The 63,587-nt window shown below is 48.4% G+C and overlaps 1 long non-coding RNA gene across 1 annotated transcript; it reads left to right on the top strand.

Annotated features, from left to right (window-relative positions):
- Positions 1-17,962: 17,962 nt before the first annotated feature.
- Positions 17,963-59,506, top strand: LOC128148304 (uncharacterized). The gene is made up of 12 exons (XR_008237249.1): positions 17,963-18,137; positions 35,759-35,868; positions 39,064-39,154; positions 39,584-39,747; positions 40,608-40,721; positions 40,914-41,294; positions 45,236-45,328; positions 50,929-51,036; positions 51,382-51,678; positions 52,511-52,570; positions 53,437-55,641; positions 55,724-59,506. It is a non-coding gene; the product is annotated as an uncharacterized LOC128148304 (long non-coding RNA).
- Positions 59,507-63,587: the final 4,081 nt, after the last annotated feature.

Consider the following 63,587-nt stretch of genomic DNA (forward strand, 5'->3'; position numbering starts at 1 on the left):
TCTTTATCAAATGCTTACTTGCCTTTACAGAGCAGCTTTCAGCCCCAGGGAGACCAAGCATCTTGTTGGAAAGGAAGCTGGGCTAGTGACTGGAGTGGGTCACAGTTATGGAAGATGGGTGATCTGTACTTTTATTCCTGGCTCTGCTCTCGCCCCTTGTCCTCCAGATCTCTGTGAAGACTGTATGAAATGAAGGACAGGGACTGTTGCTGCATGTCTATGGAGCACATAGTGTAGTGGCACCCGTAGAGCATCCCAGACACAGCAAAATATGCTAGTCATGACAATTGTGCTATGAACAAGGATTGTTATGCCACTGAAGTGTAGCTGTTTCTGGGTGGGTAGCAGTCTGGTTAGGGTACAACCTGGTTAGGGTGCTGGAACAAGCTTTTATCCAGACAAAGCTCTGCCTGGGATTCTTCAACGTCCAGACATGCAGACAGCTTATTTTTAAGGTCTCATTTGAAAGATGTCAGCTCCCCCTCCCTACTGTTCCCCAGGCAGCGAGAGCAGAAAACTAAATTTATCTGCATTGGGACAGAGAGAGCTGGAGTAAACCAGCCAGGCTCTGCTCCAGATCTGCTGGGTAGAACAACTGGCACACAGCTGTCTGTCTGTCTGAGTCTGAGATGCTTGGGTGCTGCTGATGCTGGGGTGGCAGTGACAACTACACAGCGTTTTCCATTCCAGCCCCTGGGTTTCAGAATTTACTGGAAAGTTTGCCTTGTTGGGGTGATGTTTTATCTGACTCGGTCCCTGGGTTGATTTATTTTTTTTATACGTGAGGCAAAGCGGTCCCTCTGCTTTCTGGGAGAAAGGTGAGGAGCTACACTCCTTACCTTCCTTCCCAAGACCTTGTGAGGATTCAAGTATGGAAACAGTGCTGGAGAAGAGGTTGAAGCACAGCTTACAAAGAGCCCTTGTTTCTCAGGGACTTTTGAATATTCTGTAGGTAGTGCATAGGAATGGGAATTGCAAAGGACTCATATACTTTCAATTTGAGCGTAACTGCCCACAGCTCACTTTTTGGGGTCGTTATTGACTGATGGAGGTTCGTGGAAGGGAACACAGGGCAGATGTTTGAATTGGTATATGCTACACTGGCTGCTGTGTGCCTGAATTAAAGAAGAGACTCTTCAATATGAGTGCCTTCCTGGGGCTATCTGGGGGATGCACTGTGTCTGGGCATGGGCAGGTGGGGATGGGGTGGGATCTGTTTTTCCTTTTTGCCTCCTTCTAAAACTGGAGCATCTGTCTCTGTCAGGCTGCTGCTAATGAGTTAGTTAAACAGCATCTCCTTACTGGAAACTCTTTTCAGTCCAATTAAGATTTTGCAACATGTCAGTTGTGACAATAAAAGTGAACTAAGTCTCATTTCTCCTTTTTTATGATGTTTATTAGAAGATGGGAATGCTCGTTTAAAGGAGCTAATCACGGTTATTTATTTGTCAGTGGTATCAAGAAGCCCTTGCTCAGGCTAGGGACCCGTTGTGTCAGATGCTGCGTGCGCTCATGGAAGGAATGGGAGCCAGCCCTGGAGAATGGATTGACCATGTGGGAAGAGCCCAGGTGAAGTAGGGAAGTAGGCAGACTCCCATGGCCATTCAGCCCCAGCTGCAGGACTTGCTGCTGCTTGGAGACACCGTGAGAGCCACTGAAGCCAGTGGAGATCTATCTCCACCATACTGCTCAGCAAAGATTGCTCTGAGCAGCAGCAGAATCCCTCCTCTGACCACTTGTCCTTCTTGTTGCAATAACTCTGTCTTTATCAGCTGGTCCCAGAATTGTTGGGGAGCATGTGTTGGGGAGACAGGTGGGCAGGCACATTGCACGGTTGTATAAATCTCTTTTCCTGAGGAAGCCAGGGTATAAGTGAAAACTGAAAGCTTTAACTCTGGAGTATGGCTTGACAGGAAGGGTAAATTGTGGTGAGTATCTGACAGTCCCGTGGGTCCCTTCTGTTTCAGATGGCCTCTCTTCCTCACCCCCAGGCCTTTGTTTGCAGGCAGAGGAGAATGCTTAATTCAGCTCCCTCTCTCAAGCTGTTTTTATTCAATGGCTTGGCCAAGACTTAAAGCAAGCTCTTCCAGGGGCTTGGGCTGCTAGTCAAGATGCTTTCCAGCACATCTAACGGGTCAAAAGAGTTATTTTATTGCCGTGAGGAACCCAGGCAAGAGGATGTGACAGAAAAGGACTGTAGGAAGGTTCAGTGCACCACCTTGCTTTCAAGGGGAGTTTCGTTTGTGCTTCTCAAAACCAGTTAACTCCAACCTTAACTGATATGCTTAAAGGACGCAGCAACCAGGAGCAGAAATCCAAGGACACGGAGGCACAGGGACTGAGAAGCAGACCAGGAAGGAGAAAGCCATGTCCCAAATTGCTGATCTTCCCCTCCTGTCTGTCCTGCAGACAGCCAAGACCAGAGTCAACCCTCGATGCCTCTCCCTGTGAGGGAGACACCACGCCATTGCTGGAGGAAGGGGTAAGGCTCTGCTCCCCCCTTGCCCTGAGGTTTGGCGGGGTTGTGTGGGGAGGAATGTGCCACAAGCAGACTTTACTGAAGGTAAAGGGGAAGCACTGAGGACAGCAAGACCAATTGTCCTGTGGGTCACTGCAGTCCCATGCTGGGATCACCCGTGACTGAGCTGTTGGCTGCTGGGATCTGTCCCTAGCTTGTGTTTTGGACTTCCAGATGTCTGACTTTCAGCCTGTGCTCCTGCTGATTCCTGGGCTCCTTTGTCAGGACTTTTTGCTTTGTGCTGTTGATGCTCATGAGTGTCGTCAAGACTCCGGATCCATCCTTGGCTCTAGCCTTGTGTAAACACAGGTTTGGGTTGCCTGTGAAGGCTATCACGTGGGGGACAGAAGCAGGTGGCTTTGAAGATCATATTGGAGGTGAGAATGGAGAAAGCTGGGGTAGATGAGGCTGTAGCAGGACGTGCTGACTGGCTCCCTGACTCCCTTGGCAGGATCGCCAGGCTGGGGTGAGCCGCAGCAGCCAGTCCACACGGAGATCGAGACCTCCAGGCTGGGCTCCTGCTTACTGCTACATGAGTACAACACACTGGGGCTCTTCTCTGTCCACCAACCCACCATGCTGTGTTGCAGTGGGCTGAATCTCCGTCTGTATTGCAGGGAAAGCATTCTTTTTCTTTCAGTCCTGCAGCTGTTGATGTTTTGAAGTTAAGAAAACATTTAAATGATTAAAAAAAAAAAAAACAAACCACCCAGCCTTGGTTTATCAAGGGAGCTTCTAATGAGTAGAAGGGGAGGGGGAACAGACACAGAAAGGGCAGCAGAGACTAACAGCCTGGCAGAGCACTTGTCATCTTGACAACACAATAAGTTTCAAACTGGGCTCACTCTTGACGTTTGCCTGAAGGTGTATTTAACTAGCGTGGGAGACGCTGGAGCAGAAGTGTGCACCTTTGAGCCCAAGGAAGCCTCAGTGGGGGTTAGCTGGCTTTTGGAAGGGGTGGAGGTGGGCTTCAAATGGAAAATGTACCTCCTTCCCTCCCTCTCTGTCTGCGTGTAGCCAGACTGAAAGGTTGTGCTTGCAGCTTGGTGAGAGAGGATGCTAATGAAGCGTGAACTGGCTGGGCTCAGTGGTGGCTCCTGTGCTATCTGCCACCAGCCTGCCTGCCTGCTCACTTCTTCCTTTCATTCTTTCTGTATTTGCATGTTGTGTTTGATGAATGGAAATGCAGGCTTCTCTTTGAAGCAGGAGGGATGGCAAACAAGCAGATAGGATGGGAGTTCAAATTTTCCCTTCCTGGGGCTAGGCTGAATTGTCAGAGGATGCACAAGGCATTTGGGGAGGATTCACAGTCTTTGGGACCTTGGGGCTGACTGGAGACCCTGGGTTTTGGAGGTTCAGTGGGGTGCAAAGAAGGGGTCTTTGGGTGGCTCCTAATTCTGCCCAGAAATCCTTACTGTTTTGGTGGTTTGTTTTTTTTTCCCCAGTCCCTGACTTGGGGTGCTCTGTACTCCAGGACTGCTGCTGCTCTGTATGGGGTCCCGAGCCCCCAACCCTTTTCACCCCAGAGCTTCCAAAATGCACCTTCCACCTCCCTCAAACCTGTTCCACCTCTCCTTGTCCAGGTACCCCTGCTCTTCTCCCCCACAGCCCCTGGCACTTACCTCCCTTTCTTTTCCCAATTTCCAGTGCTTCAACCAGGCCCTTGCTCGCTTTCTGTCCCCATACCCTGTGCTGTGGGATTTCAGAAACTGAAATACAAACTGTGTTTCTGGAAATCCTAAGATGGTGCCTACAGACCACAGGCTTGTGTTGCATCCGCATTACCTGCACACAGGAGTGGAAGGTATCCTTTCCCCAAACTCGCCTGCTACCAAAATAGTACAGGCAGTCACAGGAGAGCAGGATGCTTTATGTGTCTGGTCCTGTGTCACGAGAAGTTTCTGTGGCAGAGCTTAAAGCTGGTGCATTGACATTGGATGCTGCTGAAAACAGACGTGTTTGATTTTTTTGTAGTGAGTGACTTTTTGGCATTTCTGAGAAGCAAGCTCTCAACTAGGAGGCAGAACAAGCTGGGCATGTGAGTTGGGGGTTGTGCAATGAGCCAGAGCATCTGCTGCCTTGGAGGGGTCTGAACTGTCCTGTTGCTTGCATCACATCCCCAGGCATCTCATGGCATGTCACCTGTGTGCAAAGAAACATCTGGAAGGGTGCAAATGCAAATCTGCATTTGTATTGGCCCTGCAGAACAAAGCCAGCCACCTTCCAACAACAGTTATAGCAGGAGGAGATTGAAATACAGTGTTCGAAACCGGAGTGGGGGCCCTGTCCAGGAGTCTTGCCTGGAAATGGGTGTCTGCGGCAGTATGGAGAATGGGCTAAAATCAGGGATGTTAGTCCACGCTCATCTCTTGCAGCAGTATGGCTTTATCTTCCTTTCCAGATTGGCTTTAAGATATGGGAAAGCGTTGACATTCTTCCCACAGGAGACATTTGCTGAGGTCCTTAGCTGGTACAAATCAATCAAGCTCTAACTCACAAAGCACCCTATGGGGACGCAAACTTCGATAGGAACCTCCCCTCTGAAGTTTGATGTGATTTCCTTTTCTTCCAGCCACATATTTGCCTCTTTTCATCATGAAAATAAAAGCTGTGACAAAGCCTGGCATAGCCTAGGAGCTGGTCCCCACCTCCCTTGTCCCAGCCTTCATGCCCTCCATCAGAAAACCATGAGTCATCACCTCTTGGCTCCACCAGCCTTGTAATTTTTTTTCTCTTCCTCATCCCCCTCACCCCAGCTGGGGTGAAGAAGTGAGAAAGCAAATAGGAATAAATACCTCCAGCCATAAAAGTGAAATAAATCAATACCTCTTCTCTGAAGCCAGAGATGCTTAATAGGCAAGGATCACTGCCAGATTGTAAAAAATGTGTTTAGTGTGCGGCTGGGGCAAGTTTAACCCTTGGACATAAAGAGCTGAGCAGCTTCTCTCACCTCTGAATTAAATAACTTTAACTGTGGAGGGCTGTGATTAATAGAGGTGCCTCTGGTTGGGATGCACCAGATATTTTGTGCCTGTGGATCATCTGGGCAATTGCCTAGGAGGGAGAAGTTGTTGCCAGGTCCCTTCTGCTGGCACAGCGATGCTTTTTTCATGAAGGACAGCTCTATTTGTGCGTAAGGTAGCTCCTGGGCACTGGGCTGAACTGGTGGGACTTCAGCTGTCCTTCCCAGGAATTAAAGACCTTTCCAGCTCTCCACCCTGCCTTCCTGTGGTGGGAATGCAGAGGAGCAAAGCTAGGGTGAGGCAACCCTGTCTAAACAAACTTGGTATTGCCCATACTGGGGAAGAGCTGAAGGAAATTCATGCCCCAGATGTCTGGGGCTTTCTCAGCAGCATGCAGGTGAGGGTGCCTGAGTGTCAGCATGCTGAGGGAATGAGAAGAACTCCGCTAGAGGGATAATCTGTTTCAGGGGGGTTGTGGGAAGTTTAGTCTGTTATCTTTGCAGGGCCACTCTCCTCCAAGCCCTGGGGAGGGTTGGGTTATCCTGCCTAGCTCTCCAGCATGTGTCTCTTCTCTTTGCCTGGCCAACGGAGCTGAAGGACAGAGTAAATCTCCTGTGTCTGAAAGCTGTGGTGATGGAGGGCTGGGACTCCAGTCCCAGTCTCTAGGATTTGTTAAATTTTTTTGTTTTCCTTCCAGGAGACCCCATCCCAGGACCTTCATAACTTTCTGGTCAGTGTTTTCTCCAAAGAGTATGAGGCACCATGATGACGAGATGCAGCCAAAGTTGGAGTAACAGGGACCATAGGAAGCTCCCATAAGATGTTCCTGGTGGGCTGGAGAAAATGTTAGCACTGCTGTCAGCTAGTTTGGCGAGACCACATCAGGAATAATGGGGGTGCTTTGGCCGCTCTTTCTGAAAACCAGTGAAGTCGAATGGGAGCAGGTATAAAGGAGTCCACAGAGAAATTCAGAGGCGTGAAGATCCCATCACACATTTAGAGTAAGCAGATGTTGGCACAAGGACAGCTAGTTACGGGCTGGCCATGAACTTGGGAGGCTGGTGACAAGCAGAAGGCTTCTGCATGTTAGAGCAGAAAGGTGCTGATCCCTTCCAGTAGTCATAGAGCAGGGAAGCACTGGGACAGGCTTAAAGTGAAGCTGAGCAGGAGTGATTATTTGCTGTAACTCCAGCACTGCTCAGAGGCTGGATGCAGGGACGAGACGTTTCTTGCTAGTCTTATTTATGATGGTCTGTGTGCCTTTTGTTGGGGCTAGGAGCTCAAAGATAGCCAAGATATTTCAGAAGAGGATTAGGGTTAGTTTCCCACAAAGCCTTCCTGCACCTCTGAAGCTATTTGTTCTCCCAGCACACAGACTTGCACTCAGTTAAGCACTGCCTGTCACGCAGATGTTTTCCTGAACTACGGCAGAAGCCTTTTGCTGAGAAGAGCCATGTGATGGAGGTTAGCTTTGTATTTAGGAGCTGGGGGCATCTGGCATAGCTCTTATGAAGCCAGCTGGTTTCTGTGCGAAAGGAAGGCAGGCTGTACTCGGAAAGGTGATCCTGGAAACACTTGTATTTGTTTTGATTTTTCGTCATGCATAGAGGAAATTGCATCTCTTGCTAACATACCTGTGGCAAGCTGAGGTTATGGGAGTTATTAAAGTAGCAATGGAAAAGGCTATTCCAAACGGGCACGATTTTCCTCTCCTCCAATGGAGAGTATTGTCCTTGGCTGGGACAGTGTCATGGTTTAAGCCCAGCCAGCAACAAATCACCATGTAGCTGCTCACTCACTCCTCCTGCCCTGGTGGGATGGGGAGGAGAAAATATAGTGAAAAGCTCGTGGGTCAACACAAGGACAGGGAGGGATCACTCACCACTTATGGTCATGGGCAAAAGACAGGCTCAGCTTGGGGAAAAAACAAAACAGTTTAATTTGTTACCAATCAAATTAAAACAGAAAAATGAGAAGTAAACCCAAATCTTAAAACACCTTTCCCCCACCCCTCCCTCCTTCCTGGCTCAACACCACTCCCGAATTCTCTACCTCCTCCCCCCCAGCAGCACAGGAGGACAGGGAATGGGGGCTGGGGTCAGTTCATCACATGTTGTCTCTGCTGCACCTTCCTCCTCAGGGGCAGGACTCCTCACTTGTCCCCTGCTCCAGTGTGGGGTCCCTCCCATGGGAGACAGTTCTCCATGAACTTCTCCAACATGAGTCCTTCCCACAGGCTGCAGTTCTTCACGAACTGCTCCAGTGTGGGTCCTTTCCACGGGCCACAGTCCTTCAGGCACAGACTGCTCCAGTGGGGGCTTTCCCATGGAGTCACGGCCATCTTCAGGGGCATCCCACTGCTCCGGCGTGGGCTCCTCCCCGGGCTGCAGGTGGGCATCTGCTCCCTCACTCGCCTCCATGGGCTGGGGGGGGACAGCCTGCCGACTCACCACGGGCTGCAGGGGCATCAACCTCCTTGGTGCACCTCCTCCCCTCCTTCTTCACTGACCTTGGTATCTGCACAGGGGTTTCTCTCACATTCCAGTCCCCTCTTCACTGCAGGTTTCCCTTCTTAAATACATTCTCCCAGAGGCACTACCACTGTGGCTGACGGGCTCGGCCTTGGCCAGCGGCAGGTCTGACTTGGAGCCAGGGAAGCTTCGAGCAACTTCTCACAGGAGCCACCCACAAAGGGTGGACAACATTGCCTGACTGAGGTCTGTAAGAGCCTACTGCCTCCAAGACCCCATTTTTTTGCGTGAGGTGTTGTCCTGTGGACATCAGACACCTGCGTGGCTTTGCATGCGTCATTCCTTCCTTGCGCTCTCCTCCACCTCCAAACGTGGGAGAAAATATTCTTGGTGGTGCCTGGAGAGCTGTCTGTGAAAGTCAGGCCACGGAAGAGCTGCTGAATTGCTTTTCTGTCCAAGGCAAGTAAAGTGCTCCTGGTAGGGTAATCAATCTCCCTGAGAGCTCCCCCAGCTGAAGGCGATCGCCCTGACTTTATGGAGTGTGTAGTGTCTCCCCTCTAATGGCCATGAGTCCCCCTCCCAGCCTGCAGCATGCAGCAGCTCACCCGTGGGATGGAGACCGTATGTGCATGTGTTTAAAGGTGGTAAAATGCTTTGTGGAGGAAAGCTCTAGCCATTACATGTGCCAACAGGAGAGCTCCCAGCACTTCAGCTTCCTTAACATAAAATCACAGCAGTGGGTAAATCCTGGAGAAATAAAAAAAAACCAGTTGAATTAGCCCAGGACCATGTGCAGGAGGTAGGGAATGTTTTTGCAGTGTTTCATCCTCTCTTGCAGGTACCAAATCATTGCAGATAATTTTTCAGCTTGCCACAGTTCAAACCAGCAAGGGGTCCTTGTTGATTAATCCTGACGAGGGAGAGAGGCCAGCTCTCTGATGGTCTGGACAGTACCATGTTACTCTTGTGTTTCCTGAAGTCGTAAGAAAAGGCACTGGCTGTTTTTTTGGGGGGTGCCCTTTTGCTTTCTCCCCAGACTTCCTGGTGCTGTGTCTGAAGGTGCATAGGGTTTGGGGGAAGGATGCTCCCTAATGTCAGCCGGCATTGGGCTGGGTAGGCTCTGGCTTGATGTCTTCCCGGGGCAGGAGCCGTCACCTGGGCTGGGATTTCTCCGGAGGCTGGGAAGTAGTTGCCAGGCGGGATCTGGGATGGGGGAAGGGAAAGACTTAGTTTCTTTCAGCATCTGAGGGTGGATTAAGTGGAGCGTTCCTTGTTAGCTAATTGAAACAGTCAAAATGTCAAATGAGGCATTTCAATAATAGTGATGTTACGAGCTTTATGTTTTTATTTCTTTCCCTCTCTCTTTTGTATCGCGCCTTCAAGACATAGGGACCTAAGTCCCTGCCTCTACAGAAACCCTCTTAAAGAGGGGCTTCAGGGGGGATGGGGCAAGGACAGAAGCTGTTTTAATCCCCTCCAATTCCAACATTATTGTATTTCAGCAAATATTTTGCAAAAGGATTTTCAGGCTGAACTTCAAACAGGCAAATGCCTCACTCCAGTGACTCGGGGAGCTTTGCAAATTTAGAAAAGAAAATGAAGATTGTTTTAGCTGACATTTAAACCTCTTCTATTCTCTTTTCCCAGCCTGTCAGGAAGCTTCATACACTTCGGGTCAGACGCTCTTCCCTGAAGAAGAAAAGGATATTTATAGCCGGGTAGGACCATAACAGGGAAATCTCCAGGCTGCAGTACCTGTCAGATGAAGTTACTTATGGCCCCAATAGAAATAGCCAACCTGGAACCCACTACAGGGAAGCAAAAAGGTGAGGATCCAGCCCTGGGCCACACAGACGGGTGTAGCCCAGGTAATATGGCCTAATTCTTTGAGGGTAAAGGTAGGCTTGGCTTCTGGGCCAATGTTTCCCTTATGGCTTGCTGTGCTTTGTTGCCCTTCTGAATCTTGGGGATTGCTGATACAGAGAGATATTGAAGTGAGGTCTGGATCGTTCCTCTCTCTTGGGGAGGTAGGGAAGGGGTTAACTAGAGATGTCAAACCCAAAGAAAAAATAGCTTATCACACAGAGAGGCTGTGGCTTGCTTGCCCTGGGTGGTTAGGAGCTCCTGAGGGGCTGACGGAGCATCTGGCTGTAGGTCTTGGTTCCCCCTTGCTCCCTCTCAGCCAGGGCTGAAGCCAGGCGAGCAATGCTGAGCAGTGAGCAGCTGTCTGGGCTGTGGTTGGAGCATTTTACTCCCAGGGATTAGAGTGATTGGGGTTTCTTAAGGTAAAGACAGCTTGCAAAGAAAAAGCAGTGTGTCTGGGGACGGCAGAGCTCCGCCGCAACCTGCTCTTACCCACGGCTTATTCTACACAGAGTTTTTGTTTGCATGTCACCTGTGATCCACCAGTGGTCCGGAAGGAGGGGAAGGGTCTGGGTCACTCTGCTGCAGTCTGTGGGGAGCTCACTGTGTGGGGCCAGGACTGGAGAACGGGATTGTGGTTGTCTTGTGTGGCTGATGGGTCTGCACAGGAGGTTTTGGCATAAGCTTTTCTGCAACCCAAGCCCTGAGGCTTGCTCTGAGGCCCCAGATATGACACCGAGGACACTCTGATGTAGCACAAGGTAGCTAGAAGCTGGATGAAAGTTGGTGTCAGGCTAATGTAGTCCTGGGGCTGTTATTTCTGTGTGGTGTTGGCTCATTGGACTATAGTGTGGAAACCTCTGATGAGCTTAAACTAGACCTGGGAGCATGTCCCATAGCATAGGTCCATGCCTTCTCCTTTTGGCTGGCATGGGCTGATCTCTTTCTGTTTTCCCATGTCTCCCTAGATTTTAAGGGAAAGAAATCCAGGTGCAGTGCCTGGAGAGGGAGCCATGATGTGATCTGGCCAAGAGTCCTGGTTTAACTAAGGGTGTGAGGACCCATTCTCCGTGGAATGGGGGTGTAGGTACCACACAGAGCTGTGTGGCATGCTGAAGGCACACTTTTCTTGTAGGAAAACCTCCTGGGGTGAAGAAATAACAAAAACCCTCTTACAGACGACTCCCACAGAGGTGAGACCCAGAGAGAGAGCTTCCCTCAAGATCGCAGGTGACTCTCAGCTGATGTTGCTCCTCTGGGCTGTGTGGAAGTGGAAGAGCCCAGGGCACTGTGCAGGATGATGTTCTGGGGGACACCAGGCTTGCTCTGGCTGTGATGCTGGCTCTGCTCCCATGTCTCTTCTGATACCAGCCCCAGCAGTGCGGTCCTAGAGCCGAGCTGCCCAGGTTTTCATGATCCTCAGAAAAGAAAGCAACAAAACTTGTACGTGGCGAGTTGTCCACCATGGTTTTCCTGCCATCTGCCCACTCTGGTGGATGTTAACAAGCTAGTAGATCTAGATGTGCTGTGCTTTGATAGAAAGATTTATTTTTAGGACCTTGATATTTAAAATGATCTGTTATAATTTCATGCTTAAATAACACTAAATAATGTTCCCTGTTTGCACAGTGTAATTGGAAGAGGCAAATAAACCAAACAAACCAGCTATGACTGAGCTTTCTTAGTATTTTCGAAGTGAAACAAACAGTAAAAAACAAGGGCTTGGCCAATTTAACACTTTGGGGGTATTTTCTAGTTGGCATTCCACTTTTTCATTTTCACAGGCCAAGAAACACAAGAGCTTTAAAGAGCCAGTGGCTTCTTGCCAAAGGAAACTCAGTCTTAGATTGGGGAGGGGGGGGGAGAAAGAAAAAAAAATTAAAAGTGAACTTGTTGTTTGTTTTTTAGGAACTGGCAGGGCTAATGAGTCTGGAAGTGCCATGGGATTTTATGTGAGTGCAGAAAAGACTCAGAAAATATTCAGCAAGTTCATTTAGGCTCCTTTCATGCTTCTCAAATCCTGAGGCTTCTTTAATGCTGCTTTATGTCAATTTGACACTGCTTGATTTCACTGTTGCTCTCGATTTTACTGCAATGGCATTGCCGTGCTCAATGTGGAGTGGGTCCTGAACCGATCACATCTGTAACATCCCATGTAATCTGCGTGGGCTTCTAGGTGATTGAATTAAAGCTTCTGGATTTGATGACCCTATGTGGGGATAGGAAGTTCAGGCCAAGCTGACGTTACCTATGCGCAAAGCCACAGGCGCATCATTTAAGTGAAGAGATTTTGTGATCAGTCATGAATGTGTTGTGTTCCCATTTGGAAAACTGCCATCGGAGAGCGAATATAGCCCAGGCTTTTGAAGCTGCTGCATGTCAACTTGTCAGTGCATCTTTAGCTGGAAGGATCCCTCCCGTTAGAAGAGTGAGAATAACTTTTCCCTCTATGTTCCTATGCTTAGATGCCCCATGGAGCAATGTTGCTGCAGGTTCAGGCTGTGACAGTGATGGTGATGCTCAGACCCCTTAGCAGCCCTGCGTCCTGCTCTTGGTTCTTCCTTTTTCTTCCAGTGCTCTGTCCTCCCTCCATCCCGCCTGTCCTGGGGGGAGCTGGCTTCCTCCCAGTGCTTCCCCTTCTTCTAGGCTGGCAAAGTCCTTCTCCATCTTCCCCTCCCTCTGCTCCCCCCACCCCTCTGCTCCGCACAAGCCTCGGCTCTGTTTGTGCCCACATTAGCATTTCTGCTGACTGCAAGGATTGGTTTAATTTCATGGGTGTCATTTCCTTCAAGAAATCTCTCTCTGAGCAGCAGCCCGACGAATGCCTGATAAAACATACTTTCCTACGGTAATGATTTTATGGACCCATAAGTCATGAATTTATTATGATCTCAGCCCCTGCCTGCTGATTGCTGTAAAATGCAAAGTAATTAACAGCAAGCGGTAGCAGCTATTCCCACCTGGTAGCGTGTTCTTGGGTACGCTGATGGGTTTGATTAAAGTAATGGCTAAAGTGTACAGCCCGGCTGTAAAATATTAGCATGATTAATGCAGTATCCTAAATAAGAAACAAAACTAATGGGCATGGTTTAAAGAATTAAATATATATATATATATATATATTCCTCTCCCTCCCTCTAGCTATTGTTCTGGCTCATTTATGCTTTCTTTTCTGTTAAATAATGTATGGGCTTGAGGGCCAGGGGGCAGGCTAGAGATGCATATTGCAGTTTCATAACATCTTAAGTGCTTGTGTTAATTTTTCACTCCTCCTTTCTCTTTCTCCTCAATCTGCCATCTCCCATCGGATAGGGGGAGAAGTATAATCAAGTTTCCCGAACTTGGCCTGAAGTCAGATGTGATTTGATTTGGATTGCAGACAGCCTGGGGAAGTGGCTCAGAGACAACTTGGAGAGTTGGACTCGGTTTCTGGCCTCGCAGAAGAGAAACCCTGATGCTGTGTTCGCATTCCCGTGGCTGGGGGTGATCTCCGGTCTGTCTCAGCAGCCTGGAGCCCATAAGTTTTTTGCACATGAAGAATAACCACATCTGTCCAGAAGCTGCAGTGCTTCTGCTGAGAAAAGAATGCTTTTTCTTTTCTTTTTCTGAACAGCTTAAAAAAGCAGTGACTGGATTTGAGTGAAAAATTAGCGAAAATAAGACTCAAGATAAAATAACCCATGTCAGATTTCTCCCTGCCCCAACTCCCCAAACCATGGTAAATTTGATATCTGGCATTTTTCAATGGGAAAGATCAGGGTTTGGGGATAAGAAAAAAATATAAAATAGGCATTTTTTTTCCATGTCAAACACCTAGAAAAATTTATTTGGAAATGGAGAAAATACCTGATTGAAAAAAAAAAAATTTAAAAAAGGCTTTTTTGACCTACACGTTTTGATCAGCTCTTCTCTTCCAATTTCTAAAGATGCATACACCAGTGTCGTCTAATTCCCTCTGATCTGCCTCTAACTTTTCAGGTGTATTGATCTGCTCTAGTTTATGAAGCTACCAACTATTGGAAAGAAAAGCTTATAAATAACTACAGAGAAACGGGCTTCCATATCACAGGAGTTCCAGCTGTGCTGCTTTTGTTTATCGCACAACACACATTTTTTTGGAACTTTTCTTAACCAGGAGATTGCAAAAGGGAGCTCAACGTGCCAATGTCACCGAGAATTGTTGTGTTGTATTGTACTGTGCAAATGGTGTTTTCTCCCTCTTGAGATGGAGAGGTTTCTGGGTTTGTTTTTGTAGATAAGATAATAAACTTGGTAGTGGTTCTGCTAGTAAATACAAGTAGCCCCAAGCCCCAGAATATGTCTTGTTGGTCCCTCCAGTAATTTGACAAAGTATCCTTCCAGCAACCTCCTGAAAGTACAACATGAACAATTTTGTTGATCCTTCAGTATCTGGAATAGCCGTGGTAAGGGGATGCTGGGCTCTGTCAATAACTCTGCATGGTGGCCAGCTCTCTGCCAACATTGGCATGGGTTTTAGATGTCTCACCCATGTTCAGTGGTGGTCAAAACCAGGAATTAGATGTGTTACCAGTAGGGTGAGAATGAAGTTCTCCCTCTAAAATTGCCACCACTGGAGTTGTGACTGCCTTCTCTTGGGAAGGGTATAAGAAACCTCAAAAAGATCAAAAGTACAGGGGAGCTTCCATGCAAGGAGAGATTAAGCAGATTGAGTAGAGAGGCAGCTGGGAGAGGGGTATGATCAAGCTACGTACAGTCCAGAGTGGAGTAGAAGAGGTGGCGCAGATGATTGTTTGCAGTGTCTTGTGATTCAAGTTCTGAGGGTTACCTGGTGTACTCATTAGGCAGAAGTTTTAAAGAAAATGAAGGGAAATCCATTTTTCTGAAGTGCATAATTACATATGTATTTCATTGCCATGTGCTGTTGTGGAGTCCAAAAGAGGAGAATAGATGTGAAGTGGGACTTGATGTCATGGTAGGCAGATCCCTGGGGATCCTGAACATAACTGAAGGGTTTGCAGCAAGAAGAGGGCCATAGATATCCCATCACTCATTTGCTTCCTCGCTTCTCCCTTTGGCAAGGCTGTGGCCATGTTCTTACACCTGCTGTGTCCTCTTGTGTTTAAACAGGGGCTCAGGGGCTGAGTGCTGGAGGATGTAGCTGCTGTGGGTTTGGCTGACAGCACTTTCTTTCCTCAGGGATGGATCTCCCCAGGGTCTTCTCCCACCACGTGAGACCTTGTGTACTGGATGAGGAAGCACAGGGCAGGTGATAAAGGAAGGGCGGTGATGCTGGGCTACGTCATGGTTCTCACTGGAAACATCTGGACTCAGAGAAGTGGAGGACACCACAAGCCCATGAGGCTGAGGCCCAGCAGTGGCCTTGAGAGGTAAGAGCCAAACGTGTGAATCTCATCCCAGCTGTGAGGTGTGACAGTGCCGCAGCAAACACTGGTGTGTGAGGATGGTGTGTGATGGCTGGGCAAGGGGAGGCAGATCCTTTTCATCGCTTGTTTAGGTACTGAGTGGCAGCATGGCTGTGGGGTCATATTTGGAAGGCTTTCTCAGCAGTGCACACATGTTAATGATGTTTGAGGAGTAGTTTCTGTGGGAGACCTGGGAGCCAGGCAGCTCTGCAAATCAGCCCATTAGTATTTTTAAAAGAAAACCTCCATCCTGTAGGAACTGTTTTGGCCTCTGGAGACATGCCAGAACTGTATCCCAGACTGCACCGCATCCGCTTCTCCTATTAGATCTTTCCCTGTCTCCTTTTATCTACCCCTTTTCCTTCCCTCCTGGCTAGAGCTCTCTATTGCTATTCTATCCAAAACACACTTCAGCTATTGCCTTCTGTGTTTCTCTTGCCTGGAAGTTTGCACAAGGATAGGTTGGTGTTTATTTTTATTTTTTTTCTCCTTTCTCCTTTTGGACCTAATCACCCTGCTGAAATTGAGCTGTAATGCAGTTGGCAGTGGTCAGATTGAGCTGAACGTGTGCGCTCCAGCACATATCCAGATTCTTGCATCAATAAAAATGAACACAGACAGCCGCAAAGCGAAAGAGATATCGCATGGCCTTGTTTAAAACACACTTGCGCAAAAGCAAGAGCAACCTGAACAAAAGCTGCCTGTCTCTTCTTTTGAGGTGGGTGAAAGAAGAAGTTATTGGGCTTGATGTGCACAGCGAGAGGGGGAGACCATGTTTCCCCACCTCCTCCCCCTGCCATCTGCAGCCGTGCAGCAGGTAGAGGAGATTGCGTTTGGTGGGGAGGATTTATAGCTGTCATGAGTCAGTCAGAGTGTCAGGGTAAATCAAGCCTGACGTTTTTAACATCTTCCCCACATAAAGGGGGGGCAAGGGGGAATGGAGGAAGCAATTGTAATTTTATGTCTATATCCTGCTCGACTAATCAAGGTGAGCAAGAGACATGCCAGCCAGAGGAGATTTTCCTCTTGTTAGCTTGATCGTTTCTTTGCTTTGGCTTTTCCCTTCCTTTCCAGGACTACTATAGCAATCTCCTCTGTGGGGGAAGAAAGATCCAGCTGATTAGTGCTAGAGGCTTGTACACAAATGGTTCTTGCTCCTCCAGACTGTCTCTTGTAGTATGTCACTAATCAGGTAAGTGAAAAGTCATGGAAAAACAAATTTTGGCAGAGGTTTAACTCCCTTTGGCCCTGTCTTCTGTCTCCTCACTCCTATTCAGACCCCAAATCTACTGCTAGCCCTGAGATGGTAGTGCTGTGGTGTACCATATCCTCTCCTGGTCCCCTCCTATTCCTCTCAGGAGCAGTTTGCTCAGTTGGACAGGCCTACAGGTGAGCTATGGAGAGAAGAAATATCTGCATCATGAGGGGAAGCTAATTCCAGGGGATTTCCAGCAGCAGCATGGCTTAAGAGTTGTGCTTGGTATGCCTCTTGTCTTGCCTCAGGCACATGCTGCTGCAAAGCCTCCCCATGCCTTTTACCTTGCTGCCAGCACAGGCTGCCTCCTCTCATCCCAGGCAGGCTAATTCCCTCTGGTAAGGAGAGGCAGGGAGGCAAAATAAATACATACATAGATGCCTGTTCCTCACCCTTCCTATGCCACAGTCCAGAGTATTGGTGTAACATCTCGAGAGCATCCTGGTTTGAATACTGGGATTACCTAGCAGGGTGCTCTACCTCTTGCTAGAAGTGAAGATCCAGTAGACTGGGATACCTCATGGCAGTGGAAAGGCTTGTGCCCCAGGGAAGGACCCTGGCAGCTTCAATGCTGTGTTCTAGACCATGGCACGGGGTGTCCCGAAGGTGAACGAGGCAGAGCATGCACAGTCCTGAGCTGGAGCTGTTGAGCAGCATTAAAAGCTGCATGCTGGGTCCATGTGCCATCAACACAGGGCAGCATCGTTAAAATTCCTTGTGTGCACAAGAGTGGGCTAAGTCATCAGCAGAGGGCAGGGAGCTTCTGAGCTCCGTGGGCTCGTGCTGATTTACACCAGCTGGGGAACTGGGCCAAATCTGTCTCATTCAATGAATGATCGTTCAATTTTTCTCTCTGCTATCAAGCCCTTAAACAAAAGCCAATTGAAATCAATGGGAGACTTTCATCATTTTCAGGGTTATAGGCCTAAAAAATTGGATGCTTGGGGAAAAAGCAGGCAGGGGAAGAGAAAGGGAAGAAGGAATAAAAGCTGCTGTAACATTATGGCTTACAACGTAAACAGATGCGAGTGAGAAATGCTTTAGTTACGATTTTCCGGCAGCCACAATTCAGTGAAGCTGTACATGGAAATGTATACATTGAATAGCATCCTTCATTATGTAAACTGCTCTATGGGCGCAAAGGGAGCCTGTCCCTCTGTGAATCCTTTCTCTGAGTGTCCTATTTCTATATGTGATTAAGTTCTCTGCTCTTCCATTGCAGTTAGGGTTCTTATTAGTGGTAAGCACATGCTCCACGGGATGGCTATTACGCACAGAAATGCAGGAAGAAGCACTGCTTTCTGCTCCTAGAAACCAGCAGGATTTTTTTTCAGTAGCTGGAAGACGGGGAGGTTAATATCTTGTCCAGCCTCTGGCTGTATTTTGATAAAATCCTTTGTCCAATGACTGCAAAGTATTTTGCAAGTATGGCAGGGTAAATCCCCTTCAGACAGGTATTATCTGGCCTATTTTTACAGCTGAGAATTTGCAGCCTTCAGAGCCATCTAGGTGATGGTGCTGTCTTCACCTTGTGATCTCCTCGGCTGAACAAATATGTCGGGATCGGTCCTTTCAAATCCAGCCCCAGTTTGAACACAGCCCTCCAGTACATCTGGGTACAGTCAGATCCTTCCTCCCTCAGCCTTCCCATCCGTATAACAGGTATGACAATCATCCTTTCCCCTGGGTAAACATTTCATTATGAGATGCTGCTGAAGTACCTCGGAGGGGAGAAGACCTACAGATAAGTCTGCATTCTCATTTTGGCTATATTTGTGTGCATGTTTTCTGCTTTAACTGCCGTTCTCTTGCTTTGCCTGCTCATTAGTTCTGCCTGAGTGCAGGACCTCTCCAAAAAATGCAGTGTTGGCAGTGGGCATGAATTCTTAACGACTCCTGTCTCTAATGACAGAATCTGGGGCCAGGCAGTCAGTTTACTTGCTGAGAGAAGGAGAGGCAGATGAGACTGTAGCTTGCTGCTGCTTTCTCTTGTCACGGGGTGAGTTTGCGAAATCACAGGAGAATCTGCAAAATATGCTCAGGTGTTGGCCGCCTTCTCGTGCTGCAAGGAGAATTGCTTGGGGTGGCAGACAGAAAGAGGTGGAAGGTGTTGATTTTGTTTTTAAAGCTTACTCTGGCCTCTCTCTGCTGTCTACCCAAGAGATCAACAACAGATTTTGGCCTTTGAGCCAAAGCTGGAAATCCCAAGCCTGACTTGCCCAGTGTCTTGTTGTGCTGTCCAACTTAATGCAGAGGGAAAATATTAAACCTGTAAAAAACCCCAAACAAAACAACACAGCAATCAATTTAAAGAAAAAAATGCCAAGGGTTCCATTGTACCAAACAGAAGGACTTCTCTTAATGGGAAGCTTAAAACTCATTTTTAGTAATGTTCTTTTATCTTTTGTTTCTATTCCGTACTTGTATTCAAAGATTCCTTGACTTTTTGCAAATGCAGTTTGTAACATAAGTTAGCTTTTCATTTCACAGACTCTTTATATTTTGTTTAAAAAAAGAAGGAAGTCTTAGCAAGTTGGAAGAGGTGGGAAGGCAAAGGCAGCTGAATCCTGCCTAGTTGCCATTCTTTCTGTTTCATTTAATGGCAGGAGTAAGAAGAAAGAAAGAAAGAAGAAAAAAGCATTCAAAATCTTGACAGTTCCTTGATTTTTGATGCCTAAAAGCCAAACGAGAGAAAATTACAATTTTTGGTGGTGGTGGTGAAATCCTGAATTTTCATTTTGGTGGATTCCTGCTGAAATGTCATTTGGTGGAATCGTTTTGTTTCTGAGGAAATCTCAGTATGCACTGAGAAAATTTCAAGTTGATTCTGGGCTGTTCACTCCCTCTTAGAGCTCTGGCTATTTCTTTTGATTTGTCCTTGTTTCTCCTTTCTACCTCCATCCTTGCTGATGCCTTTTTCCACTCCTACTCCTGTTCCACTAAAATTGCCACCACCAAGACAGTTAAAATGGCAATGAGGCATTTCCTTCCTGGATGGACTAGTTGGGGTTGAGATCTTTGTGATTCCCAAAGCTATTGTCTTGGGTTGACGGAGTTGCCTCCATTTCACACTTTTGGAAACTGGAAAGTTTTCATTGGCCAGTGCAGGATACCTCCCTCACTTCTTATACATGGGAAGGCAGATTCTGGCACTGGGGTATTCCACGTGGCCCATGGAGGTCAGTCAGGTAGGCTGGATCTCTACCTGTGTTGACTGGAGAGTCATTCCGACTTTGCAATAACTGAAGTTCAGCTTCCTTGCTAGCTTTCTGTTCCTCTGTACCTCAGAGTAGTTAAATAAATAAGTAAATAAATAAAAATGGTGGAAGCCATTTGGGGAATCTTCAGAACCATAGGTTGATCTTTGATTTGGAGGAAAGGAAAGAGAAAGCTGGGATGTGTCATGGCCAGGGGTGTACACTTTGGGCTTTGCTTTCTATCTCAGTCCCTTCTGTGTCCATGGGCCCAGGGAAATTAACTGGTGTTCAGCCTAGTTCTGATAGACAAGCGCATGCTGAAACACAAGTGTTTTGCACCTCTGTTGGTGGTCTTGGCAGAGTAGTCTGAAAATCAAAGGGTCTCTGGAGTCTGGAGCTCTCTTCAGAGCTCTGGGGGAGCTTCTGCTGTGTGAAGCTTGTGACATGACCTTGGAGACATGGCCTGCCCATCCCTGGACCAGAACGGTCCGCAGAAGAGTGGAGCCACCATCTTTTGTGGCACCCTGATGCTCTAGACCGTGGCTGAGGAATGTGATCCCTGGTGGTGTTCTTTTGCTGTGTTTGCCATGACTTTCCTTTTGCTTCGTGCGGCTGAACCACAGAAGAAAGTACCTGGCTGTGTCTGTTCCTGGAGCCAGAGACTGGCTTTGGCAGTGTGCCACCCAAACATGTGATGTATGGCTGTAGCTCCCAGTGGGGCTTCCAGAGCTACGTCAGCCCATAAACCTCATGGCTCCTTTAGGCACAGGCTGAAGTTCACTGAGACCAACTCCACTCTGTGTCTAGTAAGTGTCAAGCTGCCCTGTCCATTGAGCAGCAAAGAGGACACCTGCTGGGAGGAGAACAAGAAGACAGAAGGCTTAGACAAGATGCTAAGCCACCCCTGGCTGAAATGTTTGAGATCATACTGGAAGTGACTGGGATCTGGAGAAGTTGTAGTGCATCCCTGACATGAGCCACAGGTCCAACTCTGGCATGAAATATCCAAAATCCGTTTGTAACGAGGTCTTTGGGGTGCTCTGCTCCGTGTCTTGCTGGCAGACAGTTCCCTTCTCGTCTGTGTACTTCCAGCCCCGTGAGAAGGCATGTTGATTCCACATTCCACTTGTTCTTGAGGGCGGCTTTTGAAATCCTGTCGTAATTATTCACGAGCCGTGATTGGAGCCCATGCTCAGAAGCACTATTTGCATCCAGGGAGGATCTGATTATAATTGTCACAGGGAAGTTTGTTTGAGACGGATTCTCTGTCAGCTTGAAATTTCTTGATGATGCTCCTTGAGCAGGAGAACTGTGCAGGCACAAGGTCCAGAGAAGGGTAGTTAAAGGGACTGGGGGTGTCACGCTTGGGTATGGAAATTGCTTTTTCTTTAGAGAAGATGAGTGTGGTAGGAATGCTTAGCTAGAGAAAGAGCAGAGCAGTAGAAAGTAGAATTATTTGACTGATCTTCAGGGTACAACTGTCTTCTCCACCCTAAAGACTTGAGAAAGATGCATGTTTTTTTCAGGATGGTTGATTTAAATCACCTATTTTAATCATGATTTAAATCAACAAGCAGGAAATCTTGATTTAAAAAACACGTTTTAATCTTGTATTTTAAAGTTCATTTCCTAATGAAACATAGTTTCTCATTGGTTGGCATAATTTGGTACTATTTTTGGCAAAGCAAAAGGGGACGTGACACCCATACATATTTATTGGCGCAACTGTATAGCTTAACATATATCTATTCCGATTTGGAACTTTTACATCTTTTTATTACATTGGAGAAATGGAAAACATGTAATTTCTGATTTATTAGACACAGCTTCTTTTTTTATACTTGTCTCAAGCTATATGAGGACAAAAATTAAAATGCAATTAAAAATGCATGAAGAAAGCATTTTGAAAGTTTGTTGTTGGTATCACAGAGCAGAAGGCTGGAACGAGCCTTTGCAGATAATCTACTCTGTATGTTGGCATTGAGGCAAGATCAATTACACCTTTCCCCTCTGCACAGGTGTTTGTTTAACCTTTCCGTAGATGTCTCCGGTAAAAAATTCTGCAACTTCCCTGGTATCTGTTCTAGTGAGAAAGTTGGGGGTTTTTGGTTGGTTTTTTTTAAAATGTCTAAACTTAAGCTTTCTTTGCTCCAAGTTAAATTATTTCTTCTTCTCCTGCCACCGTGAACACAGAGAACAATCGACTGCTGTCTTAATAACCTGCTAGCTACTGGGAGATTGTTATGCCTCTGTGCCTTAGTCTTCTTTTTTTTTTTCTTTTTTTTTTTTCCCTAGGCTGAATGAACCTAGTTCATTTAACCTTTCCTTGCCAGTTGTTCTTCCTAAAGCTGTGACAGTTTTATTTTTTCTCCTCTGGACTCCCTCCTGCTTTCTCATCTCATTCTGCATCTGCAGTGAAATGACTTTGTGGATACTTCGAAAGGAGAAATTGCTTGCTGCGACATGTAGGCAAACTGCGGAACTCATTGCTACAGGATACTGTGGATGCTAAAGATTAAATGGGTTTGGAAAGTGTTTAAACAAAGTAATGGAAAATGTTCCTGAGCTGTGTGTTGCTGGAAGGCCTTGTGAGATTGGGATAAGTGAGATGCAGAGGGAGGAGGGGTAAAATGCTACTGCTCAGTCCTATGGTTTCATTGCTGGTTTTGGGGTGCTGCTAGCCCTATGGGGGTCGTACGGCCACTGGTGCACTACTCTGTGTCTCTGCTGTGCTGTCGTGATGTACCAGGAGCCCATCACACTGCTCTGTTTCAGAGAAGTGCTGGGACGTGCCTGTGTCTTCCCCCCGGAGCTCCACTTTATAGCCTTTCCAGCTTCTGCCCTCCAACAAGCTGTAAAAATGGGGGCCGGCTCTGACTTGAGCACACTGGGAGTCAGAACCTCAGAAAACCTGGATGGCAGCAGGGTGTGTGTGAGTCGGCTAGGATTTGCGTGTTAACCAGAGGCTGTTGGAGTAATGTTCTGCTCTTTCCTATGGCAAATATGAGTGGGGTGGTGATGGTAACTTTGCCAGAGCATGACGGTGGTTAATGCTATCCCAGCCAGGGCTGTGCTAGTGCTGTAAACAGCCATCATGAAGCAAAATCTCTCTCTTCCCCAGAATGTACTGGATTCGACAGCTCTCCTTTTATCTGTTCAGAAAGTGCTGAAGTGTTCCTAGCTGCTCTTCAAAAGCAATTCTGCACTGCCCAGAGGGGGCTGTAACTCACGTGGGGAGCCAGGAGAAAATGATGCTACTCATCTCAGCAGAAGTGTGTAAACCACTTAACTTCTGGCTTCAGCTCCTGAGTGAGATTTAAATGTAAGGATGGGAATGTGGTTACAAGGACTCTGTGGGTCACCAGTGGGGTAAAGGTGCACTGGGAAGCCATCACTTTTGGAAAGGCAAGGTTTGAGGAGAGCAGTGCTTAGTCCTGTAGCATCTTTGAGGGTGTTCAAAAAGGTAATTGCAGTCCTTGGCTTTCCTGTTTGCTGAGACCTCATGATGCTCCGTGGTTTTCATGAGAATACCCTGTTATTGAAGGTCTTTAGAGAACAGTCCCTCTTTGTTCCCATCCATTCTTGGGCTTCCAAATCCCTTTTTCCTTTTCAGTTCACCTTGGGGAAGGGAGCACTCTCTAGAAAGACCCTGCCTGGGTTTAACTCTGCTGAGGCCACTGGAGCATAGCATGGATGGGGTAGGTCCACTGTTCCTTCGGTGAGAATGAGAACTCTTCAACATCTATGGGGGAAGCTGGGATGTGGCTGCTGGTGGACTGAGGATGGGCAAAGCAAAAAGCTGCTTGTCATCTTCCAAATGACGCTCCCAAGAGGACGATGGGTCTGGAAGGGGCTCATCACAGGTATTGCATCCCTTGCACCTCTTGAGAAATCTTTGCACTAAGTGATATCTTTGTTTCAAGAAATAATAAAGCTGGGCAGCTTGCAAGCCGCGGGCTTGTACTTGCCGCCTCCCCGGTGTTCATTTGCTTGGCAGTGTCTTTGCTTTTACTGAAGGAGTGTGGATTTGTTTTTAACTCTTACTTCTCTGAAAGTAGAGAGCATGCAGAGAAAGAATAGGTTTGCATTTTGCAGGTAGGCAGGGGGTGGGCACCAAAACCCATTCCTCTTCTTTAATCTTGGGTGCTGAAGGTGATCGGAGCTTTTTATACAGACCTTTATCTGTTGGCAGCTTAATTAACTAATGGTCCCAGAAAGCTCTTACAGAACAATTGATTTTATCCACTTCAGTATCGTTATCTCTGTCCTATTGGCACCCAGGCAGTTGCGCAGCCGGTTCTTGGGTGGTGAAAGCTGGACAAGCCTTCCTTTCCCAACCCTGGTTTTTATCCATAGGTTTTTGGATTAGAGATTTAGCTTTAGAGAGAATAAAATCCTCTCTGCCTGTAGCTGTGTGGGGAACACGTGGCTGCAGCTGTAACAGCCTTAGAGTACGAATGGCACAGGGCAAGGAAAACATGATCAGCATTGTTTCATTGCTGTCTTGCCTCTCTGTCTCTGCTCCACACCTGACCTGAGGACACACGTGAGAGCAATACAAGATGTTCAGCCCCTTGTCATGTTGTGTCTTTTCCTTGCCTCTGGCCTGAACCTAGGTCTTTTGGTTGCTAGTTCTTGCAGTTTTACTGGTATCCCTCCTGGTGATACATGTCGTGTTGAACTCCTGTGTCATGGGAGCATGTGACAGAGAGAATCAAAGCCCTTATTTTAATAAAACTTAATTCCCCTGCCTCCATAAAAATGTCTATGTAAGAAGACACAACTGAGCCCTCAGGTCTAGATATGAGAAGGTAGAGCGAAGATCTCCCCCCAGGGTATGTGTGTGTATTTAAGTGCTTTCCTGGTGCCGGATGTGGACTCCTGGGGTCGTTGGATTCTCTGAGGCCACTTCAGTGGGGATTGCTGGGGTGAACTGGGGTTTGAAGAGAATTGAAACTGGCTGTGAAAAAAGGATAATGACCTGAGTTCTCCTCCAACTTCATATTAGGTTGGGTTTTCCATCTTTTTTGCCAAGGGTAGAAGAAATTCATAATGGCAACTAGGGCCAGAGCAAACAGCTTTAAAACTCGATGCAAGTCTTCCCCCTCTACCATTCCCCAAGCTTCCCCGGACACCTGCTCATTCCCCCTTCCACCCACCCAGCATAGAGCCCACCATTAATCCATCGGCTCATAACCTGGCCAGTTAAGCACGTCTACCTCTGGTGTCTCTCTCTGTCCCCATGCCCTTCCTTACAGCATCCATGACCCTATAAGCATCGTGGCAGACTTCTTTCTGGAGCTAAGGGCAGTTGGCTCAACCTCTCCTGCATATGGTGCTCTGTAGCAGAGGGAACTACTTCTCTTTTTATTAGAGAGTGATAAAATACACCAGAACACATGGTGGCATCTTCATACAGGTATGTTGATGGTCCCTCAGGCATGGAAGTGAGCTGAACCCTCCCCTCTGCCCCCACAGACCCTGGGACAATCAAAGTTGACTTTGTCCCATGTTTTACACTGGCTTAGTACCTTAGTGGGTCCCTCTGGGCTGCTGGTGGTTAGGGGGGTTATGTTGCTTTGTTTGAAACCCAGAAAGGGTCATTAAGTCAACCAGTTTGGCTTCCTGCATGGCTAAGTGAGAGAGCCCCAGAAATGTAATGGGCTGCTCTCATGAGCAACAGCTCATGCTTGATATTTATAGAGAAATGGTGCTTTGAAAAGACCCCATTTTTTAGCCTCTCCTGCTGTTCTCTAGCTAGGGCTGAACCTTGCTGTTAATAAGGGAAATACAGACATGTCTTCACAGTAAAGGCAAAAAATAAAACCCCTTTGCTTTCCCTCCCACCTTGTCAGGAGCACCCTGCTGTTCCCCTCCACTTTCTTCCCATCTCACAAAGGCAGTGGATTCTCTCTCTCAGTTGTGCTCCTCACTAGAGGACTGGTTGCTGAGCATGTCCATGCAGCCATACTGTATCCCTTCAGTTGGCTTTTAATAGCAGGCAGAAAGAAAAGTGCAATGGTTTGGGAGAAAAGGGGGAGTTTGGAAGACCTGTGGTTAAGTCTCTGTTGTGCTTTGGATTTACGGTATAGCCTTGGAAAAATCACTTCTGTGCATCTGCTCTCTACCTGTAAGCGTAGCCTCTGTCTGCATCAATGTGGTCTGGTCGACTTCTTAGTATTAAATAGTAGTCATGTGTCGCTTTTAACCATATTCCATCCATGGAGGAAAATATGCGGGTGTTGAAACGAGGGTCACTTTGAAGCTGAGCCTCAGAGGTTCGTGTTTTTCAGGTGCTTTCAGTAATATGACCCATGCTTTTTGTTACAGGCTGGAAATACTGCAAAAGGCTATTTTGAGCTCTGCTAGCTTTAATTGAGATCCAGGCTCCTACTAGTCCTTGCAAAAGGAGCCTGACACCCTGCACTGTGTTGTTCTAGTGAAAATGTGTTTCTTGAGCTTTTTGGCTGTGCTTTGGATAGACATTTGTGGTCCGAGGTGTGCGTAATCTCTGTCACCAAAGGAATGGGTGCTCTGGCTCTGCAGGACTTGTCAGATGTGTGTCAGAATTCTGCTTTCGTTTTCTTCTGTGGAAAATCACTGGCCGTGCAAGGGTCTCCAGTGAGAAAATGCTTGGTTAAAAACTTGGAGGGACAATCCTTGGTGAACCCATGGGACCATCCATTTCCCAAGTCTCCTCCTGTCTGCAGGGGCTATTAGGAGATTCATTTATTCTGCTCGAAGCCTGCAGGTTTATAAACATGGGCTCTTTTCTTCAGCTGAGTTGAAAGGAACAACTTCTATCTGATTTCCTTTGGGACTGGAGCTGGCTGTCTCTATTCCTCAGTTCAGGACTGTAGCAGTGGGGAGAGGAGGGGAGGGCGGAAAGGCAGGAGAGCACCGAGATGATCTTGGTTTGTCCTGGACTAGGAAAACCTGCATCATGGCGAGGACGAGTAGCAAATTGTGATTACGTGCCCAGTAAAACTTGTGCTGCTGCAGTAGTGGTTTCCTGCCAGAAGGATTAGCCCTGTTAGAGCTGTTGCCGCAGCATCCCTGGTGTAGGTGGGTGGATGAGGAAGGGGCTAAGGACATGATTTAGCTCTTAGGCTTAGGCTGAACTACTTGGCTTTGGAAGGTGGGGGCAAGAGGCAGCTTTCCCTGGGCTAGTGCCATACTCAGAAGAACACTGGCATTTCTGGGGCCTCTGAATGTCACCAATATGTTGAGGATGGCTTTGGGCTTATGAGTGAGAGATGCTATCACAAGGAAACCCACAGTGTCTGAGAGTTTGCAGAGCTCGTTGCAGAACTGAGGCTGGAGAAAACAGGTGGACTGGCTTCTCTTTCCAGTTTTTTTTTCCTATGCCATACTCAGGAAGATTCAGATACTCCTGGGGCCTGTTCAGGTCTGAGGCTTCTTGGTCACTCTGGGGCTGGTGGGGTCACTTTCACCTTGCAGAATGGATTGAAAGGCTTTTCACTGGAGCTTTTTACCCTCCTGCACAGGGATCGATGGGTTGTGCTCCTTGGCTTGTGAGACAGAATAACCGCAGCTGCTGCAAGGGAGCAGGAAATCATCTCTGTAAAGCTGTCCAGAAAGCCTTGAATTCAGGTACAAGCCTCATGTTTATAGGAACATAAAAGGAACCATGGAAACTAAATACGGGTCAGAGCACCTGCAAGTAGAAAAATCAGAGGGATTGCAGAGTTACCCTAATTTCTCTGCCTTTGGATTTGCTGTGCTGGTTTCAAACCTGCCTGGGATCCTAGGCTCTGAAGGAGTCTTTGGGATCCATATTAGGAAGGAATTTTCTGGGGAAGGCAGCAGGCAAAAGACCTCATCTAAATGCCTGTTCCAGGAAGGTCACGTGCTGTTCAGTCACACGTGAGATGCTGCTGGCTGTGGTGTTCCTGTTGAGCCCCAAGGGAGGTCAGGTACCTGGAGAGGATTGAAGAGCTTTACGTGCATTGTTGACATGGAACTTAAACTTTGCTTTCCTCTGCTCCCTTATCTAGAGGATTACCCTGTGCGGCTCTGCATGCCCTCCTGGGCCCTTAGCAAGGATTCAGCTGCTCTGCAGTCCTCAGCTTCACCAGGGGGAAATTTCTTCACCTAGCTGCTGCCAGCATGCTTTTGGCGACCCTGGGTGTCCCGTCAGCTGTTACAGGCCATTAAAGGATTTGTTTCTCGGTGTATGAAAAGGCTTAATTCAATTCTCATTCTCTCCTGGCATTCCTCGGAGGTGAGTGCGTCCCCTCGGCATGAATCCTCCAATGTCGCTAATTGACTTGAAAGTAGCTCGTGTCTCCTTGGAAATGTCACCCAGCCCTTTTCAAGTGCAATTCCAGGCAATCAGGATCAATATGTTTCTTTAGCTAAGGGTATTAGCACATGACTGACAGCCCTGCGGCATTAGCTTATTCATATAGACTTCCAGATGCTCATTTTCCTTCCCTGTCTCAGCTCCAGTCCCAGTACGGGGACAGAACTTGGAGTGGAGCCATCCCCCGAGTTGCAGTTGTTCACAGAGCACTGGTGGGTACAGTGCAGACTCTCCCACGCCTGCCCCAAATCTATAGGGTGCTCTCGTCCCGTCTCCCAGGTGAAATCAAACTGCATCGCCCCATCCACTTGTTCACTGCATCATGGCCCTGAGATGTTCCAGAAAGGCAGGGACTGAATTTTTCTGCCCGTGTTAATCAGTGTAGGGCTTCGTTTGATATAAGAAAAGGTGTCAGCATATTTTTGCAGTACCTTTGCACAGAGAATATTGTCAGTGTAATTATCTCTCCTCAGATCCCTACACCCTCATGCTCCTGGGGAGGCTGCGGTCCACAGAGGACTTCCCTTGCTTTCCTTGTCATGTGGTGATGCTGGGGTGGTCCTGGTACCCAAAACATTTGGGTTTTTCATTACATCTTTCAGCAAGTATACACTCTTCTGCTTTCTTGCCTCAGAAACATTTGTGAATTTGTCTTCCCAGCAGCCTTGTGAGGAAGGCGAGTGCTGCTCTCTATTCTTAGAGGTAGGGGGGGATGAAAGCACTGGGAAATTAATTTAGCAGAGCTTACAAAAGCACTCGAGGCAGTGATTCTGTGAGTGAATTCGATCCGGGCCCAGGTGCCCTCTACTTTTCTTGCCCCCCTCTCTAATAAGGCTGCCATGGCTGATGCACCCGCACCACTCCTCTGGATAGACCTCACATCCCTTCTGCACTCCAGTTGTGCCTTTTTCCTTGGGAAGCAGAGGGGACCTCACTCCCCCCAGTTTGGGAAACACCAGCTCGGGGACTTAGGAGCAACAATTCAGAAGCAGATCAAAGAATATTTCAGCTTTTCAAAGGAAGAAACTAAGATGCTGAGAGACCAAGAGTCATGTCCTAAGCAAGGCGATGTTTCTCAGACACAATTCTTCTGGGTGCCTGCCACCCTGCCTTGCAGCTAGCGGTGCTCCCAGCTCTCAAGAAACACTGCTCCCTGGCATTGGTACATGTTAGAGTCACAAGGAAAAAGCCTGAAGTTAGCTCCCAAGCAGCAAACATTAACATACAGAGGAATGAGGTGTGCTGCACTGTGGTACTGGAAAAACTTTGAGGGCTTCTCTGCTGTGCTGCGAATTTGAGTGTCTCCCTTGCAGGGCTGGTGAAGGCACGTCATCTGCCACTGCCTGGGATTTGTAACTGCTACTGAGGCAGAGGTGGGGAATCTGTGTCAGGGAGCTGCTGAGCACGTTCCCGAAGAGCACATCAGGAGATAAACAAGAAAGCCTGGAAGTTTTAATCTGTGAGGCTGCCCGGATACCTGCAGATGCCTCTGGCTGAATTTTGTGTCCTCTGAAATTAGTCAGGAAGGAGTTAACATGTGTGCCCTATGAGGCAGCCAGAACAAGTGCATCCGAAACTCCAGCAATCAGAGGCAAGCAACAATTATTAACGCCTCGGCATTTAATGTGGCAGATCGCTTACGCCCCCAGTTATATTGTGTGTTCAATTCCAGAGCATTCAGAGTTGTCAGTCAGGAGGTCCATAGATCATGGTGACCTTAGCATCATGTCAGGGGGCTTCACTCCATCAAGGATAATGAACGTCTCCCACCGGTTTCTTCCCATCATTCATTTGAGATCCAGAAGTTCATCATGCAAATGACAAACAATGTTAATTTTCTGCAAATAATTCCTCCAGATGTCCACGGGATTCCAGCACTCCTTGCCCAGAACAGTAAAATATGTTTGTCTTCCTCCCTATAATTCATCACCAGGCCCACAAATCTCCCCAAACTCTCTATAAACAAAGCAGGAGGCAAAGCGCAGAGGATAATAGTTCACTGCAGATGTGTCTCACGGTCTCTCCATGATGTACACAGGGAAAGGAGTGGTGGAAGAGGTCAAGAAGTTTCTTCTCAGGTGAGCTGACTTTGACTGCACTTAGTCTTGCAAATACAGTGAGTGTGATGGTCTGAGCCAAGTCTCCCACAAAGACAAGTTGATGTGGTAGGAGAAACTCAGGAGGAATATTTCTGGGCTTAAAATTTAGGTCTGGCATGCAGGAATGGCTAGATCTGGAGGAAACCTGCTGCAAACCTTCTCTGCGTCACTAGGGAACTCTCCATTGGGTGGTTAGGCTTTATCATGGATCTGTATCAAGCTGTGTTTTCTGATGAGTACCAAGGCAAATAGGCAGGGTTTTGTTTCTCCAAGCAGCTCTCAGCTCCCTGAACTCCAGATCCAGCCAAAAATATAAGAAGAGCTCAAATCCAGGGCGGTTTGGGCCATGGAGCACAAGAAGAAGTTTTGGCTTAGACAAATTTGCAGATATGATGCAGGAATTAGCTCCAGCCAATGTAACTGGAATAGGGCAGGCCCATGATGAGGCAGCCAACAAAATGGCTGTATTTTTTACTCATACAAGAGGTCAGCAGGCAGTCAGGACAAAAATCCAAGGAGGATAGTACGAATGCTGGGCTGCTGCCCATGTTCCAAGGAAAGTAAAGTTCAGGAGAGTTTGGGGACACCCAGGTTTGCCTCAGGCTTGAAGAGCTTCTGTAGTTGCGATTTATTTGGTTGGATATATGAAAATATATATTTAATTTGGTTGGATATGTATAAATATATGTACTGTTTTAATTGGTTGGACATGGACAAAAGCATGGACATGCCCAAACTCTTTCCCCTCTGGCTGCTGAGAGCACTCAGCTGTGTAGTCCTGCCTTGCGTTGGCACCCATGAAGTGCTGGAGGCAGCTTGGGGGCTCAGTCCTGAGTTACAGCATGGAAATAGCCCAACCTGGAGACAGTACTGTCTCAGCACAGGTGAACAAGGGAGCCACCAGCTAAAAGCAAGGCTTGCATGTGCCAGAGGAGAGAGCACCCAAGACTCCATGGGAGGTCCTGCGAGGGCATGAGGCCCCTCTTGCTGATGGCACAGCTGAGCAGTGCGTGGTGGGTGAGTCACTTAACAGAGTACAGCTTTGAATGCTCCTGGAGCATCCTCTTGACTTCAGCAGGGCTTTGCTTTGACAGGTAGGTATTGCTGCTCTGCTTTTCTTGATCTGTTTGCCACAACCCAAGCAGGCCCAGCTTTGCGGTGGCTTTTTCCTCTCCATTCCCCCCACTTCTGCCAGTCCTCAAAGCACACACCCGCTCCCTCCCCTGCTGGCCTTTTCACACTGGAAGGGTTTTTAAAGGTCCCTCTAAGCAGCAGCTGCTGTGTGGCTTTTTGTTTTTTTGGTGTTTTTTATGATGAGCTGGAAATTAATTTATTTTTCACTGGTGTTGGACTATCCGTTCCCCATGCCACAGTGCAGAATGAGCTCGTAACTCTCTTGACTGCCTTGTGGCTGAGTTATGGGGTCTCCTGCAGCGTAGCCCAAAGGGTTTAATTTAACTGTGGATGTTTGGAAGAAAGCAGTGGAGATCTGACAACTGTCTAGTGCTTTTCCTGTCCGTACACTTGGAAAGTTTTTCTTAAGGTTTGACTGAAAGGTTCCTTGTTTTAAATTAAGCTTAGAATTTCTTGTCCTTTCTACAGGTGGGGAAAGGTGGGGTGTTTTTTTTCCCCTTTCCTTTTTGCTTGTCTGAAGACTGTAACCATGTCTCCATCCTCTCTAGACTGAGCATCACAAAAGCTTTCCATCTCTCCTTGTCAACCATCTCCTATAGATTTCCAGTCACTGTTGTCTGTCTCCTTTGGACTGTCTCCAATTGTTTGTACCGTCTTGGGAGATCAGCATCCCAAACTGGACAACATGTTCCAGCTGAGATCTTAACAGTGCAGAAGGCATGTGAGGATAGTTTGGACCACTTATGCACAACATCTTTCTTGTGCTTTGATCCTGGTTGCCCTTGGCATGATCTTGAACCTGTTTTGGGGCAAGTGGGCTGAAGTGTTTTAGTTGCTGTCTAGGCCACCTGTTGTTGTCTCCTTATCACTACACACAGACACTAATAAGACCATCTGTTGTAGGAACCTGTGTCTCAAATCAGGGATGCTTGGGTGAGCTAATATGAAAGGACAAAAGATGCAGTCTGCTTGCAGGAACTGAAGCTCATTAACAGCCCTGCAAATGCTCCTCCATATAGGCTCCTTCATGACACTATATACAGGGTGGTTTAATATGCCTATTAATACGTAACCTGGGTTGAGTCCCACCTTAGCTGATTTTGCTGTAGCTTTCCCAAGTGTCTGCTTGCAGCCAGATCAATGCCATGTGGGTTGCTTGTCTGGCAAGTCTAGAGACTGGAGGAGCCACCAGTGACTTGGATTTAAACCCCCTGCAGGGTTTGGGGTCAGTCCCTGGTCATGACACCAGGGGCTTTGCTGCTTGTTTAGTGTTCCTTCTGTATGGGAAGAAATTGGTGGGGTTGTGTCCACTGGAGCATTCTTCTACTCACAGAGCTGTGGAGGAGCCATGGGGAAAGAAACAAAGTCCTCGCTCTTTCCTCATCCCTAGCTCTGCCTTTTTGTAATTTCTCCTTACAACCATCAGCTGACTAATGTTTTTTTAATGCCCAGCCTGTTTTTCGGTCCCCTTAATGAGTAATAACATCTTAATGACACTGTCCCGTGGCTTTGTCCCGAGCAGGGCAGCATCTAATCCTGTAGTATTTGCTCAGTTGAATGGGTCACTGGTTTTACTGGACTTGCATGAAGGACATGATACGGATCCAAGTGCAATTCAGGGACTGAGCTGTGTCTTGCACTCTTGCAAGAGGGTGATTGTATTTCCTCCAGCTTGACTTTGGGCTGTGGAGAGCAAAACTGAGACATCTAGTTGTGAAGCAGGATGGCAGTAACAGTCATGAGCAGGAGAGCATTTGATCCCAGCCCGCCTGCTTGTAAGCTAACCCAGCTGGAGGTAGAAGGGAGGGCAGGTCCAGCCAACAGCTGGAAAAGGTGAATAGAAAACCTCAACCTCCTGAGGGAAGGAGGGACTGAGATCCTCAAGTTGTTCTCCTCCTCCTGTTCAGGACTGGGCCTAAACTAGAGCGTGGTTCTGACAAACCCGGAAGACCTTACAATATTCTAGCAATAAGGATGGAAATGCAGATTTATTGCAATGCACTGGCATAACTCCTCAGGTGATGCTTGTGTAAGCACAAGACGTGCTGCCTTTGATTTAACTTCTGTCTCAGTAGAAATGACCAAAGAGAAGCTGCGAAATCCTTAGTGTTTCTTGGGAGTTTTCCCCCAAATGTGGAAGTAAATCAGTGTAACTGGCTTGTCTTGCCTTTACCAGAGTGTTTTAGGCAATCATCTATTTCTGGCTTCACTTGGACACTGTTTGCAGTCCAAATACTGACAAATTCTGTGGGACAGCCCCCATGTCCACCTCAAACTTGTCTCCTGGAATCAGGCGATTAGATGAGACTCTCTTTCATCTAAGTGCTTTTTTTATCTTTCTGATCTGTGGAGGGAAGCTGGCAGATATCATCTTTAAAGGTAAAGAAAATGGAGCCAACATTTTGTATTCCAGAAATCTCATTATTTTCCAACTAACATGCTGATTTTGGATGCTGGGGTTTGGCAGTGACACAAGGGTCATTGCTGAACAAAGCAGAAGCAGGTCCATCCTGGAGAAGCCTGCATGGGTAAAATATGCATTTTCTATGGGCGGAAAATGTGAATTCTCTGGGTCATGTCAAGGAGTGAGGCATTGTGGGTAATTTCCCTTTTCTCTGACTTGATGGTAGCTTTCACAAGAGGAAAAAGTGTGTTTTAAGAAGTTACTTGATACTGATCTGTCCGGAGTGATTTTCCCAGGCTGGATTTGGGGAGGGATTATCTCAGATTTTCATTTAGTTCAGAAATCCTGGGTATTGGTTTTATAAACTAAACCCCCTTCGCAGCAGGTTGCTTGTTCTGTCTTGTTTTTTTAGCTTGATGCATAGGAAGGAATTTAAATTTTCTGAATGGATGGGGCCTGCGCCTCGCCGGGGTAAATCGGCATCATTCAAATATTTAAAGGCAGATGCATCAATACTGGCAGCTGAGGATCTGGCTTACTTTGATTAAAATCTGATCAAGATTACTCAGCCTTACCAAGGGACTTGGATTATCAGTCTATAAAAAGAAGAGTAGGAGAGGAGAGGACATTAAATATAAAAATAATCCAATGAAGGACGTGAAGCTAAACTCATTGCAAATTGAACAATAATGAAAACATCCTCCTCAAACAGGTGGAGGGCAGCAGGGCTTGCAGGCGAATGCTGGGCTTGGAGCTAGGTCTGAGGTAGAAATATTGCTCTTGGGTTTCTTGTGGCCATGGCCCAGTCTTTTAAAGGCAGATTTTTTTCAAAGGAGAACCTTGCTCATTAGAAAATCCCCAAGGGAGTGTTGCGGGAGGAGATGTGGGTGACAAATCCTTTGGAAAATCTTTGCCTCTGCTTCCTCAGGAGACCTGGGCTACTGCCAAATCTCACTAGCAAAGAGGTGATTGAAGCTGAAGAACAGAAAATCAACTCTTACAGATTTCAAAATGTGAAATGTGTGTTTGTCTTTAGGGTTTCTTACAGTGGTTGAACTTCACCTCTCCCCTTCCATCGCAGTATTTTTTTTCCCCTGGTTTTGCATTCTTTTTTAAATGTAAAACTTATTTAGGGAATATTATTATGCCATGTGATTAGGCTTGATGGACAGTGACTGATAAGGGACGCTGCACCAAGCCCTTTGCTTGCTGGGCGGTCAGCAGCGGTGACCTTTTTCATGAGTCAAACCGCTCAGCATGTGTCTAGCTTTCCCAAGATTTCTTATGCATATGGTCCCTAAACTCAGTAAAATCTGGTCTTGCCTGTGCTCCTGTGAAGTAGTGGTGTAGCTACTGGTAGGGCAGGCATACTTGGGTCCTAAGCTAGATGGCTTTTGAAGCCCCCCAAACCCTATTGGGGGCAGCAGATTTACCTCTCTTTAAGGAGTGCACCAGCTCAATGGGCTTGCTTGGATGGGAGGCACATCCCTTGCTGATCTCTGTTGAAGACATGGAAGGACATCTTCTGTGGGGGTTTCAGGACTTGTGACTAGAGTGTCCTTTTGTATCCAAGATGGGCAAAGGTAAACAAGATGCATGGTGAGCTAGCTGGTCTGGGAGTCTGTCTGGGGTGACTGGAAGATGCTTTGACTACATCAGAGGACTCTGGCAGCCTGGAGAGCAGGGCTGAGTGGCCTTAAAAATACTGATGACTTAAACCAACGCATCTAAGATTGCCAGAGGAAAGGCGAGGGGGTCATTGTGGGACCTCCTGGGCAATTATATACATGGATGGTCAGTGATATTGCCTGAATGCCCCAGCAGCGATGCCAGTCTGTCTGGTTTTCTTTAATCAGAATTAGGGTCAGATGAGGATAAGATTGTGTTTTAATAAGTATTTCTTAGCAAGTGCTTTTCCTTCCCCCTCTTCCCCCTAATATTGTTAATTTTCCTTGCAGTAACACGTGCATTGTTCAGCTTCTGTTGCTCCATGTGTCGTGCTCTGTTACTCTGTCTCGCTCGGAGCTGCATAGCAGAGGGAACGCTGCCAAGGCTTTTTCTGGGAATTTGCTGTGGTCCTGCTACTTCCCTGGGAGTGCTCAACTGATGTGTTTTGTTTGCAGGGGGAATAAAATGCTCAAATGTCAGCCTCTGAACGGACTATCAGAGACCAAGGCAAGGACCAACTCGTCCTTCATCTCTGTGCATGGGTGCCCACATACACATAACCATGGTAAGTTTTGGGTGATGACTTTTTGAGAGGAAAGTTGCTAAGCAGTAAATGTGACCTCCTTGCCCTATTTTAAAAGATGTGAGACTTTGCTTAAGGCAGCCTTCAGATAAAGGTGCTTCCCCGTGCCCCAATCCTTTACCAGGTGCAAAAACAGGGGCTACAAGTCGCTGTGATACCCTGTAGAAGGGCACTCCTCTCTGTCTGAGATGCAATTTCATTTTCACTTGGGTTGGGTGTGAAATGGTGTTTAAAAACATGGCTAATTGAAATGCTTTGGTGAACACATTTTTAAAACACCTGCTTTCTTGTTGGAGACACGATTATACTTACCCAGACTAGACCGCTGCAGGGAAGGTGGAGACGCAGTGCTCTCTGCATCTGGCTGGGCGGTTCATTTGTTAGCATGGGGTTGGATTTCTGATGACTCAGAAGGGAGCTTGGCTGCCCCTCAGCTATTTGCAGATCTGAAGATCAGTGGTACTGCTGTTATGAACCAGGGTTCTGAGCATTGCATTGAGCAGAGCTGGGACCAAAAGCCACCTCAGTCTCAAAGTGCATGTAAAAACAAGTAGTTGAGGGTTCCCAAGTGTCAGGTTAACACAGGGCACTCACAGGTAAGTCCCAGAAAAATAATAAGGTGGGTGCTAGGTATGGAATTCTTGCTACTTGCCTCGGTTTCTTTCAGGCCATGGGAGGGAGCAGGGGGAATTAAAAATTTCAAGCCTCTGTTTGAACCATCTGAAGTAGGTTAGGAATGAGAGATGAATGTTGTGCAAAAACAGGGGCTTTACTACTGGAGGAGCTGGTGATACTGAGCATCTTATACTTTCTGATTTATAATTCCTTCCTGATCTGGAGTCTTCTATCAAATATCTTTGTACACAAAACCTGAGGAATATTTGATGGCAAAGCCCCTTTTCTTGTGGGACATGCCTGCAAGCCTTCTCCACCAGGTAACAGCAACTGCAGAACTCTTGGCCATCAAAGTGGGCCAGAATTACACAGGCACAGGACTGGTAAGCAGTGGTCACTAGTTTGTATACCTCCATGACCCATACCTACCCAGAGCCTGTGTGCTCACTCAAGATGTTTAACCTCAGTTCTGGGTGCAGTAGGTATCTTCAGGCTGTGCTCTGAGCTCCTGGGCTATGCTTGACCCTCTGTCCCACGTGGGTTTCCTCTTTCTGAGGTCTTTAAGAGTTGGACAGGTCAGCTGCCCACACCCAGTTGTAACACTCTTTCTTCTTGCCTTTCGTTTGCTTTCCTGAGAAAACAGGGTTAAAGTGGTTTTGCCTCCTTTTTGCCCACCCCTAATAACTTTCCAGCCTGATGGCTGATTGCAGCTGTGTGCGCCAAAGATCTTAAAGATAACAAGTTCCTACCAGCTTGATATAAATAGATGGCCAGGGAGAAGACTTTATCTTTGCCCCTCTCTGCCAAGAGAGTTCAATCCTTATCAGTCCAAGAGCATCTGTGTGTGAGAGAATGAGGAAGAGGGAGAGGTTATGAATGCCTATGGGGAAAATTGTGCTTGGAGCCGGTATCCTACTGCATCCTGGAGAACCCCCCCCCGTTATGTGTAACTCCATGGGAAATGGCAGTATTGCTGGCCCTGCTATGGGCTGAACACCGTGTGAGGCTTTCTGTTGCTTGCTTTCACTGCAGCCTTTCATCAGAGGCTGGAAGCAGCGCTGTGTGGTGTTGCTGGCCTGACTTGGAGCAGAGAGCTCAGGGACAGGAGCCTGGCTCTGGAGCAGAGGGTTGCAGCCTGCTTCCCAGGGGGATGAGGCTGTTTTAGCCTCTGGCTGGTTGATGGAGCAGCTTTCCCCTGTAGCAGCACTTGCTTTCCCTGTGCAATAGCCACTGTTTCTAGGATGGTCCTCTGGCTCATCACCCAGCTCCTTTCCTGCCTTCTTTGCCTTCTGCAGAAAGCTGTTTAATCAAGGGTGTATCAAAATCCATCTGCCTACGCTGGTGTCAACAACTTCGCTTTAGGGACATTTTACATAATTTTCTTTCCACACTCTGTAATGGATTTCATTGCCGAGGGGATGGAGAGCAGGGCAGCAAAGGTATTTTAATTACATCTGATTGTGGCATCTTGCAGGCTTGCCCTGTCAGTTGTTCTGGCACAGCACCATTTAGAGCCCACTTTTGCCAGCACAGGCATGTTAGCTGGGGGTTTACTGATCACAGAGGAAAATACTGATATTTCACTCCTGACATCATCTTGGGGCTGTGTCTTCTTTCTCTGTTGTGCTTTTGTGGCATCAGCTTCTTCTGCATTGGAGGATTCCAGTCCTTCCATACCATGTCACTTAGAAGCAGTAAAAAACCACAGTTACCTGCCCTATTGTATGGGCATCATATCTGGGTGGAGCAGAGGTACTTTGCTTGCTCATAAAAGGACCTGCCTTACTGCAAGGGAAATGTCCCTTTGAACCTTTCCCCAACTCACATCTTGGTTTCACAGCCTGTCAACATAAAAAGGGCTTCCCTTTTTCTCAGTCAATCAGGGGAAGATTAAAATGCTGTCTGCAGCAAGACTATTTGAGGGAAGAAGGAGGGAATGAGTCACGGAAAGCTGCTGGTCTCGCTATGCTGAAACACCCTGATCAGACCCATGGGGCTGGATCAGTGAGTGGAGTAAGTCCTGGGACAGGCAGGAGTGTGGCAGGTGTGATAAAGCACATTTTTGGAAGTGCTCACCAAACGAGGAACTCCAGCTGGGTGCGTGTTGAAATGCCGATAACTATTGTATCTTTACATGGCTTTAGGTGTATTTTCACTAGCACTCAGGGCTAGCGGTATCTGCAATGCTGCCTGCATGTTTTCTGGAGCATTCAGCAGGCAGCAGCTGCCAGTGCCCACACTTTGACCTGTCTTTTCAAAGTGTTTAACGCACAAAAGGCAGAAACTGTTTGAATCTAACTTGGGGTTTGGAGGAAGGAGAGTCCAAGGAGGAGGAGGAGGAGGGCAGAGTTAAGGTAATTTTTTTTTGTATGACTGCTAATATGTGTTTCTGTTCTTGCCAAAGCTTTTGGTTCTGATTTAGTAGGAAACTTAATCCTCAATATCCACAATTTTTCAATGTTGGAATGTGTTTGTGTTCCTAACACCACTTATCTGTGTAATTTCCTCCTCTTAATAGATATCAGCTGCAGATTAGAGAAGTGTTTTGTTTGTGATTCCTAGGTGCTCTGCACTTGATGCATTGTCTTCCTACAGACGCAGGGCAAACTCTGCTCCTCCCTTCTGGCCTGGGTTGCAATGATGGATTAAGTAGGTAAGTAATAGAGTGGTAATGAGATAACCACTGACATCGAGCATTAACGTGGGAATAAATGAAGTTACCATCCAGAACTAATGGCCTGAACTATCACTGGGTTGTAATTAATGAATGTGGTGGCTGAGATTTACAAGGATATTTTAGGATGCTGCTTGCATGCAGCTTTGGGTTTTATGGCTTGGTTGGAGAGAAATCAATTAATGCCAAGAACTTAATGAATGGGCAGAACCTGTTCTTTGTCAGTTTGTAGTGCCCCTTTTGTGGAAGAGGCTAGACTGGCACATGTGGAGTATCTGCCTTTTCTTTACTTCAGAGGGTGGAAGAAAGTAGGATGCTGTGGTGTCTGACTCTGGGTCACTCACTCCTTAGTGCCTAGTAGAGATGTTGCAAGGTACCCTGGAGGTCTTGTTTCTTCTGTTTTATTAGGGCAGAGTAGCGGGAGTCTTGGTGGAAACAGTACATTTGAAATGAACCCATGCAGCAGGCGGACAAGTTTGCTTGTATGTAGAAGAGATTGCCGGTGACGGGGATTCTCCAGCCAGGATCTCTGAATTGAGCAATGAGAAGCTGCCCTGTTTTGCCCCATGAAGGTAGGACACCTAGTTCCTTCTTCAGGTCTTCTCCTCTCTGCAGCTGTGGCTCTCTCTCCTGCATGTCACCCCCTCCCTCCCCCTGCAGTCTCGCTCTGGTGTCTTTGTCATCCAATGACTGCCTGCACCTAGTCTGTGAACCTCCTGGAGCAGGAGTTGAGGTGTCCAAGCTGCGTACATGCAGTGTGCCCATGCTCAAGGGGCCTCGTCTGGAGAGCTATCCCTCCCTGCTCGCATAGCTTATTAGGCATGTGACCCTGCTAAACACTTCTCAGATGTGTGAATAACACTTATGAGGTGGTTGCTAGGCTCTTGCAGAAAACACCGCAGAGCAGTTGAAATTCTTCATGTTAATTGGTAGGAATACTCCAGCCATCTCACTGCTGCCTCCCTCATCTTTCCATGGCAACACTCTCACTACAGCAGCCCAGGTGCTTGTGGTTGGATTTAGTGGGATTTTTTGAGCCCTCTGTCTTCCGAATCGGCCCTTGGAGCATGGAGGAAACATCTGTACTTTTAAAGTATGGGCATCATGTGATAAATCAAATAGCTTCCCTTGGCATAACCATATTCCTTTTTTATGCTGTCAGAGACAGAAAACTTTGGAAACATGCCTGAACTGAACCCTTGCGTTTCTTTGGTGGAAAGAGCTGTTGCCGTGTTTTTTCAATGGGGAGAAAAAGGCGTTGAAAGAGTCCTGAGTGTTTCTCTTCCTTCCCATGGCCTGAGCCGTCACAACTTTCTGTGAACTGGAGAAAGGAGAGGAACCACAGCTCACAGCATCTGGTGAGCAAAGGGAAGGACAGTCTTTTTCTTTCCTGCAGAGCCCAGCCTGGATGGATTTGTGATGTCTCTTTCAGGAAGCCAGGATGGTGGCTGGAAGGAGCCAGAGATGAGAAGAGGGAGAGTGGACAGGAGAGAGAAAGCTCAGGCATTGCATCATCCTCACTTCTGCTCCCCTGCTGTGAATAAAGGTGTGTGTGGGATACGTGAGACAGCACAAATAGGGGCACTGCCTTTTGGGCGATGCCCAACTCTGCCAGCATGGGCAAAGTTGGGCATTGCAGAGTAGAGGGCTGGTGTGGAGGACAAGGCATCCTCTATTCCTGCTCCCCACCTCTCTGAAACATTCTCCATGCATATTCTAGCACTGTTATCTCTTTCAGGACTTGTTTTACAGGCATTTTTAATGATTCCAAGGGAAAATGAGACTCAGATGGCCAGTGATGAACCCAGCCCAAAGCTGCCCCGACTTGGAGAGGTTGCCACTTTGCCTGGAAGCATTACATTTCCTTGGTGCAGGCTCAGTAGTTCCCTTCCATGCTGAACAGGAGGAAGAAATTTCCACCTGCTGGACCAGCACAAGCCAAGACCCAAACTGAACAAAGAACGGCCAGTGTATTCAAGGATATGTAAATCCTCCTCCTCCAGCCTTGGGAAGTTTATTGCCCTCAACAAAGTACACAGTGTGGTTGTCATTCCTGAGGAGCCCAGGTGGGCTTTTATGTGACAAGGGAAAATTACCCAGGCTGTTCTCCAGAAGGCAAGTGAGTAGGAATTTTCCTTCAACCGGTTCAGGACAAAGTTAATGTAGGGAAAGCCATTAAAATTAATGCTGGTAAACAAGGATAAAAACCAGCAGGGTTGTAACAAAATTTGGACCAGATTGGGTTTCCCAGCTGTTGTGCTGCATGCTGTCTTAAAGGCAGCAGGCGGAGGGAAGGGGTAAGCTGAGCTCAGAAAGCTCCTGTTGGAGAGGGCTGTGAGGTTGGGGTTGGGGGCATTTGGGCTCCGGTGGCACCAGCTTCGTGGTCCAGCACATGAATCCACTCAGGCCCACTGCCTTTTTCTGGGAAGCAGTGATGCTGTGCTGTCTGATGGTCCTTACTTCTCATATTTATTCGTGTAATGATTACCTGCTCTCCTCCAGAGGCTGCCCTCAAAACTCAGGCTCTGCTCTATAGAGTTCCGGGAACATGCCCATGTGTTGTTGCTGCCTGCAGGTGTTTTGTGTGAGCATGTTTGGGAGCAGATCTCAGGCTGTCAGGGCAGTGTCTCGCTCCAAGAAGCTGATCCTGAGTTCAACTGGGAAAGGTGCAAAGGAGCATGGTGATTCTCCTCTCTGTTTCTTCTGCTCCAATGTGAATGGGAGCATGCTCAGGCTGGGCAGTGAGGATTACTGGGGACGTGGGTCCACTGTACTGGGAGGAAGGCTCAGGTTTGATGCCTTGTCTCATGTTGTTTGTGGGTAGAGGCTAAACGAGGCCCAGAGCATCCCAGGGAAAACAGCCCGGCACAGGAGCTGTGTGTTGCTGTACTCTTCTAGGTCAACGGCTTTTTCCAGCTGTCTTGGTTTTGGCTGGAATAAAGTTAATTTTCTTCTTAGTAGCTGGTATAGTGCTGTGTTTTGGATTCAGGATGAGAATAATGTTGATAACACACTGATGGTTTTAGTTGTTGCTAAGCAGTGTTTATACTAAGTCAAGGACTTTTCAGCTTTTCATACTGCCCTGCCAGCAGAGGCTGGGAGTTCACAAGAAACTGGGAGGGGACACAGCAAGGACAGCTGACCCAAATGAGCCAAAGGGGTATTCCATACCTTATTACATTATGACCAGTATATAAACTAGGGGGAGTTGGCTGGGGGGCACCGCAGCTTGGGGATTGGCTGGGCATCGGTCAGTGGGTTGTGAGCAATTGTATTGTGCATCACTTGTTTTGTATATTCTATTATTATTATTTTCCTTTCCTTTTCTGTCCTTTTAAACTGTCTTTATCTCAACCCGCAAGTTTTACTTTTTTTTTCCCCGATTGTCTCCCCCGTCCCACTGGCGGGGGGAGTGAGCAAGCAGCTGTGTGGTGCTTAGTTGCCGGCTGGGGTTAAACCATGACACCAACCCCACAGCATACTAACATAAGCCAGTCAACTTCTCCAAAACTCCTGACACCAGATATTCAACTGACTTGATGCTTTGGAATAGGTCAAATCTAGTATAACCAAGCCAAAATTTCTAGCCCCAGAATTGAAATAATGGCCCATATTTTCAAGTAACCACTGATTTGATGGTAGTGATGAGAAGGGAGAGGTACAAAAGCAGTCAGCCAGTTTCTTGCAGTGCGTGAGAGACTTGGGTAGTATGTTTGAAAAGAAAGAAGGTAACAGTCTCATCTCTGAGCACAGCCATCTTCAGCATAGATGAACAACATAGATGCCAACAGCCATAGAAAACTCCTCAATCCACCAGTCAGTGCAAATAGCAGTAGAAGGATCCTTTGGTTCCTCAAGAGGCATCATATACCTTGTATCTCCCTAGTGAGGTTGTGTTTGCTCAGATTTCCATTATTTTGATGGCCCTGTCCTGGATGGTCAGGTTTTGCAGGATGGGTTGGGTTCTGGTGGAGTCTCCATGCAGCAACCCCAGAGCAAAGTGAAGCTGCTGAGATAAAGTCCTGCGATGTCTCCAGCCAAGTGTGGGGAACTAGAGCTGGATGCCTAAAGTTATCCTTATCAAAGGGATGAAGGAAAGTCTGGGCAGGTCAAGACTGATGCTGGAATGGAAAGCAGCATGGAGAGAGCCCAACACACAAATCTTCTTTTGGAGCCCTCATCTCTGGGGGAATCCACAGGCTGCCTCTACAGGGAGACATGAGGCCCTTTTCTCCAGTCAAACTGCTGGCAGGTTGCTGTCTCAGAGGTACTGTAGGTGAGGTGAGCAGAGGTGGAGAGCTTGCTTTTGTTTTTCATGAGACATCACCAAAGAATCAGGGTGACAGAATTATTTTTGTGGAAGTGACTATATGAAATATTTTTTCATTTTGATTATTTGAAAACCAAACCTGTTCATGGGTTTTAAAATTCATGTCCCCTGTGGGTTGCTTTGTTTTGTTTTGTTTCTTATTCCCTCTCCCTTATTCCTCAGAGGGAACCATCCAAACCTACACAGTGTGTTATTTCTTGAGGAAATGCAGTCGTTTTCCAGTTGAACCTAGACTGGAAATGCTTCTGGTGATTCATTTGTCTGAGAAATTTAAAAAAGCTTGGATGGAACAGAAACCAGTGTATTTCAGGGAGAGCTTTCTTGTGTTTGAAGACCCACTTGAGCGGGGGAGTTATTATTGGAAATATTGGAAACAGAAAATTTTTAGAGGCTTTGTTTGGGAGACTTGGGCTCCAGCCATTCTTCTGTTGCAGCTTCTTGTATGGTACCAAGATCTGGAGCCTGGCCATCCCGGTCCCAGCTTCCCATGCCTGCTGCATTACAGAGCTGTGCCACTTCTCACCAAGTCCTACATCTTGAGCCCTTTGCTCTCTGGGGGCACCACTTCTGCAGGGTGGGATGGAAGTGATGCCATCTTTGCCTTGACTATACTTTGTATCAAAAGTCTTTCCCAAGAACGAGGATCATATGGATGCAGACCTGTGTCTTGAGTACAGCAGGGACCTCCTGCTATCACACAGTGAGGGGTCCAGGTCCTACATTCATCGTTACCATCTGCTCAAGCTCCTCATCACCAAGAACCTCTTTCTGAGGTTTCCCAACATCCAGCGAGGTTCAGAGCCAGGCAGCAGAAAGGCAGATTCAGGGGCAGTAACCACCATAAAGTCCCCTGCAGAATATCTCTCTTCGGCCTTCAGTTTCCCCACTTATAAAACGAGCATGTTTTAATGGTGTGCTCTTCGAGACACAGCTTTCTGTTCGCTCATGCAACAAGGAGTTGTGGAAAACCACCAGGCAATGGCTGAAATCAGATGAGCTGCTCTGTCACATCCCACGAGTAATCCTGGGGTTTGGGGGCTGTTCTTATCATCAACATGGGATGTCCCAGAGCTAGCTTGATTGGAGGCAAGGTGCATCATGGAAGCAGGACTGTGCTGGAGAGGCTTGGGCAATAGGGATGCTTCACGTGGGACAGGAGAGGTGGCAAGTGCCTGTGTGTCTAGAAATACAGCAAGAAGTGGGCTGGATAGAGGAGAACACCTACTCTTGTTGCTGACTGCTCTGCAAGCTGCCAGCTCTGCTGTCTAGTGCTGGCCAGATCCACAGTGTAACTGCTCATCTCCAGTCTCTGCCTTCTCTGTGCCCCACATGCTGCTTTTCCTATAAATAGCCCGGTGGGAAGCGGAGCACAGAGCCACCGCAGATGGCCCCCAGTTCCACGTGCAGTCTTGTGTGAGATCCTAGATAGGGGCTGTCAATTCCTTGCCTCGAGCCACCCGTGAAACCTCATTAAAAATGGTGTCCTATTCCTTAACCCCCATCAACCCCTCCCTTCCCACTTCAACTTGCCTGCATTCAAGCACCCTTATTAAACATGCACTTCTAAGCAAGGAGCGCTGACTTCCCCTTAATTGAGGCATAATAATTAGAGCATTAACACATTAGGAGGGTGAGACAGCATGTTTAGCTTTTGTGATTAATTATCTGAGGATTGTAATAAGTTGTTAAGACATTAATTACTCTGGCATGTTTATTGCTCTTTATTGCAGAACAGACACTTGGTAGCAGCAAGTGCTGGTGCATCTGGAAATACAGTGAGAAGCGGGCTGAAGGGAGGAGACCACCTACTCATCCACAAAACAGTGAGCTGGTGGTGGGGACAGATCCGCTCCTCCTGAGTGGACCTTGGTGACCAAATAGGTTTATTTCTCTTCCATCTCTAGGAGGCCACAGATGGATAGAAATAGTATCTGAGTCCCTTAGGACAATCTAGGACTTGGAAGGTCCTTTCTGATCTTTTCATCTGGATTTTTCTCCTCTTTCAAATGAAGTGTTTTCTTCCTGATGGTTTGAGATTCCCCCACATTTGAATCTTTGTGTTTCCATGTCTGGTCAGTGTGGCTCAGTCTCTGGATCTTAGCAGGAATGTCGTCTGTATTAAAGACAGGCGAAAGTTCAGAGTGTCAGCAGTGGTCAAGGAGTGAACCAGGACTCCAGTGCCCTCCCTCACCCCTCCATTGGATGACTTTTCTGCTGGAGAATTGGGAAGTAGATTAGGAAGGGGTGTTGCTCCAGTGGCAGGAGCGGTTTGGACTGCCATAGCCTGCTCTTTACACAACAAGCTGCTCTGTGGCCCCTAGACAACTCCATGCTGGTTGGTCAGATTTGGTCTAATGGCAAAATTTAGGCCTGGAGGATGAGTAGGTCTTGTATGCTCCTGAAACTCTGACAAAGAGAAAAGGCAGCCAAATCAGCAGGAAGACATGGTGGGCTTGTTCCCAGCCTTCTGCTCTTCCCATGAAATATGCACAGTGCCATACCCTCCCCACCCCAACTTCCCTCTGCAGTTATCTGGGCTGGGGAGAACACAGGAGACATGGTGGCAGCCTCAACCACCATCATAGATAAAGAAATCTGGGAAGGTGATGAAAGACAAGAAGGTGGGGAAACTATGGGTGCAGTGTGTTGATACAGATTTCCTTTGGGACCCCTGGACCTGATGTTTCTGTTTTTGAGGCTGTTGCTTTGTCTTCATGTTATTGCAACACGCACTTGTGTCTTGGGACAGCAACTGATGGATGCAAAGGGCAGGAAGAGGGGTCTTCCTCTGTTGCCTCTTGTTAGAGTAAAAACTCATGACGATCCTGACCAATCTTTGTCCCCCCAGGACTGACCCAGTGGTCTCTTTCCCTGTGGCTTCCACCAGCTCAAGCTGATGTCACTGTCACTCAATTGTCTCGGTAGCTGGGGAGGAAAAATCCCTTCCCCGTGTACAAGCTGAGACCCGTCTTGTGTCAGCTGAACGCAGTCTGCTGCCTTCAGCCCCTTGGAGCCCCCGCCTGCCTCTCACTAGCCCAGCCTGGATTTGGCATTCACTGTCAGGTACCTGCTTTCTGCATTCAGAGTATGGAAAGTGTCAGCCCAGCATTTCCCGCTCAGCTCCTAGGGACAAAGCAGGTCATGACTTATGCGTTTTATCATTAAAAAGATAATTTCCTCTAGATGTGTGCAATAAGACAATGGCACTGACCTGTGATCCTGGCATTGCACAGCATTAATGATTTCCCTTTGCAGGTAATAAGCAGCAAATGTACACATTTTGGGGAGATGTGATTTTTTTTTTTTTTAATTCTTTTTTTCCTTTTAAGACTGCTGTCTTCCTAGGCCAGACTTAATTAGCAGACCTCATTATTTCCTCAAATGTAACTTGACTTCCATTGAATGAGAATTGTTCAGTGGATGGGGAGCAGCAGAGCGGTGCTGCAATATTCATATTGTTTTAATTGCAACATTAACATTTCATGCCGCTCTTGGCATACTTTCAGGTGCGGCCCTTTAGCTCAATGCAAAGCTGTGAAAGGTTGAATCAGAACAATTAGGATAGAGTGACTGGATTTCTGGATTTTCTTTTTTGTTTTTAACAAACACAAACCTAGATGCAATCCCCTTCACTCCTTTTGTTGGGCAGAACAGGGAGTCAAGCACCCGTGAAGTGTAAATCCTTTTTTGGAATAAAGGATGTGCTGTAGCGCATGTTTAAATTCGCTTTTTGCAGAGCTGAAGCCCTGCAGGTACAAGAGATACATGATCCTCCGGGCTGATGGCACCTCCTGGGACTTGACCTTTACTGGGTGAATCAGAGAAGTCCCAAAATACATCTGGCCAGCTGGGCCATCATCACATACGAGCTGGAGAGAAAAAGGCTATCTCCTACTTCTCAATTACTTCCAGGGCTCTAGGATGCCTGAGGCTGGAAATGGCACTGCAAACAGATAACGACAGGGTCAGTGCAGATCCTAAATGAGCACAGGGATTACCCTGCTCAGTCCCCAAATTGCATATGGAGTTTGGCTTTCTTGCAGCAGTGTCAGACAGCACTGAAATGCTGGGCTCAGCCTTAGCAAGCTCCGTTCGCCTTTGCTGCCTTGCCATGTACCATACACTTGCCGCTAATCGTTCCTGTACCGGAGAGCAGCGATGAGTGACGGGAGTTCCTGGCAAGAGCAACTCCAGGTTCCGCCCTGGAACAGCCTAATGAGGGTCTCCTAATTGGGTCATTGAAAGGAGGTGAGGAAGAAAGGCCAGTCAGCAGCTCTAGTAAATGGCTTCTTGGTGTTGCTCTCTGAAGGCTGTATTGCACTGCGCAACATGCGAGCTGTTTAATTGACTTTTAAAGGAGAACCAAGAGGCTGTTGTGTCCCCTTCAGCCTTTAGGAGGAAGAGGAAGGGTTGGTGGGGCTCCCTCTGTCCTGCCAGGGGAAGGCTGAGCTTTGCACCCACGCTGCTGCCTGCCAGCTCCGTGCTGGCCCCGGCTTACAGATCTGTACTGAGGCTGGTGAGTGGGTCTGGTCTTCAGCAAGGATCTGTGTGAAGAGGGACAGGCTCCCTCTCTCTGTGCCACTAATCAGTCAACGCACTAATGGGTACCTTGATGTGTAAGTGATACTGCTGTGAGCTCCCCAGGCGGCTGCTTGGACTCTGGGCTGCCTTCCTGGCATTTGCTGGCAGCAACCTGTGGATGAAACGTCTTGCTGGAAGGTGAAATCTCTGCCCATGTGGCACGGAGGCACAGGGAGGGTTGCAAAGGTGAGGGAGCCGCTCTGCCCATCAGTGTTCCTCCTTGGAGTTGGGCATGTCTCTTGCATTTCAGGGAGCATCTGAACTCATCCATATGGCTGGGATGGCAATTCAAGCTGGAAATGCAGTGGGACCTCAGCTTGGTCACTGGAAGAATGGCAAGGGAAGAGCACATAGCCCGTTTCCAGAGGCTTTCCAAAGGCCAACATGCCATCTTAGCTGGCTGGCTCTCCTATCAGCCAAGCAGGCTTGAAACCTTCTCCCATTAGTACTGTGTGCAGTGGGATCCATGAAGTTTTGTCTCCTGTGGATATATAGCGTGGGTTTGGATTCTCTGCTGTGTAGTAAGCTGCTTGTGCTGAATGGAGCATCCCCCCTTACCAGGATATTTATAGCATCTCTCTTTCTCCCATGCAGATTGTCTGATGTCTAATAAGGAATGATACACTGCAGTTTGGAAGGTGCTAATAATGTCTCTCCTCTGTTTGACAGTCTGTTCCCATGAAATTTATAGACTCTGACTGTCTCCAAGACCTCTGCCTCTCTGTCAGATCAGGTTGAAATCTGTTTGCAGTGTCAGAAGTTGCTGGGGAGTGGGCAGAGGACGGAGTGATGCAGCAGGATTGCATATGCTCTGCACTTCCTAGGAAATCAGGCTGAAAATGTGCCCAGCTATGTTTCCTGCAGATCTGGGGGGCAGCTGCAGCTCAGTTCACCAAATTGCAAGTTTGGGAAAGCAAGCTGGTTGTGTGGGAGGAAGGCGATGAGCTCAGAGACTAGCCAGGGGAAGAACTTCTCTGCCCCCAGCCATCTTGCGTGGCTGCCATGCTGCGGGCTCTTCAGGCACGTTCGAGCTGCCTGGGGCGACAAGCGCAAGTGCAGAGCGTGGCCTCTTGTGGAAAACAGCCCCTGAGGACAATAAATGAGCAAGCCCAGAGCTCCTGGCTGGTGTGAAGAATTGCCCAGCTAAAGGATAATGAATGCCACAGCAGGAGACAGAGCATTTCTCTGAGGCCATTCATCCCCTTTATCACCCTGCTAACAAGCCCCAGAGCGACTTCAGAGAGACTTCTCTGGAGAAGCACCATCCCTCAGCCTTGCTGATGGCTGGGTGCTGGGGGTCAGGAATACATCATGTGGCAGGAGCGCTCAGCGGGAAACCACAGACCACCCCCCCAAACAACAGCCCCGAGTTTGGGTGTCAGCAGTAAGGACTGTGCAGTGGCTCTGGCTTTGCTGGCGTGGAGACCATGCCCTCCTTCAGGCCATGTGTGGTGCCACCTGAGAGATCCGGACATAAAAGCCGAGCATCCATCTTTTTAAAGTACTTTTGGGCAGCAAGGGCCCTGCAGCACCCTCAGGAGGATTGCTCTATCCTAACTCCCAGCTTGTCTAAGATTTAAGATTTATACAACACCCAACAGGAGTTTGGGGCCACTGGCATGGAGGTAAGTTGGTTCTGCTTCACTTGCAGCACAGCCGAGTCTGTGCATGAGTCTTGTGCGAGGACGAGAGGGCAGAAGTGATGTGCTCTTTGTAAGAGCTAATAAAAGCTAATTCATCCCTTTGCTCCAAGACAGTAGGAAGCATTAGCGGCTGGCTGAGTGCCTCCTCCACTGCGGCAGCATGCTGGGTGCCTCTGCCTTCCCCCCGGCTGGGAGCAAAGCATGTCCTCCCATGGAGGGGAAGGCATCTCTGTCAGCAGGAGCTGTGCCATCTGCGACTGTGTCAACAGGCAGCCCGTGGTGCTGTCTGTAGCTTCTATCTCTCCTGGGAACTAAAAACAGCCACATAACCCAGGCAGGTGGGTCTGGGAATGGGGATGGATATGCCTTGGGCAATTTCCCATGCTGGGCTTCAGCTCCGAGCAAGGGCCTCTTCCTCTGCCCTAGGGCTTGGGACACAGCTCGTGGGAGCAGAGAAAAGCACCGTCCCTGATTTGGCTGAGCTACAGGAGGCCCCCAAAAGGGCTGCAGCCATTTGTGCCCAGATAGTTGACCAAATATGTTGGAATACCTTCAACGAGCACCTTGTGTGCTCACCTGTGCACAGTGTGTGCAGGTCCCTGGTGTGCCACCCTGCATGCTCACCTAGCAGAGTCATTGCGTCTGGGGCATGGTGCACAGCGGGTGAGCATTAAGTACAGCTAATTGCCAGTAACTGGAAGTTTTTTCTTTTTCCTCCTGTCTGTTTTCTTAATTTCTCCTTTTTCTTCTCCTCCAGGTTTAACTGTTGGAGGATGCATTTTGTGTGGCCCATGGTAAGCACCCCACATCCAGTGCCAGTGGCAGGCAGGGCTGGGAGAAGGTAGGGAGCGGGGTGAGGAGAGGAAGGGAGAGCAAACAGGAGACATTGTGTTGTGTTTGGGTGTCCTCAACAATGCTGGTGGGTTTGTGGGGGCAAAAAAGGAGGAGAAAAGCTGCAAAGTCTTGCAGGTGGAGGGTGCGGAGAGCGCCATGATGGGTAACTGCGTTGTTCCAGCAAGGGCAGAAACAACAGGAGAGCAACAGTTAGTGGGGATGGTCTGGAGCATGTTTGCAGAGCTGTGGCTCTGGACCAGAGGAGAAAGATTGGTGTGTCATGGAGCCAGGTCTCTTTGAGTGTGAGCAGCAGACCAGCAGGAGGATTGTAATCCTAATTTTTTCTCTCCATTCTTTATTGGTAGGTCTCCAAGCATTTTAAAAGGAAGGTAACACTGCACATTGGAAAACTTCACATCTTGAGGCTTCAGAGACTAGTTCAAAGCCAGCCAGAGGAGCCAAGGCCACCACCTGTGAGTGCCGAGCCCCCCTCATGTGCTCTCTTCCCTAGCCCCAAATAGTCTGCACTCCAGACCTTGGCCTTTCTCCCAGGTCTCTGCACTGACCAGACTGATGATGGGGAGCTCATTGGAGGCCAGTCATGTCCCACAGGGTGGCTGCAGGACATGTTGCCTCCTGTGGCCACAAGTGATCAGCTGGCCTGTCTCCGGGAGGGAGTCACACTGGCATGTGAAATGGCCCTTCAAAGCAGGGTTGAATTTATAGGGATGTGCTCTGGTCCCAGTCCGTGAAGCCCCTGTTCCTGCCCTGACATCTCTGCATTTGGAAACATCTGGCGCTTTTTCTTCTTTTGCCAGCACCATTAAATGTCGAGTTAAAGGGAAACACAATACATCACCTTCCTCGTGGGCTGCCATTCAGCCAAGAGTAACAGAGATTAGCCTTCAATCACACGGGGGCTGGAGCTGAAGGAAGCCTTCCCGAGGACATGCTGGAGAAACATTTTCATTAGTGGAGGAGAACCTGACAGAGATGAAGTGCCCCTTCACCTCGACTGCCGGACCTCTCCCCTGCCTGGCGTTAACAGGACAAGGAGATGCTAACCGAGGAGCTGGTGCCAGCTGCAACACTTTAAGTGCTGTCTGCATCCAGATGTGAGAAACAGCTGTGACACAGCAAAGCAATGCTTTTATAGCCTGGTGGGGGTGGGTTTGGTTTTTCTCCTGACTATCAACCAGCACTCACTGCTGGAAGTAAACTGGCACTCTCCATGGCATCAACTGAATGGAGGAAGTGGGTGCTAGGTTGTAAGCCACCTACCTGAAGGTGTACCCTAGCATGGGCCAGAGAAAGATGTCCTTGGGTGGTAAGGTCCATAGGTCCAGGAGGTATTGTGGGCTCTGCCTCCTACCATGTGTTTTGCAAATGTAACAAGACGGTCTTTGGGGTAGCAGAGGCTTTCTCTGCTCCATGGAAAGCTGCTCCACAACCCCCCGTCCATTATTGCAGGCATCTGTTCTTAGTCTGCATCACCCCAGGGCAGTTGAGATGCCCAGAACTCACTTCTGCTATTGATGTCTCCATTGTGTTGGAGAAGCACACCCTGCACCCCAGCTAGGCACCTGGCACAGACCTGTCTGTCCTGGTTACTGGGAATTAGCCAGCAGGATCCCTGCAGTCGGTGTCTGCCATCCCCCACCTCGCCTCCCTGGGGCTGGCGTGCTCCTGACAAAGGCAGGCTCTGTCTCTTTCACTCACAGCCGAAGGATGCCTTGCCTGGTCCTATCTTGCATGTTAGAGAGAAATTGTTTTAATCTGTGTGGCACGTTCCTTTGCGGAGGGGGTGGATGGGCGGGGAAGAACAACAGAAACTCTGGCCATTCTGGGTATTTTTTAGCTCTTTGCAAAGGACCATTAACATCTCCTCTCTCTCTCCCCTCCCCCCTTCCCCCCCCATCCTTCTCTCCCCCCCTAAACTCCCTGAAGACTGTTCTCTCTTTGGGGCTGCCTGCTATACTGCATTAACATCACATCTCTGCGGTGAAGGTAAGCCAGTGCTCAGCACTCCCCAAGACTCTGACTCGCAGGGAATCTCATCTCCTCTCCTTGCTTTCTGGGTGCCCACCATGTGCACAGCCCTCTGAGAAGAGGCTCCCTGGCCAGGAGGGTGACAGGCTCAGAGATACTTCTGTCTTCTGAGATGGGTTTTATCAGGAATGTGATTTGAGCTTCCTGAGAGGGAGGTGACACAGCCTGGCAGCTAGGGCATTGGTTTGGGACACAAAATCGGGTGGCTTCTAGTTGTGGAGTATTCTCATGTTAAGGTATCTGTCACCTTCCCCTCCTCCCTCTCAGGACTGAGAGCAACCAAAATTAGAGGAAAACCTGGCTCCTGAGCATTTTTCCCCCTGTTCCCTTCACCTGGCTTATTTTCGTTTTTCTCCTACAATCTCAGCTGGCTGAGTTTTGGTGCCAGCCTATTGAAAGGAAAGGCACGTGCTGGCTTATGGAGGGAGAGAGACCTGAGACAGGATAAATCTGGAGGCAATGAGATTGGGGGGAAGCAAGTCAGCTGCTCTGACACTTTTATTATGGAGCCAGGCTGCTTGGGAATGAATCTTTCTTGAAGCGTATGCTGCTGGATGACATTTCTACCAGGTCTCGGCAGTAACCTTCGCCAAGCCTCACTGCCCAGCCCTGCGCTTGTCTGTTCCTGTGGCAAGGGGGGGGCGAATGTCAGCTGGAAATGCCACAGGCAGCAGGGCTTGATGGTGTTCAATGCACCTTTGATGAGTCTGAAAGCACCTGGGCTTTGGCACCAGAAACTCTTCAGGCTTTGGTGACTTCAGTTTATGGATGCATGTGTTGTTTTGCAAAGGGGATGTGGCTTCTGCATGTGTTTCTCATTTCAGAAATGAGGAGGATACAACACAGATCAAAATTAAATTCTCCTCAGAGTTGCCCAGAAGGATGGATGACTGCAAGGAAAGATTATTCTATGGCTCTGGAAAAGGAAGACCTACTTGCTTAGTAACCTGGTGATGAGGTACTGGCTCTGCTTCATGCAGACGCTGGAAGCCAGGGGAGATTTCGGGTTACAGAGAGGGCTGGGCAGAGTTTGCCACTTTCTCAGCTCCTTTCCTGTATCACTGTCAACTTAGATTTCTCATCAAAAACTTGATGTTATGGCTGGCGGTGACAATAACAGAACGCCACTGGCAGAGGTGAAATCTTTCTCTCTGTGAGGGTACTTCTTCCTTTCCCTTCCCCTTGGCTTACATCAAGAACCACTGGCTCCCAGTGCCAAGCAGGCCATGCATACATGCTGCCCAGGGGATGATGTATACTGTGCTGAGCATCACTTTTCTTGCTTTTTCGGTGAACAGCTATGTGTCAGTGATGCCTTTTGCTGTGTGGTGACCTGGGACAGAGGGTGAACCGTTGTCACTGTCTGAGACAAATCGGGGCCATTGGGAGCTGCCATGTTTGCCATCATGGGGAACATTGCACAGAGTGGTCCTTTGCCATACTGGCACCCTTGTACCAGCAGGAGGTCTGCCAGGGATGTCCCTTCAGAGCCCTGGGGGCCATCCATGTTCTTTGGGGGCCAGGCCCGAACTAAGTCAGGGTCTGGGGGGCAGACAAGCGTGTTAATGGTTAATGTTCTCTGCAGGCTGTCTCTCACCTCTAAATGGGAGCTAATCTCGTAGAAGAGTGCCTGTGCCCACACTACTCCAGCAGCCCCTCTGCTAGCCTTCTGTCCTCAAGGGCCGGTTCAGCAAAGCGTTAGTGCTGATTTGGGTCCAGCTTTCGCTTTCCAGCTGCTTACAGAGGTAGCTGCCGCTGCCAGGCCACACTAGAAAACAGAGGCAGGGGACAGGCCTCTTTGTGCACTTAAAGATCCAAGAGTTTAATCTGATTCTGGTTCTCTATTAGCCCTGATCCTGTCTTGCATCTTTTCCGGCTGATGCCTGAACCTGTCTTTGGTAGTTTGGTTTTTTTTTTTTTTTTTTTTTTCTTTTTCCCTTACCTTATGAAAAATGGCTTTGCCATCTGCATCTGTCAGGAGTCCGCCGAGCCGGTGTACAGCTTGGTGAATATACAAATGTGCGGTTGGATCGTGGCCCCCTCTGACAGGCCGGAGATGAATACCAAACGTGCAGGGAGAAGAGTGTGTTCCCTTCCTCCGCTGCTGCTGCCTCTGATGGTTGTTTTTCTTATCCCAAGGAGGTGAGAGGATCGCCTTTGGGAGCAGTGCTTCCTTCTGCTCCTGTTCCGCCTTGCCAAGGATCAGTTGTCTGCCATCCATCATCATCAGAGTCCTCTCCTCACTCCCACATCTCAGCTGCTGATAGGAATGCCAGGGAAGGGGTAACTGGTTTACCCTGCTTTTTCCTACCATCCTTTACCCTCTCCCTTTTGCATCCCACCTTCTAGGCCCATTACAAGGCAATCAGCAGGCTGGGGCTCGAGGACACTTGCCTTCACTTGCTTGTCTAGGTACTTTTTAAGAGAGGTAAGGATGAGGTAGAGGGGAGGGGATTGTTCAACCTTACCCAAGTGGCTTAAAAGGTAATTTTGAATGGAATTTTTCAGCAGTGTTGTGCATGACTCCACATAAGATGTGCTGAAAGCACCCAGGCACTCCTGCATGTCTCGGCCTCACTGTGTCCCCTTTACCTGCTGTAGGTAGGAGCCAGCGCTATGGGGCTCTGCAGGGAGGAATGCACCAGCTATGAGATCCTCAGTTGCTGTAACTCTGCAGGGTCACTCAGGTACCCAAAGGGAGATGACAACCTGCCTTGACACCCATGGATTTTTTTCACCTCCTCCTGCCTCTTGGTTTTCTGCAGTCTGAGTCGCAAGCTGCTTCCCTGGCCTCGATGTACTAAGAACCTTTCAGCCAGGTAGGCTCAGAGGAGCAGGCAGGCAGAAAATGAAATGAATCTCTCCATGCTCTTGCCACAGGTATCTGGTCAAGGAGGGGAAGTTTCTGGGAGGGCAGACCCCCACTTTGGCAGGAGGAGAGAGCAGGCAGCTTGAGCTGAGCTGTTTTTTTGACAAGCAGATGGATGTTCAGCGGGGGCCCAACAAAACCCTCTTGCTTCAAGCTAGCTGTGAGCCCTCCAAACCAAAGCGTTGTGCTGACACGAAAAAAGCATCACTCCATTGATGCTCAGCCTGAATTACCTCTTCCAGGTGCCTGATTCAGGATGCAGCGACCATCCCCTCCTGCCACTGGCTCCCAGGAGGAGCCAGCTGCGTGCTTGCAACCAGACAAGGTTGTAGCAGGAGCTGTTGAGCAGCAAGGAGGGAGGAAGGCAAGCGATGGCAGATTCCTCTGGCGTCTCCACACCGCAGGGCTCTTGGCGAGCGAGCGCTCGTCTGCTTTGAAAGCTCTTAGTGCTCCTGCAGGTGGGAGCCAATTTGTCTGCTTTCCTGCCCAGGTGCCATCTGTTTGTAGGATTGCCTGTGTCGTGGATGAGCGTGACGGGGATGGTGAAGGGAAGGGGCTGCCGGGGTGGGAGAGATGAGCCTGAAACTTTCCTTGGGTAACTTCAGCACTTCTGGCTGCCGTTGCTCCCTCTCCCTTGCACTGAGGCAGGGAAATCACAGCCTGTCATTTGCTGTTCCTGGAGCGTGATAGGGAGCCGAGGCACCGCTAATAGCAAGCTATCATTTTAATGCTAATTTCCTACTGTTAGCTTAGGCTGGGGGAGGCTCAGCCTGTGTGGAGGGGAGTCATTAGCAGATGGAGAAGGGGGGGATGTGTGGGGATTGTTCTGCACCTCAAGAAGGGACTTCCAGAGGGCAGATGATTAACCACCACTGGGAAAACTGGTAGCAGATGCTGGGGTCAGTCTCTGGTGGATGTGGGAGGGAGGGAGGGGGACACTTTGTTCCAAGTCATCTTCCTGTGGGGATTTCTCGAGTGCTTCAGGCTTTGGCTTGAATTTGGTGTTTGCTGCTTGTTGCCAGCCTCCAGTGTGTTGTGACCCCGGGGATGATCAGAGCGCTGGCAGGGCTGGAGCTGGTGGCATAGTCATCTCTTTTTTTAACAAAGGAGCCAAGCAGGGTTGGGTTTAGCTAATGTCTTGTTGTGAGGAGCTCCCCAATTCAGGAGCAATGGGCTTCAAAGCAGGGAAACTTCTTGAGATACACAAGGGCCAAAAAAGACACTTGCCCTTTTGCCATGGGAACAAGCTTAGCTGCCCCAAGCTGGAGAGCTGGAGGGAGAAACCAGTGGCTGAGTTTGGAGTCATGAACAAAACTGAATCATTTCCCTGCCCTTTCCAGAGGTGGGAGTTCCCACATCCAACATCTTGGTCAGTCTCCTCTAGCCATGCTTACCAAATGGAAGAGCCTGTGCTGCTCCCCAGGCAGGTGTAGTTGCCTGGGAGCTCCTGGGGAGTATGAAGAGAAGTGACTGGCTGTAGTAGGAGTGTAGGGCCCGTTTGGGATTGTGTTGGCAGCAGTCAGAGAGGTTCCTCTACCATTTCTAGACCTGCTTGGAAACCTTGGGACTGAAGGGTCGTGAGCTCAGATGCTGTGCCTGGCTGGGAAGAAACTGGTTGCCTACTGCTGAGGGACAGCATTGTTTTAAGGCAAGGGCCCAGTAGTCTCCTGGTCTGTGGTGTGACATCTCCTGAAGACCCACCAACCTGTGCTGATCTAGACCATTAGCTTCATCATTTCGTATGGAAGCATACATGGATTTTTTAAAACCACTTAAAGGCCATTTTAAAACTCTTTTCGCATCTAGCAGAGAGGCAAAGGAGGGACAAAAGTGGCCATGGTAAAGGGAAGGAAAACCAGCAACTGGTTAAATGGTAAAGGGATGGGAAGCCAGGAGGCCATCTTGCCAGGAGGACATTAGCACAAGGCTACATTAGGAGAGCAGCATTGCTCTCTGTGGTTACCAACTATCAGATCTGCCCCGGGGTGGAGCATGACTCACTGCTTTTTAGGGAGCTATTTCCATCTGAAAAAATGGCTCCTATCTTTTCTAGAGCCTCTTCCCTGCCTTGGGTGAGGAGAGAAAGAAAAAAGTGAAGGGCTACTTTTTCCTAGCTGGGGAGAACCAAACAAACTTTCCCTCAAGCAGCTGAGCGAGCAAATCAGTGCCTCACATATTCCCAAGAATAATACAATCAAGTAGTTGAGGGGAAAAAAAAATAATAATAAAATAGCATTGCTTTTCCCAGTTCAGCACTCTGAATAATGAGCCTACAAGCCAGAGGGAGAGCTCCCAGGAGAGGCGCCTGTGTACAGGAGATGGACACAACAAGTGTCTCGGATGGGCCAATATCTGAAGCGATCTCTCTCTAATTTTCTACATCAGTGAGAACACAATGCGGTGCCATCAATCATAGTCAACCTCCCCTCAGAAAGCCACCTCCTGCCTTGCTGTACTGCGGTGTCCCCCCTCTGCTTCTGCCCCTGGCTGGGGACTGCAGGCGTCCCGGCCAGCAGTGCCTGCAGGCACGTTCTCTCCCGGGGCGGGGGGCGGGGGGGAAGGGGTTTCTTCTTTGTCACGTTTGAGCCTGCTTGTGTTTCTGCTTTTCTCCTTCCTCCACCCCTGGCGTCTGTTCCTCACCAGTGCTTTATTTCAGACTGCTTCTCCGCTTCCTGGAGTCGGAAAAGGCCAAATACTCCTTTTATCCCTGATGAGGAGAAGGTGTGGAGCTGCCTGTCCTGGGCTGAAACCCCTGCACGCTGCCTGGAGGAGAGATGGGAGTGGTTTTGGTGCCTGTACTGCTCAACTGGGGATGGGGAGGTTGGACTTTACAGCTCCCCTGAGGCTGCTTCTGCAGTAGTGGCCATCAGGGCATGTTCTGGGGATTGCTGGTGCCTGAGCTGGCTCCTTTGCCCCAACCCCAGCTCTGGGCATGGAGCAGCTAAGGGAGCCATCTTTCATGCTGGACTGGTGGTGCGATGCAGCAGCTCTTGGTCTCTTGGTTTCTCCATTTGTGAAGTGCTCTGCTCCTTCCAGGCTTGGCCATGTTTCCACCAGACCCAAGGGCACCTCTTTGGCAGGAGCACTGGTGGTGGGTGTCTTCCTGAGAAGGCCCAGGCCAGACACACGCCTAAGCTGGCCAGAAGGCTGATGGGACACAGATCTGTGCTCAGGGCTGTGTCTTCTGCTGGGGCGTGGACACAGCTGGTGGGTTTGATGGCTCTTGCTTCTTCATCTCTCTTACGTGCTAGATTGGGTGCTCTTGCTCAATTGCAGTGGCTCTTGGACCTACCAAAACCTGGCTAACTGCTGCCAGCTGTCATGACACAAAAGTAGTTTGCAGTCCCATTTCTGGCTCCATGGGCTCAAACAGCAGCTAGAACCAAGGACCCGTGCTTCTTTCTTGAACACAGCCCTAGACAGAAGCATCTTCTGAATAAACCTGTGCAATTGCCACTTGCCTCTCAGCCTCTTACGCTGCTTTCTGAGAACTGCCAAGGATCCTTGACCTCTCTTTCAGGCATGGTTTCCTGCATGATCAACCCTGCTCCAGTGTTGTGGAGTTATTGCTGGCTTCTGTAATAGCTGCTTTGTTTACTTCCCAAATGCCTGCCCTTTCTGTAATAAGCTATAATTCATCTTGGTTTATACAGTGCTCAGAGATACCTGAGCAAGGAAGGTGTGCCATTAAACCACCTTCTGGGCTGCTCTCTGGACTGGGGTTGTTGATCTCCTGGAAATGTAAAACAGGGAGGACAAGGGGGACGAGATTGGAATGGGGAATCATTACCTAGCAGAGTAAAAGGGGCTGACTGGGTTGGAAAGTGCTGGGAGCTGACACACAGGTGCAGATGAATGGCTATGGCAGGCAGGTAGGGTGGAGAGATGAAAGATGTTTTTTTAAAGCATCTGCTTTCCTCTCTTCCTCTGCTTTATAACCTGTTTTTATAGAGACTGCATGAGGAACACATTTTTTTATTAGCAGCTTGGGAGTGAAGAGTAATAAAGATTAATTTTTTAAATAATTCCTTGCATTATCTTTTAATTTCCTGTGGCAGGGTTTGACTTTTAAATCTGCAAATGGAGTTAACAGCTAAAGTGCTCATCAGTTTGGAAGCAGCAGCCAAAGGAGCTGCGGGACTCAGGGAAGGTGGGAGAGGCTCCATAGTTGAGCCTGGAATCCCAGCCTCTCCTGGACCGGCCACAGTCTGTTCCCTGGCCAAAAGGATCTGTTCAGGTCTGCAGCGCCAGGCTGTATCTCTGTCCCAGGAAAACTTGGAGAGATCTAATCCATACTGCAGCTCCTGGTGTCCATTTTGCTTCCTTCCATTAATGGTAATGATGAAGCTCCCCTGAGGAGGAAGGAGGGAAACATGGTGGCCCTGCTGTGGGCAATGCATCCTTGCTGGCCTCCACCCAGGACAGCATGTGCTGCTGGGACCTGTGCTGAGCTGCACGGGATGGTGGGCATGGGGGTTGTCTGGACCAGCTGGGTTCCTCAGTGGTCTTGCTGGGACTAGGGGGATGTGGTCACAGGACTTGGCAGGGAGATATTAGGAAGAAATAACAAGGGAGCAGCTGAAGGAGAAGGGGGTGAGGAGAGAGCGAGCAGTGTCAACACTGGGATCTGATAGAAAAAGGCTCTCCGTGCCCCCTTATATCCACACTCTCTGTCTCAGCCTCCATGAGCACAGAAGACCTGATGCTCTGCTGGGCTTTAACCTGCTTGGGAGACTGGCTTACAATGGAGCTGGACTACCTTCACTGGCTCAGATGAGCTTTCACGTGCCCTATAAGTGTACCCATAGCCAGGGTGGCACTGAAGCTGGGCAGAAGTGATGCCCAGCATGCAGAGACCCTACCCCCAGCTTACTTTGACCACTGACCTTCTTTTCATCACTTGTTCTTCATCATATGGCCATGCTGGCTGCTCAAGTTTGCTCTGAACTTCTGATCTTTCTGTAGAACAAGTGGTGGAGGCAGAGAACAGCCGTTATGAAGAACCAGCCAGTGTGGACAGGAGCATTTTGGCTCACACGAGTGTGAAAGCAGCTGAAGCTCAAGTGCCTGTTGTGGGCTTTGGGAAAGCAAAGGGGAAGCTGAGTGAAGGCGGGAGCGCAGTGAGCGTGTTGACCATGTCCTGAAAAGGCATTTTACTGGATTACATCACTCCTGTGTTGGAACCAGGACCAGGATGAGGGTTTTTGGAGATGTCTGGGAATGGGGAAGAGCCAAATCATGCATGGGGAGCGCTCTGACCCAGACAGCTCCTGGCTCCCTCTGACAGATGCCATCTGGAGCAGGCTTTGTACATGCCTGGGTGTCTGTGTACTTTGGCAGTCCTCTGATGACCAGCTCCTCTGACCCAGCATGGAAGGACTGTGCTCACCCTCCTCAGAGGGAGGTTGGAAGATCGCCTCTGTATCATGGCAGAGGGACTCCAGGCTCGATCTGGCCTCACTGCTGCTCCCACATCAACCGTTGCTCCTGGGAAGAGGAGAAGCACACCTGAGGCCATCCCAGTGCGTGAAGGTTGGTTGCCTCATGCCAGGTCATCTGTGTTTCTTGGCATTTTGCTGGGCAAAGCTGTCCCTGATGAGGTCTGGGTTTGCACGCACAGTGCAGGGGAATGTGGGTTGGTCTGCTTTTGGAGGCTGTATAACTACCTGCCAGCAGGCATCCCGCTCGGAGCAATAAATGTGGTTTGGGTTCTGGTTTTGTACTTTGGCAGCAAGCTGAGTCTCGTCCTGGCCAGGCTTCATCTGACTGGATCCTCTGGTGTCCAAGCGAGTGCCAAAAAGCTTTGGTGCATGTGGCTCATGCATGTTTTGGGTGGGAAAACACATTTCTCAGCCCTCTCTTTGGATTCTCCATTTATTCAAGTCTTGGACAAAAAAACGACCCTGACCTCTGCCAGCAGAAGATGACAGAAGGGCCTTACGGATGCTCCTGATCTCAGGAGGGGAACTGAGGCACAAAGAGGTGGCTTGATGTCTGTGCCACTAGCACCTTGGTCACACGCGCATCCATCCCTCTGCGTACCGCTGCCAACCCCGGCATCCCGATGTGCTATGAATAACCACAGCTTTGAGTTGTGTTTTTCAGCCAAAAGAAGCATCATTTGCTAAAGTTACTGGGTGTCAGGAAAACTGGGGGGCAGTTCCCAATTGTCAATATCTGTCCAAAAGGAGAAACCTCTTCTGTTGTGGTTGGTTCTTCTTTTATTTTTTCTTCTGAAATCATATAGAGAAAAATGGAAATAAAGAGCAGCAGGGAGAGAGCTGTTAAAAAGCTTAAAGCTGTCACAAGGCATTGGTTAGTTTATGTGCAGTGAAGTATACAAACAAGTTTTCAGCTGTTGGTTGGAGCCGAGGAGCTGGATTTTTTTGTGTGTGATAAATATGTTTTATGGGTCTTTTATGGGATTTTTTTAAAATGACTGTCCTAATAAATTATTTACCAGGGTAATAAAAGATCAAGGAAATTGGTCCAACCGTATTGCTGAGCATCTAAATCCCAAACTTTTACTGGGGTGGAAGGACCCTCTGAATTCCTGTGGCCTTATAAAAGACGGTCCAGGCGTGCTGTTTGTCTGCGGTGTTCTTCTGGAGACCAGGTCCCCAACCAGCCCTGGCCCTCGTAATATTTCCAGGAGGTCCTGGGGGCCTGACACCAGTTTTCAGCCCCTCAGCATCTACTCCTGGAGATGGGTAACATTTCTGTCCACTGCTCTTACAGCTGCAAATCTCTTGATAGTCTCTGACTATTTAAGTTCCCGAAAGGTCTCAGAAGCATAGTGGTCCTTCCTGGTGTGAAATGGCAGGTAGAAATCACTTAGAAAGTGGCAAGGCATTTGAAGAATGGCCTTAGCCCCTGCAGTACAGGCTGGAAAGGCTGCCATGTAGTCCTGCAGATAATGGAGACCTCCCACTCCAGATGTCTGGATGGGTACGTTTCTCCTTGCTTGGTATCAACCGCTGCGCAAGGGAAGGGCCAGGTTCTGCTCCCTGCTGGCCTGGTCTCCATGGCAGACAAGCCCAGAATAGCCTTTGTGGAGGTGAAATAGAAATTTATGGTGTTCCAGCCACAGAGTCTATAAATACATTTTTTGGGGCATTGGACCAGGCTTTAAGAAGTTCAGTCACTCTCCCTACCTGCTCCTCCCAAGGGGATGGAGGAGGGAGAGGGCTGGGGGTCCTACCAAGGGTCCCCGCCTCAGGACAGGGCAAATACTTTGGCTGCATCCTAGACTTTCTATAGTAAGTGGGATTAGATTTAGCTCCCGGTAGGGTTTAAAAGACATCCAGTTGTTAATGCAGTGGCTTTTGTAAGAGCTCTGGTCGGGAAAGATGCATCCCTGTGTGGTAAGCTGGTCATAAATAAATTTAGATGGGATTTTAGAAGCAATTTCTGAGGCTTGAAAGACATCATTCTGGAGTGGCCTTCAAAAGGGATGGTGGGTGGGAAGGGACAGCCACTGTTTCAAGATAGCTCTCAATATTCATGGGAAGGATTATTCATTCAGAGCCTTTCCAGAGGGGAGAGGCCTTCAGTATCTGATGTGTTGAAGTGAGACTGGATTGATCTTTGTTCTTGCTGTCTTTAGCTTACATTAATCCCATGCCTCAGGGCATCTGCTGTCCTCCCCAGGGTCCAGGGAGGAATCCTTGTCTCCATTGATGCCTAATTTGACTCCTGGGTTTGGTGGTGGTCCTGTCTCTTTCTGAGGTGGTGGAGAGTGGCCACAGCTGGAAACACACTGGGGGACAGGGAGTAATTTCCCTGGTCAGCCAACAGGGCTTTATTTGGCTTCTTTCTGGTGCCTGGAGGCTTCCTCAGATCTTACACTTTTCTGAAATAATTCCTCTGCTGTTACAAAGCCCTAGGAAATTCATGGAGCTGCAAATCTTCCTCGTTTGCTTCCCGTGCCACGTTATAGTGGTGGCTTTTGGACTTTCCTTGAGTCGGTCCTGCAGCCTGGGGCATGGCCATGTCTCCAGACCCTTTGGTCCAACAGAAGCACTGGGATGGAGATCCTGGGCAGCTCTTGGATGTTCTGAGCTGCCTTTCTGAGCTGTCCTAAGCCTGGGGAGAGGGCAAGCAGTA

Source organism: Harpia harpyja, chromosome 11 (assembly GCF_026419915.1).
Source record: "Harpia harpyja isolate bHarHar1 chromosome 11, bHarHar1 primary haplotype, whole genome shotgun sequence".
Lineage (NCBI taxonomy): Eukaryota > Metazoa > Chordata > Aves > Accipitriformes > Accipitridae > Harpia > Harpia harpyja.